Source organism: Dromaius novaehollandiae, chromosome 15, assembly GCF_036370855.1.
Source record: "Dromaius novaehollandiae isolate bDroNov1 chromosome 15, bDroNov1.hap1, whole genome shotgun sequence".
In the NCBI taxonomy this organism is placed as follows: domain Eukaryota; kingdom Metazoa; phylum Chordata; class Aves; order Casuariiformes; family Dromaiidae; genus Dromaius; species Dromaius novaehollandiae.
This window is the reverse complement of record NC_088112.1, coordinates 8,450,722-8,521,031: the sequence shown is the minus strand read 5'-3', so window position 1 is coordinate 8,521,031 and position 70,310 is coordinate 8,450,722. Positions and strand designations below refer to the sequence as shown.

The 70,310-nt window shown below is 39.1% G+C and overlaps 4 protein-coding genes across 8 annotated transcripts; 3 read left to right on the top strand and 1 right to left on the bottom strand.

Annotated features, from left to right (window-relative positions):
* The first annotated feature begins 15,265 nt into the window (after positions 1-15,265).
* On the top strand, positions 15,266-21,035 carry CCNG1 (cyclin G1). 3 transcript variants are annotated; one of them, XM_026117614.2, is made up of 7 exons: positions 15,266-15,489; positions 15,900-16,163; positions 17,205-17,458; positions 18,066-18,144; positions 18,237-18,335; positions 18,554-18,748; positions 19,411-21,035. In XM_026117614.2, the coding sequence occupies exons 2-6, from the start codon at positions 15,900-15,902 to the stop codon at positions 18,743-18,745; spliced, it is 888 nt and encodes a 295-aa protein (XP_025973399.1). In that variant the 5' UTR covers positions 15,266-15,489; the 3' UTR covers positions 18,746-18,748; positions 19,411-21,035. The 3 variants fall into 3 exon arrangements, with proteins under 3 accessions (XP_025973399.1, XP_025973406.1, XP_025973414.1); XM_026117621.2 differs by having other exon boundaries at positions 15,865-16,163; XM_026117629.2 differs by lacking the exon at positions 15,266-15,489 and adding an exon at positions 15,690-15,823.
* A 1,484-nt stretch (positions 21,036-22,519) lies between these two features.
* Positions 22,520-27,341, bottom strand: NUDCD2 (NudC domain containing 2). The gene is made up of 4 exons (XM_026117640.2): positions 27,058-27,341; positions 26,008-26,056; positions 24,661-24,812; positions 22,520-23,718 (listed from the first exon to the last, which is right to left on the bottom strand). Exons 1-4 carry the CDS (start codon positions 27,244-27,246, stop codon positions 23,635-23,637), a joined length of 474 nt encoding a protein of 157 aa, XP_025973425.1. The 5' UTR covers positions 27,247-27,341; the 3' UTR covers positions 22,520-23,634.
* An 87-nt stretch (positions 27,342-27,428) lies between these two features.
* HMMR (hyaluronan mediated motility receptor) lies at positions 27,429-42,452 on the top strand. Of its 3 annotated transcripts, XM_064520850.1 has the most exons (19): positions 27,446-27,562; positions 28,517-28,558; positions 28,667-28,747; positions 29,470-29,546; positions 30,494-30,574; positions 31,319-31,507; positions 31,687-31,773; positions 32,313-32,413; positions 33,629-33,703; positions 34,792-34,970; positions 35,777-35,925; positions 36,255-36,469; positions 37,073-37,189; positions 38,122-38,280; positions 39,189-39,338; positions 39,451-39,550; positions 39,791-39,967; positions 40,510-40,672; positions 41,488-42,452. In XM_064520850.1, exons 5-19 carry the CDS (start codon positions 30,536-30,538, stop codon positions 41,505-41,507), a joined length of 1,920 nt encoding a protein of 639 aa, XP_064376920.1. In that variant the 5' UTR covers positions 27,446-27,562; positions 28,517-28,558; positions 28,667-28,747; positions 29,470-29,546; positions 30,494-30,535; the 3' UTR covers positions 41,508-42,452. The 3 variants fall into 3 exon arrangements, with proteins under 3 accessions (XP_025973380.2, XP_025973387.2, XP_064376920.1); XM_026117595.2 differs by lacking the exon at positions 28,517-28,558 and having other exon boundaries at positions 27,429-27,562; XM_026117602.2 differs by lacking the exons at positions 28,517-28,558; positions 28,667-28,747 and having other exon boundaries at positions 27,441-27,562.
* Positions 42,453-46,924: 4,472 nt separating this feature from the next.
* On the top strand, positions 46,925-62,602 carry MAT2B (methionine adenosyltransferase 2 non-catalytic beta subunit). The gene is made up of 7 exons (XM_064520851.1): positions 46,925-47,089; positions 51,146-51,340; positions 52,239-52,353; positions 52,651-52,803; positions 55,684-55,877; positions 57,245-57,358; positions 58,372-62,602. The coding sequence occupies exons 1-7, from the start codon at positions 47,027-47,029 to the stop codon at positions 58,540-58,542; spliced, it is 1,005 nt and encodes a 334-aa protein (XP_064376921.1). The 5' UTR covers positions 46,925-47,026; the 3' UTR covers positions 58,543-62,602.
* Positions 62,603-70,310: the final 7,708 nt, after the last annotated feature.

Genomic DNA, 70,310 nt, shown 5'->3' with positions numbered 1-70,310 from the left:
TGTCTTGAAAACAAAAACAAGCAGAACTTGGTTAAACTTGGTTTAAAAATATGGAAACACCAACAAATGCAGGGCAGATCAAAATGTGGTGAATGTATGAGAAGTGTTATTTCAAGTGAGGTCTCAAGTCACAAAATTATAAATGCAACACTGACTTAGCAATAGTGCACTTTTCTACATTGTTACTATGAGTTTCTGGGTCTAAAGCAACCAGAACCATTAGAGATGTTCTGATCTTAGCTGGCTTTACTGAGAGCCGAGGGCTCTCAGTACAGATATTGGGCCACAGAACAAAAGAGCCCCTAGCCCCTGTGGGCTAGTATATGAAAAAAAGCAAACTGCACATTTCCATGATTTCAAGCTGGATTTAAATATGGTCCATAAAATTAGTGTTCAAAGGTAGTCAAGAACAATAAGCCAACTATCAGTAAACCTAGATCAACTGTGCAGCACCTACACAATCACTAGAAAAATGTAGTCTGAAGATGAAAAAAATGAATCATGAAATATCATATTGTACTTCATCTTGTAACAATTGAATTGAGGGATTTCAAACAGTTCTCTGTGAACAAGGCCAATGACACTGTCCTCAGACTGCTTCTCCCAGACAACTTTTCTTTGCTTTTGTGAGCCAACTATTAAGTAGAAGTCCCCAGCCACAGGTTCCCCAACCTATTAAGAAAATTATTTCCTGTTGTCCATACACTTCCTAGAAAAGCATTCCTGAATCTTCTCAAATTGGAAGGAAATATCTAGCTAAAAATTAAGGGCAGAGGAGATGTAGTCATGAAGAACTCAGGACTACCGCCATTTTTCAAGTTTCCACCATGATACCTAAGATTCCCTCTCTCATGCCTTTTCTGCAAAGGCAGCTAACTACACATCAGTCCTTCTTTATGATGCTTGTAGACTAGGGTCCTAAATAACCTTTAATTTAAATATCTTTGTGGCTAAAGAGATTATTTTTAACTCTGCATTACAAAAACAACTTGGAGAGATCACAACATACATAAGCAAGCATACAAATCAGATACTACGTAGATACAACAGAGTGGAAAGTATAAGCTTTAATTTGGCATTTAGATTACATGGTATTACAGTATGCTATTAAAAAAAGTTAATAGATTGCCACTAGGTTTTTGTGCATTATTACTATAATCAAGGCAGTGAAACGTGCAGTAGTCTGCTTAGCCTGGCAGCTTCACCTAAGCATGCAGTAAAAAGGGCCACTCTGCTTTTGGAATTTGTCTCGAGTCAGAATCGTTCTACTTGCCTAGAAAAACTTCTCTGAGCTTTTAAATTAAAGTTCAGTCTGTCCTAACCTCTCTTGGCAGGATAGCCTTGTTTCCCATGAACACATAATGCTAATACCTGCATTATCTGATACGGAGGCAAAAGTCCTGAATTACCTTTGGCACACAGACTCTGTCTCATCCAGTAACTGGCCCCTGCAGTGCAGCAGGTATCATTACTTACAAAAAGCCAAGGCATGCAATTTTAACACCACTTTAGAAGTGAAAAGGTGAACATAGGTGTCTAGCCCCACCAGAAATATATCTGGCAATATAAATGTCTCTAATGATATCTATTACAAAGTTCTCAGTCAATGAGAAATAAAAGGGGAAAGAAAAATCTCTAGAGAATTATTAGAGAAAGCACTACAAGGAAAATACAAAAAAAGAGATACCTCTCTTCTCTTAAAAGTAAATGGATTAAGAATTAACACCTCAAATTAGAGGAAGGTGTACTTCTTTACTGCAACTATTTAGGATTTATATTAAATAATTTATGCACTTATATTAAAAATCACATTTAAAAATCAATCTTTAAACTATTCATATTCAAATAAAACAAGCCAGCATGAAGAGGAAAAAAAGGGGGAGGGGGGAAGAACTAGCCAAATGTTCACCTGAACCAGGCAGCAGTTTACCCTAACACACAGGCCTAATATTTCCTTAGGCCTGCACGCAACCAGGGTCCTATTATCCAGGAAGCCCAAAGTTTCTTTTGCTATTCTCTAAAAGCAGAACATGAAATTGCTGAATACTTTTTGCTCTTGATGTTACAGTTTCTCCTGTATTTGCAGTTTTCAGTGTTCAGACACCCAATATGGCCAGTTAGATGCACAGCAGCACTCATCAAAGAACTGAGATGCTGCTTTTGCTCTGTTTCAGTTCTTGTTTCAGGCATTAACTACATGAAACATCCAAAGAGCAGTGAACATTGCCAGTGCAAAAAAACCTTAAAACAGTGCTCACCTCATTGTGCCTCCTCTAGAAACTCTCTCTCTGGGATGTTTTGCTTTAAATCTCATATACACACTTGCCTTGCGATTTCCCAGTGTATGAGCCTCTCCTCCTGTGCCTTCCGCCCCCCCCCCCCCCCCCCTTTTTATAAAACAGTACATGGTGGAATCAGGACTAACCTTGGCTGAAGCCACTATCCTGCATTACTTCACCACAATGTGAAATCTTTATGAAATCATGAATCCATCTGGGAATCTGTTCACAGTTATACAACTGAGGGTTGGCAGGTTAAATGGGGGGGGGGGGGGGGAAGACTTTGGTGAGAGTAGCACCAGGGCTATTTATTATATCATCTAAAATTTGGCTGGCATAAAAGCATTATAAAATTCAATAAAACAAAAGGTTAGCTGGCATGAAAAGCAATCCTTTGCCAGGTCATGCACTGTGACTTTTTATCTGTCTGTTCAGCTGAAATAATCAAGCTTAACAAAAACAAACAAAACCCTACAGGACACTGAAATGAAGGAAGCTTCCAGATGCCTTTGATGTTAGCAAAAACAAAACAAAACAGTACAAAATAGACCCCAGAGCAGAGGCCCCAAACTGTGAATAAACGCAGCTAGGAGCCCCTTTTGCATTTCTCTGCATCAGGCACTGCACCATCATGAGAGTTCCCAATGGATTTTCTGGCCTTGCAGGATACCTATGCTTGTTCTGCAGTTTGCAGCTGTCTGGAGTGCTGCAGTGCACCTTCCACAAGGTCCAGAGAGCGCAGGAAAACACCTGGAAGTAACAACTCTGCTCCTTTAAGAGAAATGGGTTCATCCAAGGAAGATGTTTGGTGCAAAAGAATCTGACAGGAAATCCAGGCCAGTATAAGCATTAAAAGCAAAGTGCTAGAGATTGTAAATTCATATGAAAGTGAAAACACCCACATAAAGTATTAGGCATATCACTGACCTATATCTCCTTCAACTTTTGACATTACTCTTCACGCCAGCACAAAAAATTGCACACTGAGTAGAAAAAGTGAAAGTTTCTTCAAACTGAAGAAAACTAAAGCAACACGAGAAAGGCTAGACAGCTCACTCATTTTTCTGGATTGCACCTTCACTGTGTTCAAGCACCAACTGACTAATCCAGACACACCAAGCAAGATAAAAACAAACAAACAAACTTCTTTATAACAAATCCTGTTTCCTCTCCATATAAACATGACTGATCCCTCTGAACACAATATGGCTTTTCCCCCTTCATACCACACACACAGAGATAAGATGCTCTCATGATTCAGCCACATGCTGTAGCCTAACACAAAGAAGCATAGTTTTCTGCTTTGAAAAAGTAATTATCCTGTTGTCATCTTTTAAATTTTCCCTTGAAAAAAAGGGATACAAGGTAGAGAGGGGAGGAGGAAGCCTGGAATGGATGTTTGACTAAGAATATCAAGCAAGAGCTAATTACAACTTCTAAATCCATTACTAGTTTTGATATTTAAGGAAAGTGTTAAAATCTCCATATTCAATAGCCTCAAAGTGACCTTCCTCCAATTGATTTATAGCAAGGAAATGCAGAGCACATTACCTTCCTTGTTGCCTTGTAGCATCCTGTCAGTTAAAAGGCTGAAGGACACAAGAGAAAGTAAAAGTCTCAGGAAACTTGAATTCATTTCACCTGTTACTAAATTTTCAGTCAAATCACTCCTTAACACATCAATAACAGGGCTAGCTGATGCCCCCTCTGATTTCATGGCCCTTCTTCTCAAACAAAGTTTGGACATCTAAATACTTTACATTAAGGGTAGTAGGAGCAAGATGCATAAACAGCTTTGAGAACCTGGATCTCTGTGAGCTTAAACGAAGCCTTTGAGATCAGAATCCCAGAACTCTCCCATTCCTATGCCAGCCTTTAAATCATGAACAGCCTTTCTCAAAAGCAGGTTGAAAAGGTTAGATACAGATCTGCTTAACCTCCCCGGCTGTATTCACAAGCTCTTGTATTTAAATCCAGTCAAAATATTTTTACTCTGATTTATTGGAACTACTGAGCTTCAGGAAAGGAGTCACACCAGACAAAGCAAGCGTCTCTTACAGGGCCTCACATCTGCTTGGAAGCTTCACCTCCTACCTCTCATTTCCCTTTCCTTCTCACGTGCACTTCCTGCAACTCATACTAATGAATTATCAATAATTACTACAGAGAGGGACCTAGCACAACCTAACTACAGACAACTGTAGTCAAAACTTTGATTCTCCCATGGGGACTCTATTTGAGCCATATATGAAACACAAAAATGGGGAAAATAAATCTTTCTGGCTCCTCCAGCAATCTTTTGTTTACTTGAATCCTAGCAAAAATTGTTTCAGAAATGTTATCAAATTAATTCTGATGCTATATTCATAAAACATTGTATGGTGAAGTCTAAAGAGACAGCATTAACTTTAGCAGGCCTCTTTAAAACATGATGATATTCATCTTTAGACACACAAGCCTATTTCTGTGGAGCTGGAGGCTGGGGGCAGGGAGAGAGAAGGTATTTCCCACTATCAAGGTTTCCTGCTCTGCATAAACACATTTCTCCAATTAAGGCAACAACACTGCAGTTACAGCCCTTTCTAATACCATTCAAGCAAGTCAATACTGGTTTGTGATACATCACTAAATAGTATTTTTACCATCACTAAATAGTATTTCTACCACAGAAACCTACAAAAAATAACCCTCAAACTGAAATAACAGCAAGTCTCCAACAGACTTAATTATAGGGTCTGTCCTCTGTTTATTATAAGCTCTTGATTTTGTCCAGGAAGACTCACATAAAAGGAAGCCCTAGGCATTTAGGTAAATATCCTTAAAAAAAAGCATCTTTTAAAGTGTATATAAACATGAAGGGTGAATTGCAAATGTTACTTACACAACTACAGCAGAACGATAAGAGAACCATATGTTAAAGGAGTGCTATTATACAAAGGCATTGCCATGAAACCTGCTTTAGGAAGGAGCACTGTTGTTTATAATGATGTTATTTACAATAAGACACAATGTTCAGTAATGGTAAAATCAGTGTACAGAGAATTTTTTCCTTGTAATACAAGGCATTTCTAGACAGCGTGAAGTGGAAAGTACACAGGATATTTTGCAGAATCAGACAGAGGTTACAGGGAGTGATTCAGGAAGATTCAAGTGCCAGGGAGCAGCAAGAGCAGGGCTGGTCCCTGAGGGAAGCCAAGCCAGAGCTGAGGGTGACCACAGCACAGGTAGGGCAGGGACCTCACCGACAAGGGTGCAGCCTCACAGCACTGCCGCATTGCAAGCGGAGCAGGTCTGGTAACAGTAACAGTGAATACCAAACCAAATCCAAGGGCAATCTGGGACATCTGGTCAAGTCAAGACAAGCAGGGCAGCAAGCTGGGCACAGACCTGCCTGTGTCATAGCACTGAGCTTAAATAAGGGTCCTGGAGGGTATTTAAAGCCTACTGGTGCCTTAAGGACCCTGACAATAGGGATTAAAGAGACATAGATTAAATAGAAAAGAGATGAAAATGTCACTCCCCCAGCTATCCACTCTGCTTCTACAGATCACCAGCCAGACCCGCAGCAGTCGCAGGACAATCATGCTCTTCCGCATGGCACGGTAGGGTACACCGGACTCAGCATACCTTCGGACACCGAACACACTCACGGGCATATTGGACATTCTTGCCTCAGACATGACATACACCAAAGAGGCAGAGTAGACATCTGGAAGGAGTAACAGCTTTAGCTCCCCCGTGTTAATTCTCTATCTTTTATCTGCCAGAGCTAATAGGGAACAGTTGCAACACATTTAAGTTACTGGCACCTCCCTGTTCATTGCCACCCTCCTGAAGTGTCTCCCACCCACACGACAGACTGCACCAAAGATGGAATATGCTCACTCGCTTCAGTGCAAAGTCCAGCAGCTTAGAGCAAGCCGCTTCTCATGGCTGCTGTCAAGTGGCTACCAGCAGCTTAGGCTCTGCGATAGGGATGAGAACTTCTTAAGCCAATGAAGAGTCTTTGGGCTTCCACATCCTAAGTGCCTAAACCCCTGGAAAGTTCTTAATCAAAACCTGTATAAGCACATTCAATTCACACAAATTGGTTTTCCTTTGAGTTGCTTCTCTCTGAAGTCCAGAACCATCATCCCAGGAACACATAAAAGCTGGGTCTTTAGCTGCCCCCAAGGTCTTCTAACCAGTCCTATGGCCCACTGCTTTTTAGAGTTCTCAGTGTATTTTTAACGGCAATTTAAAAAATAAAAGCTATTTAAAACAAGCAGCATGAAAAGAAGTATCATTTGCTTCAGATGATTATTATGTGCATAGTAATAGCAGGAAGACTACTGCAAATGTTTTCCAACTCTTAAAAAAAAGAATGCTTCCTTTGCAATATATAATTTTGAATTTTAATTTAGATAACTCAGACTATTTACTGGCAACAAAAATATGCATATTCATGAGATCTGATTTACTATAATCTCTATTTCTGATGTTCTGCATCTGTGAATACTTAAAGCACTTGAGTTTGTATTCACAGGCAATTATACAGGAATCTCAGAGAGTAGCAACAGATTGATTTGTAGTTAAGAGTTCCACAGCAGAGAAAGCCAATTCATTTTCTTCCAGAGAGCTGTGGCATAAGATCTGGGATGGATGCTTCCACCCTCATTTTTAAACAAATGCTTGTTCTTGTCTAATGAAGATACAAATCAAGGTCATTATAATGAGGGTCAAAATAGTGATTTATAAATGCATTCACTTTACTAGTTAGTAAAGGTCTGAGGAAGAAAGTTAAATATAAAGCGAGCATAAACAGAACAGTCAGATTCTATGTGAATAAATAGTGCTTTAGGGGGGAAAGGGGAACATGTTATTTTAGTCACTCTGCCTTCATACCCAAGGGCTCACACCAGTTCCCTCTTGCTGATTTCCACCAAGTTTTCTAGAACGCTAAGTGCTCACTGTGCAAAAATAAGTTTTTCTTTAAAAGCTCTACATCTGTAACCAAGCTTCTTTCTAGGTCTCACCTTTCTCATCCCCCATTCTGTTAGAATTTACCCTTTTGTAGCACAAAGATTCTTCTAATAAAACAAACTTTAATTAAATTTCTAAAGGTAAGCCATAGGGAGAGTAAATGAAACCCACAAATCAGCAACAGGTACAAAGGGAGAAAAAAGATGAATACATATGCAGGTGAGAAATCTTGCACTGTAATGTGTCTGCAGGCAGCTCTTATTATCTGCTACTGAAGCTAGAATTGAAAGACAGCTTTTGACATATACCTTGAGTAAACTCTTAATTTAAGACAGTAAAACTGGCTGATAAATGAAACAGCCCTTCTGTTTTAACACTGCCACTCCTTCAAAAGAAGGAGCACAGTTGCACCCCAGGGAAAGCTGCCTCCTCATCTGTCTTTCCTTATGTGACAATAGACAAACGAATATTGGTGAACAGACATCAACAAAAAAAAAAAAAAAAAAAAGAGAGAGAGAGAGAGAGAGAGAGAAGATATGCTAGGTGCTAGGCAAGCTAACTGTTGCTCTGGTGGGTCTTACTCTTGGCCAACTATCTACCCCAAAAGCCACTGATACTGTTGCAAGCTCCGATTTCATTCTGTGAATGTTTCCTTTGCTAGTGAAACAGCAACTTTGAATAGAGGTTGGGTTCCCCCCTGCCTGCCCCCCCTTAAAAAAAAATAAATAAGTCACACATTAGAATCATCCTCTCTGTCACACTGGACAGCAAAATTGCTGGCAAGAACACTGACTGGTAGCTTCGGATGTCATCGTCATGCTACATCTGCTAACAACTGGCAGATGTAGGTCTGTACTTGAAAAGCCTGCACGTCATTCTGTTTTATTTCTTATCACATTACAATACACATGGTAACTACTTCTTGCTCATAGATGCAAGTACACAAAACAGGACACAGGATGAGGGGAAGGAGAGGAACAACAGGCTACAGACTTTATCTGAATATCACTACCTCGCAGTGACAAGTAAACAGAATGAGCAGACTTTCAAGAGACACAGAAATTTCACACAGGGAAGCTCTGACGCAACATTTGTTAAACTGCCTCTTCTAGATAGATATTAGATATTGATAGATACTGATACTATGGAAGAGCCAAAAACATGAAATAATGAAAAGGAAAAGGAGTTTAAAGGATTTAAAGCTAGGAAGAGTACATTTTTTGAAACCGCATTCTGCAACACAGCCGGAAACCAAACACTTCAGGCTTGCTTCCCTTCCACCTACACAGTTGCTGCAGGCAATCTCAGCATCAGAAACAGAAAACACTACTCCCAGGAGTCTCCAGGTACGCGCTTTATCAGGCTCACACAGCCACACCTCCAACTAGGACTTAGAATCTCCTAAAAAAAGGAGGATGCAATTTCCAGTGAAGCTGCAACTGTACTGCAGCAATTCAGTTTGACAAAGTTGTCATAAAAGATGTGGACATGCAAATATTTTTGCTCTGCATCAAGTTTTTGACTTTAGCTCTGCTTTATGTTCTCAAACACATTTGAAACAACTTCAAGATTTTAGTTACACAAAAATTTTCAGTCTTAAGAACATCTCCACACTGAGGCATTACAAAGCACCAGTGAAGAAATGCAAGTATCTACATGCCTTAGATTTTTACAGACAACACCAGTTCAAGAGAAAAAAGACTTCTGAACTACAAAGAAATGAAACAGTTAAAAGACTTTTCCCAGATTAGGAAAAAACAAGCAAAAAAGTTAGCCAGTGTCAATCAGAGACAATAAGTTGCAGAGTTCACATAAAACATTGCCTGTGCAAGCAAAACAATGGTGAACATCACTTGAAACAAGTCTCTGGAATTTTGTCTTTGTAGACAACAGAAAGATCAATTCTGCGCCTTTGTGGATATTCCTCACCTAATTCATATTAAATCTCTGCTGAACTGTTATAGCAGCTCTTAGGGGAAACTACCAGGCTTTTGGCATAGTAACACCTTTGTCATTCTCTTCGGGAGGATATCCCTTTCCCTCACATCCAAAAAGACATTTGTGATGACAGAAGTAACAACGTAGTTACAATGTTGTCTGTAGTGCCTCATATAGGAATGTACGGACAGCATTTGTGGTCCTCATTTGTAAGTTATTTCACTGCTGTTTGCTGAATTAAAAAAAAAAAAACAAAAAACAAAGTGCCTTTTCTGTGCCAAAATACAATTATAGTCAGTCCACACTGCCAAAAGTCTAATTGCCCAACCGCAGCACAAAGTTTAGAAGAATTCTGTTCCTTAGGGAAAGATAAGAGATCTTCAGAGACGTAAATACAGCCATATGCAGGTAGATAGAACAGTTTGGAGTACAAGACATACACAAAACTTGGCATATTTTCCTTAATCCTCTCACCAATGTACCACACTGCCTGGACAAGTCATTGTATCTGACTGTTACTTCTTGACTAATAAATGGAGACAAAGTGGAGACAGGACCAATTACACTTGCAGAAAGTAAAGGGACAGAAGAGCTCATGTCTGTAAGTACTCTGGACATGCAATGTACATGGAGGAGAACTGTGTGGCACAGGAGAGAGACCTGAGTAAAACAGGAATAAAATTAGCGAGAAAGAAATGAAAGAATTAAGAAACTCAGAACCATGCCAGATTTGACCCCTCCCTTCCTTTTTTCAAAGGGTGTACACCCCAATGCCTTCAGGTATCACTGCTGAGGCTGGAAAGAAGATGGTGTCAAAAGCTTTTGGAAAACTTTTCTGGGGCCTAGGGAGGAAGGGATAGTTCTGGTCTGCAGAACAGAAACTGTACTTGGTTAACAATAGCATTATCTTAGGAAGAAGAGAGAAGAAAAGATATAACAGACAGAGCAATAGCTCCACAGAAAAGAATCACAAAGAGAAATGGGTTATGTAGACCAGACCAAACATTGAGCCAGTTTCTCAAACCGCATTTAAATCACCACAGCAGACAAGAACAAGCACTCTGTACACATGCTAATTGCAAATCCACAGCACCTGGCACACCACGTAGAGATGCCGGGAAGGCCTGCACTGTGGAGGGGAGCATAAAATACTGCCTAGTACAGGTATTGGCCATTTGCAGTTTGTCACCTCCAAAAGTGCAACCCCATCCTTCCATTTTAAAGGGGGACATTAAGCGCTTTAGAAATTAGGCCTTCCTTTTAGGAACAACTTTAGCAACAGACAAGCATCTAGTCAACGCTTTTTGCTGAAGAACTGCGGTTTCCTCAGGATGGTTATCATCTGGGCTGTACTGAAAGTCTAGGAGTCCCTGACAGAATTCCCCCCAAAATAAAAGACCATCTGGAGGTGAACTCTTTCAAGCCCTTCTGAGACTCAGAAAACTCCTTTCTCCCATCTGCAATATATATATAATTAATACTAAAAAAGGTTTATTGTTACATATCACCTAATTCATTAGTCACATATCAATAAACATATTCTTAGAAAAGTCAAAAGATCAGATATAGCCAAGAGATTTGCTTTCCTAAAAGCTCCTTGCATTACAGGAAATGCAAGTTCACTCCTCCAGAGAATTTCGTGCCTTTCACACAGTAATCATCACAAAATAGCTTGAAAGTTTTAGACTGAAGCCAGAACAACATCCCAACAGTTTTAGAAAGCAAGTACCTAAGCACCTCTGACCCATTTGAAAGACATAACATCCATTACATGTCTGTAAAATACTTCCTTTATCCTTTTCTCAGCTTTTATAAAAGATTGGTATTCACTTTCAAGAAAATAAGAAATAATGGAACATTTATCAAAAAAAATAAATAAATAAAAGAAGGACTCTTGGACCTTGAGGAATTTGAGCATGCCCTAAATAGAAGCTCTCTATATTAAGCAACCCCCTTTACTTGTCCTAAAATAAGTTCAGAAGTGAAATATTTTCTGCACCCAGAATAATTTTAAACACTGTATCAAGTGCTTTTCAGTAATACCTTACTTTTTGCAGATCTTTTAGCATTACTACATATCTTAAAAAAAAGTACAAGAGCCTGACCTGATACAGCAAACTAGAATTATAACTTCTCTAGGCTTGGTAAAGCTAACTCTGAGTAAGTCATTCCCAGCAGCTTTCTAAGCAGAGAGAATATTTTTTTATTTCATTCAACCAAAGAAAAATAAATAACCAAACTGAATGCAAGTATATTTTGAAGAGGACCACCTGAATTCAAAACAAAGCTTGCCAAGTTCTTTACAAAAAGCATCAAAGCATTCCCCTCAGAGTAGGCAGCATAGCTTTAAAAGGACTTTTCAACTACATCAGATCACACGGTCAACACAGCAGGGAATAACGTTTAACAGAAGAATACTTAAACAGGAAAGTTACCGCACAAGTTTGAAATTATTCACAGCGCTAAGCTAGAACTTATATCCAACCTTTTATTACCTTGACAAGGAATCCCCAGAAAACCCACACGCCCAACACCCCAGCACACCGCACCAGCCCTGCCGGCCCGACCCACGGGTACCTGTACCCGCACCCCGCAGCCCCCCGGCCACAGCCTGCCCCCACCCAGGGCCGCGCCAGCCCTGGAAGGACGCTGGTTTTCACAACCAGAACTTGATATTGTTTAATGATAATACTATCAACCAAACACAGGTTTTCATATAATTTTACATGAGAAGACATACCATACTAGTACACTACGAATAGGAGTTACAGATACAAATGCTGTATCTGTTGTCAGAAGGGGGGTTTGCTCACCAGAACGAGAGAACATACTCAGAGTTTCACCAAATAACTTCAGTTATACCAAGCACTCCAGGCAAATTGCAAACTATTAATATGTATATGCTGTACAGGTAAGAAATAGCTAAATTTACTATCCAGATCAGGCTATTTAAACAGTTGCATCATTTGGCTCATCGGTTTAAAGAATCTCTGTCTTTCAGTTAGAAGAAAGACTACTCCCCATACATAGAAATTATGTGTAAAAGCAGTTTAAAAGAGGCTTATACATCTATCAGGAGTAAAAAGCTTGGAGATAAAAATCCAAAACTTATAGAAACAAAAGCAGATGTCACCTGGGAGCTGTATGTAACTAAGAGACCATGATTTGCTGCCATATCTGAATTTATTTACACATTCTGTAACTTTTAAAATCCTCCTTGGAGGGAAATATTATATATTTGTCATAACTATGCAAAATTATAAAACAGACTTAGAACAATATTCAGTCTCAAGAAGCCATAAGAAAAGGAAAATGTGAAAAATAGTATCTAATAAAAGAAGACCTGGGGAGCAGAAACAGGAAGGAGAAATAGTAACTATCAGTTACTAGACATAACATAGCTGCTGTATATATTAGCCACTAATATACTTAGAATAGTTGGGCTCTATCAAATGTAGTCAGGCCTCCAAAAGACACGGGGGGCGGGGGAGAAAAGCTTCTATAAGCAAAATATTCCTATCCTAAAAATGAGAGAACCTGTTCACGCATAAAAGCGGATATCTTGGTATTAACTGTTTTCTTCATTAGAGTACTAGAAATAGTTATGTATGTTTAACTATTGTTCTAGATTTTTCTATTTGTTAACGTGTTTTTAAGTGCAGAATTACTAGGCACAACTTTTATCTTGGCTGCAATTTAGAAAACAACTCCCTGAAAAATATACCAGAGGTAATAGACCCAGATACGGCTAACAGTTAAACACACATTTCAACACTTGAGCAAACAAGTACACGTAGCATCAGAATTGATGTCTCTATTCACTATACACTGTAACAGTTTATTATCAAATTAACTAGCTAGTAAAATTCTGCAATTGTGCAAAGAGCTCTTTGTTCTTTTTTCACATTTCACTTTTTCTGGCATCTTTCAAAGCTCTTAGGGGCCTCTGGTGAAAAACAGACTTTTGCCTTGGGCCTCATCTTACAGATAACTTTTTCTAAGTAAGCATAATGTCTTTTGAAAAGTACTTTTGGGCATGGCAACCATGCCAAAACACTTCCATTCAAACCTACAACACCCTAACTTTCCATCCACTTCAAAAATAGGATTCTTACCTTTGAAGATGAGATTGCAAAACAGCTGGAACAAACAGATTGGAAGTGGATTGCTTAGCAGAATATCTTGGATTGAAATAATAGGAAAAAAACTCTTAGCTTTTCTTTGTATTTACCTTTTTTCCCCTCCAACGCTGTACACTTTCCTGTTTTTCTCTTCTCCTCCTTCCTGCCTCCCTTCTGTCTCTTCCTCCTTGCCCTTCTATTTCTTTTCCACTTTCATATCTGCCCTGTTCCCTCCTCTTTTTTTTCCCCTTGGATTATTCCCCGTCTCCCAGGATGCCCTGTTAAAAAAGATGCCAGATCAGTAGAAGGAGGGGCTGTACCCCACTCCATCCTCCCTTTGTGCTATGGCAGAAAGGGCAACCAAAGCAAGACAGCAGTTTCTGTATCTCAGGGGTTTATAGAAAGGAAGCAAAAATATTATATAGATGAAAGTATAAGTCATTTCAAAGCACTAGCTTTCACGCAGGAGAGAGGACCAGCCTCTTTGGGGAGCGAGGGGAAAGGAAAAGCAAAGGAGATTCCCCTTGGCCCTTCTTCCTCACACATCTTTCTGCCCATTTCTCTGTTTCCATTCAAAAACTCCCTTCATGTGACACGTAACCAAGGCAGCATGTACCTTGAACCAGGGGGAACAGAAGGGCAGAAGCCAAAGGTTTGCGGCGGGGCGGTCAGCGCGCACGCTGGCTCTCCAGGCAGGAGCTGCCTCTCGTCGCATGGAGGGGACTGGGACGAGCTGGGAAGAGCTGCAGCAGCAGCCAAACCGTGACCGAGCTCTGACATGAGGTGCTGTGACCAGCAGCCTGATTAAAGCACTGCCTCAGCAGCCTGACCTTCTGCCTCACACCCAGACAGGGATTAATACAAATTATCCCATTTCACTACAGGTGGCAGAAGAAAAGGTTTGACAACAACAGTTCAGGAAAATAAATACTGTAGGAAAACACTATCTTTGTTCAGAGCGAGCAAATGTAGATGTCATTTGAGTGCAGAATTTTTCTGGACAGCATGAATAAGAGACTTACAAACCCCACAAATCTTCTCTTTCTATTCAGCCCAAAGAAGGAGCACACTCCTCTCACTCCTCTTTTTCTCTTCACATTACTGTAACTTTTTCCTCTTTTACACAGGCAGCAGCACTCAGCACTGACAAGACAAAACCAGGTGCAACTCTGGGCCATCATTATCAGCCCTAATTCCCTGAGCTACCAGCCACCCAGTGCCACCTATCTTAAGCAAACAACAGGTAGGCCAAATTACCAAATTACAGTATGCTTTATTTATGTTAGCTAGGTTGATCTTGCTGTCAGTCTTCACCTGGCACAAGTGTTTCTGAGAGACTGGAAAACATTGCATAACAACAACAGCAAAAAAGCCTTACTGATTTTCTAAAACTTCTCATCTTTAGCTTTATCAGATGAGGGTTGCTGCAGGCCTAAGTCCCTCTGAAATTCCCAGTTTATGAGAAAAAGACACTTCACAGGTAACAGTCCTGAAACTATGCTGATCCAAAAACCTGACAGAAAGCTGCAGCAAACATTTAGAAGCTCCCTGCACAATGACCCAGGTGATCCACTAGCAAATGATCAGCTAACAAGTAATAACAGCAACAGACCACCCTCACACCAGCCCAAGCGGGCACTCCATAATTTAAAGATGAGGAAATACAGACGAGGACACAGATTTACACAGGAAAGCAGCCTCAGGACAGCCAAGAAGCACAGAGCCCCAGGACAAACACTGCCCCCGGCCCTCGCCTTAATGGGGAGGGGCGGGGCCGCGCACCGCCCGCCCGCGCCGAGAGGCGGGAAGCGGCGTGAGGGGAGGAGGAGCCTCGCCTCGCCCCGCCCCGCCAGCCCCCAGCGGCCGCCAGCCCCTCCCGTCTCCTAGTGACGGCGCCCGTGCTCCGCGCCCCGCCCCTTCCCGCCCGCTGCGCTCCGCCATTGGCCCGCCTGCAAGCCCGTCACAGCAGAGCCGCGCCCGGGGCCGGGCGGCCCTGCCCGCCCCACCCCCCGCGCTGCGCTGCGCTGCGCTGCGGGCCGGGAGGAGCGGTGCTGGGGGTGTGGGGCTGGCAGCAGCTGCATGGCGCTCTGCCCGTCGCCGCGGGTGTCCAGGCCGCCTGGCGGCCCTGCCGAGTGACTCCGCGGAGCCGCTGCGGGTCAGCGCGGCGCTGCCCGCCAGAGGAGGACAAGGTAAGGGCGCGGCGCTGGGGCCTGCCGGCGGCGGCGGCAGAAGGGGCGGGAGTCTCCGCCGCGGGCCGGGCCGGACCGAACCGGGCCGGGCCGGGCGGCCTCCCCCTCCCCACCGCCCGCGCTGGTAGGTCGCTGCCGTGCGCCGGCCGGTGCGGCGGGGCGCCCGAGGCGGGGCGGGGAGGGGCAGGCCCGGGCATGCCCGGCGGGGGGCGCGTGCGCGGTGCGGCCCCGCCGCCCCGGGGGGTCATGCGGCGCCGGGGGTCGGAGGGGGAGAGCGTCGTGCTGGGGGCACCTTCGGAGAAGTTTCTTTTTCCTTTTTTCTCTTTTTTTCGAGGTAGAGACAGCCGTAACTTGGCACCTCTTTTCCTCGTTTAGGTGCCTGGTACACTCGTATTTGTCTCTCGTTACAGATGATTGAAACCCTTGTGAGTACCGAAGCTCAGGAACTGCTGTACCAGCTCGCGGCGCTGCTGGAGCAGGAGCAGAGGTGCCAGCCGAAGGCCTCGGGCCTGCGACTGATCGAGTCCGCTCACGACAACGGCCTCCGAATGACTGCCCGCCTGAGGGACTTTGAAGTGAAGGATCTCCTCAGCTTGACTCAGTTCTTCGGCTTCCATACGGAGACGTTTTCTCTAGCTGTGAATTTCTTAGACAGATTTTTGTCAAAAATGAAGGTATGGCTTTTTAAAGGATGAGCTCTCAGTCATCAGCTTCTTCTCATTATGACCTTGTTGCTATTATAAGTTACAATATCTTGGTTTTAAGTAGCCAAAGGTTAAGCACCTTCCACTCACTGTGATTGCCTAAGAGCCAAAACATGGCCTTGCCTGTTGGGATTTTAGTACTGTTAAGAAAACTGTCTCCTCTGGAGGGGAGGAGGAAGAGGTTATCTATTTCAATGTAGGGATGCCTGTAGGCTTGGATGGGTTAAATCAAAACAGACTGTCTTGGCTGTTGCATGTATACATGAGAACAGCTTCAGCTGCTTCTTATTTTACTGTTAGTTAAATCTACTCATGAGGCTCATGTACGTCAAAGGGCTGGATGTAACTTAGCACTTACTAATCTGGCAAAATGTGCAGTAGAAAGGAGTGCTCAGTCTATACTCATCTGTGGCATGCTGACTGGGGGTTGTTGTTAATCTTCTAACTAGCCAGGATTATTATACTATGATCAAGAACAAGTGTTTGTCTTCCTCTTTGTTTTCAGTGTATTTTAGTATGTTCCTAAACAAAAATGAGAAAATTGGATGGAGTGGACGAGAAAATGATGATTTGAAAGACTGAATAAAAAATAAGGTGTAGAAAAAGGACTCTGATGGCTGTGGAATAAAATAAGGGACTTCTTAAAAAAAAAAAAAAAAATTGGCCTAACCCAATATATAGAACTCTTGAAGTCCTAAAGGCTTCTGATTAAAGTATTCTAGAACCTTATAAACTACTTCTACTCCCTTAAGAAACAGCCTTTTGCCAGCCTGCTCTTCAAATGAAAGAGGCAGAACTTGCAGCGTGTAAAGGCCTCTTCATGTAATGAAACAAAGGTAACGACGTCAGTGAATAAGAAAGACTCAGTTCTTCAGCGTTTAAAAAGAATGCCCATAATTTTTTTTTCTTAAAATATACGGGTACCTACATAGCTTAGTTTGCTGTATGTTGATTGGGCTGATTAAAATCCTTCCTCTTTGAAAGTAACAGGACAAACTGATTTCTTTTTAGGTACAGCCTAAACACTTGGGCTGTGTTGGACTCAGCTGTTTCTACTTGGCTGTGAAGGCAACAGAAGAAGAGAGAAACATTCCCTTAGCCACTGACTTAATTCGAATAAGCCAGTACAGATTCACTGTCTCTGATATGATGAGAATGGAAAAAATCATATTAGAGAAGCTGTCCTGGAAAGTCAAAGCTACAACAGCCTTCCATTTTCTACAGCTCTACCATTCACTCATTCATGAGAATTTAAGCTGTGAAAGGTAAAATACCTAAAACCTATTTTTCTGTGACTGCAGATGATGAGGAAGCCCACACAGAAAATGCAGCAGAGAAAATTACTCAAGTAATTGGCCTTTCTGTACATAAAAAGTCAAAATGAAGGAAAACTCCTCCCCTTGCTGGTAAACATCACAAATGTGAATATCTCTGGTTTAATATTATTTTAACTTAGTATGTTGTCTGCGTAAAGTGACCCAAGAGTATTGCTCTCTGAGCATAAAACCAGACTCGCTCAACAGTGGTGGTATAGTAAGCGTCTGTTTATGCTGTAGTACATAATGCCTCATTGCAAAGATTTCAAAATCTTCTGGCTTAGAAAGAGGTTTCTTTTGCTAGAAGCATTTGAAGTCCTTGTTAGCCAGCCTGTTCTGACAGTGCAACTTTCCCGTGTAATACAATACTTTGGTTTTGGCATTAGGACTGCCAAAACCAAACACCTGTTTGGCTGAAACCCTAGAACTTTTGGGACAAATGAGGCCCTTGTTTAAATAAAGGACATTGTAACCACTTTTCTGAGCTGCCAGGGTGGTGCTGTCTTGATCAAGCTTGCTTTCTTGTGCTACATTCACTCATCTGCTTTTACTGTAGGAGAAAGTATCTTAATTTTGAGAGACTTGAGACCCAGCTTAAGGCATGCCACTGCAGGATCATGTTTTCTAAAGCCAAGGTAAATAAATGTCTTGAAAGTGTAAAGATAGTGAGATTATTGAAACTTAACAAATTAGTGTTCAAAAATCATCACGTTTTCTCTCTCTCCAGCCTTCTGTCTTGGCACTGTCCATTATGGCACTAGAGATAGAAGAACAAAAACTACTGGAGTTGACAGAGGCATTGGAATTTCTGCAGATGCATTCCAAGGTGCGTATAGATTAAGCTTTAGTGGGGGAAGGAAGAAAAATGCATGAAAGCACCTACTCATTGGGGAATGGGTTGATACATTGACATAGAGGTTTCCTCTGTCTTTTCTTCGACTTGGCTTGGGGTCTTTGCTATTTTAGGTGAAGTACCTAAAAATGCTCATGTGAAATAAGCATTTAATGAATTAATGATGTGTGGGATTCTGTTTTGCTATTTAGATAAACAGCAGAGATTTGACCTTCTGGAAGGAACTGGTGTTGAAGTGCCTTACAGAATATTCCTCGAGCAAGTGTTCCAAACCAAACGTCCAGAAATTAAAATGGATTGTGTCTGGACGTACAGCACGGCAGCTTAAACATAGCTATTACAGAATAACACACCTTCCTACAATTCCAGAGACCAGCTCATAATAGGTAGCTATCTGTAAAATCAACTTAGGATAATGTAGAAGCAATTAGCTGTTAACTACCTCAGAATGTCCTATGCTATATAGATAGATAACCTGTTGAAGATTTGTGTGACATAAACCTCATAGGCCTGTTACAGAGACTGATCTGGTTTTCAGCCACTGCTTGTACCTACGGAAATAGCAACCTAATATGTTAAGGTCTCAAGAAGGAGCTGATCCTCTGGTGTCCTGTGAGATCACAACTGTGTTCCACAGACGTTGGGACCTCATTCAGACTAAAATGTGGGATGAAACTAGTAAAAAGGCAAAGGAAAAACTTAGCTTGTTCCCACCCTGAAGAGAATTGTTTAAGAAAAAGCAATTAGCTACTAGAATGTGTATCATTTAAACAATTCAAGCGAACTATTACAAGCAGACAGTTTTCTACAGTTTTACTTGTTTAACTGTCCATATAGTGAATTCCAGGAACTGTAATTCAATTATTTGTATTACATTTATTCAGTTTTCTTTAACTCTGTAGAAATCATGAACTATTTCCATATCTAGATTTTAATTCCAAAGGCAACATATTTTCTGTAACAGCTGTTGTCTTCCTGTATTAAAGCCTGGCGCTTTATTTGGCTCTTTTAGAAAGCCCTTCAGTTGACTGTAGTATTTTCTTTACAGGAGTACACTAAAATGAAGAGATGAGCATCCTGTGGCCTAGTTTACAAACTGCTGAAGATTTGAGAAATAAAGTCTGAAACATGATCTAAATGAAGAACTCAACTCATGAAAAGAATATGGAATATTTCAGACTAAAGATCCTTCTGGCAAATAAGTTCTCTTCATGATGATTACAACAATGGATATTCAGTGTCAGTTTTTAGTCTTATTTGTTAGAATGTTTACTATTCAAAGAGTGAGGCACCACAATACTGATACACAGAATTCTAACACCGTGTAATTTGTAGAGCAGCTTGTGTAATCTAACCTTGGTTTACTGTAACCGCAGGTGCTGAATTAGGTATTTAATTTCAAAAATTTGATCGAGTTTTGTAAGATTATATGACATTAGGAAAACATCACGTGCAGTAGCACAGTGCTGCAGTGTTTCAAGCAAACTAAAGATCATCCTGTTCAGTACTAATGAGAATAGCAAATGCATGTCAGTTCACCTGACATGCCAGTTGTGTGGTGTCATGTGGCGTTGTGTTCTTTCTGGGCGGGGCACTGGCCATTAATGTAGATACACGCTAACAACTAGGCTGTGCGGTAGTATCTGCTGTGTGTGTCAAGTAATTTGAGTAGGAGAAAAGGGATGAACCTTACATGCAAGTAGCTGACACTGCATTAATAACTTCAATATTCTCTAAGAAGTATAGCTTACTGAGATTGCGAATGATAGAGTGTATAGAAATACAGACTGCAATAAAATGAATATAGAAATTTCATGATACATAGCAAAGACTGAGAGGAAAGTACTGAGTCACCTGCCTCAAATCTGAAACCAGTTTTCCAGGGTTGAACTGTACAAGAAAAAGTAAGTGGTGATGCTGAACAGGTGCATTTTCATATGCCCAGTAAGAGTGGGGCAGTCTTTCCTATACTGGCCCATAAGTAGGTGTGATCTTGTTGAGAAACACTTAAGATTGCTTTAACTGTTCTCTTTAATGGTAAGCTTCATAAAATACAACTGCATTTTCTGAATATTAGGTCAGTACTTGAAGAGGAGTATCACACTTCTGGTGCTAATGTGAAAGGGTTGAGAATGTGTTACAGTATGTAAGATGGATAGTTGTGTTGGGGGAATGTTGCTAATCTCTTGAATTCTGTCACTGTGAAACAGCGGCTATTAGTTGTAGATTGTTAATAACCGATGGCCATATGAACTGACTTAGCAGAGAGTGAGAGATCTGAATGTTCTGAATATGGTGTGGGCCTAGATGTTAGCCTACCAAACCTCTCTTCTTTATAAGAGCTGATGGGGAAATCACGTTCCCTGCCTATCTCAAACAAACTATAGTTTAACACTTCACAAAAGATTTCATACCAAAGCTCTGTACTGAACAAATCAAAATTTCCCTTGAACTCATGGGAATGAATGCACTGCGTGGTATCTGATTGGGTTATGCATCTTGCCAATGCTATCTGCACATTGTGCTGACCTATCAAAAACATACAAGCAATTCAGACAAAGAGGCTGTCAGCTTACTGGAAGAAATCGATAAAGATGCAATGTGCAATTTAATGGTGGTGTCATGCCTCAATATTAAGAGATGTACCTTTCAATAAAACATATTGAAATGTGATTAACTGAGTAACTTTTCTAATTGGTTATGAAACATCTTACTCGGAGGCCTCTACCTGAGCAGTACCTGAAAGAAACTTGCATACAGGAGGGGAGGGATTACAGAGAAGTTCATTTTAGAGGGTGAGGCTGGAGAACCAACAGGTAAGACTCAAGGTCCTTGATAAGATTAATTCTACATAGCCCATCATTGCTCCAAATCCTTTGAAAGATGAAAGCATCTAGGCTGAAAGAATATCTGGATTATCTGATTTAAATATCTGATACCTGATTTAAATAATCTAAATGATGTAACTTTAATTGTTCCAAGTTGACTTTGGCTTTGTTAAATTTTTCTAGTAGTAACTGTTTCTATACATTAGATACATGGATGAGGCTTGCTTATTAACAGTCTGGCACCCAAATTTCTAATCCCAAAATTTGAGATTTTGCTTTGATCAGAGCATCCCAGTTTGCTAAACAGATCAACACAGTGGTAAAACTGATCTTGAACCAGCTGCAAGAAAAAAATGTGACTAGACTGTCCTCCACTCATTTACACAGCAAAGCAGCACTCAAATATGAGTGCACAGGGTTATTTGCTATAGAGGGGATTGCCTTCAGTTGCTGGTAGCCAAATACCTGCATTTATCAAATTGCTGTTACTCTCTATCTACGAAACAAGGGATGGAATCCCACCAAAACTGTTGTGATATGAAAAAATAAACCACCACATGCTGAAGTACAGACTGAGAACTGAGTAGATAATAATTAAGGAAAATGGTAGTATCACTACTATTATCCTTTTCATCTAGATTTTCCTTTCACAACTGGAGATCGGTAACTTAGAATGGACAAGAGCAGTAGTTAACTAAGTAGCTTAAACCTCCCCTCTTAAAACAATTCAGAGCAGTGCTGCCTGAATACAGAGTTGTGATCTTTCCTTGACTTTAGCATGAAAGTTAGTATATAGCTAAGTCCAGAAAATACGGGAATAAAGTTTAGCCTCAAAAGTACATATAGTAAAACTGATAATTCATACAGTGAAATGTCAGATGCCATTCTAATACTCTAAACTGATGTAAGCAGAAGATGTACAAAACCTTTCTGTGCAAGCCAACTTAACTGGTATAATGTAAAGCATTGTTTCACTGAACACTACTTAAGCATTTTAATGCAAGATTAACTTTTTTGCCCTCCCTCTGTCCTCAATTACTTTTGCAGCTGTCTTGTTCATTTAACTACAGCATCCACCTTCTGTACTAAGATCTTAGTGAGGGTATAAAACCTCACAGTCATAAATCAGCATTTGATACCAGGCTGTATTTTCCTTTTCTTTGTAATGAGGCAAGTTCTCTACAACCCAAATATATTTTCTGGACCTACCTTACAACCTGGAAAGATAGCAGGCATAGAAGGTTTATAGTTGATTATTTCAGGAATACTTAATACTTGCTTGCTGGTGCAACCAGAAAGTGCTGGACATTATTACAATAGAAGCAGTCCTCCCCAACTATTGTTTTATTTTTGTCATATGCCAACTGAAATAATGATGTAATTGTAAAATAAGGCTCAGCAATGCATTCACAGTTTGTGGCAATTTATCTTCAGTGAAGAGACTTCTGCTCAGAGCTTAACAGTAGTTAACAAGCATCAGCAATAATGCTTTCTTCCTCTGTTAGTCCATTTGACACAATATTAGCACTTGATAATGCTGTTCTTGGAGTGGTTCTCGGTTGCAACCTTAAGAATGAGTAGAAAATGTTGATGCATAATTTCCAAATACAAAATACTAGATCTTGGCAATAACCAAGTTTAAAATTTGGCTACTAACTTTAAAACTATATTTACGGAAATCTACAACTGCATATTCTTAGATACCTAATAAGCAGCTGGTGCTATATGTTGGTCATGAATAGATGTAAAATACTATTTCCTGCTTTGGGACTTTTCCTTCTTTAATAGTTTGTGTATTCTGTCATTTCAAAAGTCATCAATATTCCGCTCACTTCCAAATTTCAAATATTTATATGGAAAGGATATATTACATTAGCACAAAATTATTTACATACACACTTTCACCTGACCTGTCTGTCTTCTGGTATCACTTACCTAGTAGGTAAGATTAAACATTAGTTCTATAATCGACGACACAATGGATTATAAACCCTTATGTGCTGCAAGATGCTATATGTTTTTTTTATTCAAATCACTATTGTAGAGTGAAGTTTACAAATTCTTAGAGAACTAACTGTAGCCTTCCTAAAATGCTTCACAAGTTAATAAGGTGACATTCTCACATAAAGACAAATGTTATATTTGTAACTGACTAGTTTAATACAACATAAGAAAAGAAAGATACTCAACTTAAAGCTGTTGGCTTTTTTTTTTTTAAGAATAGATCTTTTTGTGTATTTTGTCCATAATATTAGGAAGTTATCACAGCTTAAAAAATCAGCTGCTAACACTTTGTCTTGATTCTACCGGAAAATAGCTTCTCTCATAGAAATAAGTAATCGCCAACGTTCTGCTGAATAGATCACTGAAGTCTTCACCAGTTATGTAATCCAGTCCTTAAGTGCATTGTATAATTCCTCTCAAAGAACATAGGTGAAAACAGTCTACTTTCCAAGACTAGAAAAGTCTGGTCCTCCTTTGCTGTAATTTCCAGAAATTTCTGCCCCACTGAAGTCAAATCCAGGGTTCTGATGGATGTAGAAGAGAAATTTAGTAAATACATTACACTTAATACAAGTGTATAAATCAATGTTTCTGTTAACTTTCTGAGACTAACAAGGACATGTAACTACCAGCTTGTTACACAAATCAAAACTGTCATGGCACTGAAATTCTCCTTGGAGAATGCATCAACAACTAAACCTTGAATTGCCATAGTTGGTTTGCCCACTGCAGAAATGACTTGTAATGCCATCCTCAATTCAGCAAACAGTTAGATCTCCCAATAAAGAAACACTAACAAATGTTTAAAGAAAACTTTGACTTTTGGTGTCCCTTTAAATTACTATCTGAAAGCATAAGTACCTGCTGTGCTGGATAACAATTATTATGAAAACGATGCTCTTTTTAGCTAAAAGTAATGTGCCAATTCAGCTGTTAAATAATAAGCTGTACTTCCACAAGTCTGCAAATATGAATAGAGACAGCTGAGTGCTTAAGGTGTATGAAAACAGTTAAATCAATTTTAATAAAAGGGCAGGGAAAATATTTGCCAGCTAACTACTTTCCATCATCTGATGTTATATGTAAATAGACAGCTCTATATTCAATAGAGCTTGATGTTACAAATCTGTTTTAATTACAGCTATGATATAACCTTAGATAGTAATAGAAATTGTATGTAGCGTAATTTAAATGAAAAGCTGTTAGAATTATGCATCAAACACTAAAACATCACTTTCATTTTCCCCAAAACTAACCTTAACTTCTCACAAAACCTTAATTCAGACAGAAGAACTTCTTAAAAGTATTTTGATAAAGCCTAATGAAAACTCTATACATACTGAATTAAAAAAATTGTTTCCAGGATCTTGCCACTGGACAGCAAAATAATTTTGCTCAGCTTTCACAGTCATAACCCATGTGTGCAAATGCAAAATACATGTACTAATCACAGTCCTCTGACTTGCCTCTCTTTGGAATCGCTCCAGCGTAAGTTTCCTTTGCATCTGGTCCTGTACCCAAGGATCAGCAGCATATTCATTTTCTAACAGAGACGTCCAACAATTTCCAGCATCTCGGTTTGTCTTTGTTAGAACAATTCGTATCAATTTCCTGTCCTCTGTTGAATGAAGAGAGGCATAGAAAAAAAACATTAGATTCTGTACTGTGTGCTATTTTTTTTGTTGTTTTGCTGAGTTCACCATTAACATGTTAAAGCATAGGATTAAATCACTTCAGTGAAAAAAATCTTAATGCTGATGCCAACAGGAGTACTGGTAAACAAAAAATTAACAAGAAACGGAAAAGCTCAAACAAAGACAACCTATACAGCCACCTCCCCCCCTTTCTGGCCTTTAGAATACCAAAGCTGTTCTGGGGGATTAAAATACAGTTCATAAGTACTTCTATTTCAAACATAAACTAACTTTTTAGGGCAGTTCACATCTGATGAGATTTAACCTATTAATGTATACAGCTCAGCTAAGGCAATAATTATGGATTCGAAGTCAGGCTGACAGCTTTACAAAATGTTATTATCCGTAAGAGTCAGAAATAAGTTTAAGTTACATATGGAGGTATAATCATCTTTTCTTTAAATGTAGACAGTATGCTTATATACAATGGATATACTGAAAGAACATCTCAGAGTTATCATGTAGAACACTTAGCACTAACTGAGTAAATGCAGCATGATAAAGTGCATTTTAAAGGTTATTCACATACTGGGAAAGAGTACTTCACACTTCTAATTTTCATGATTAAGTAACTTTTAGATTACTTGTTGATTCTTTAGGACTGTAGGTTTTGTCATCTATCTCAAAATATAAGGCTTAAAAGAAGGGGAAAATAAAAACAGAAAGTAACAAAAATGGAGAGACCTGAATCACACAACTGTACCTGACTATTTTTTATGAGTTTATTAAAAACTTATCGCCATTCATTTCTGAAAAAAGTTAATGTTCATTCTAAGGAAGTGTTTAAAATCCCCTGAAAACTACCTTCCCAGATCTGGCATCTCCCCATTAACCTTAATATCTAAGTTTTTTGCACTACCTGTGCTTAAATCACATATCACATAAAAAGGCTAGAAAATTATTATCCAATCCTGATCATTTCATCAACTGAACTTACATCTCCTTAGTCTGGCAATAGTGATGGCCTATTTTACATTACATATGGAGAATCAGAACCTGACCAAACTCAGAAAATAAGTAATCTTTTCTGTAACAAAACAAAAACACTCCTGCTTTTCTGTAGCATATTTTGAGAAACTCTACTCCTTTCAAAATGTCACTTCAGAAATAGGTTATTACCTAATGTCCATGTTCCTTCATCAGCTATTGTAGAGTCAAAAAGTTTACCCTGCAAAAGACATTTGCAATATTACATAAAAGGAAAACCTGTTTAGTATCTAGTTTATATGGAATCGCAAAGTGTTACCGCCAACTTGCATTCTTCATTCTACTGAAAAGAACATTCTGGCCCTACAAATCTACACCTGCCCCTGGACTAACAAAGAATTATTTTGTTACATAAAAATATTAGAAATGAAGTATTTAATATAGTAAAAATACCTGTCACTGTTTCAGTATCTCCATTCAATGAAAGGGGCTGTATTCTCAGGGGGGAATGCCATTTTTAATTGCCTTGCCATCAGAATCCCAGTGTCTGCTAAGGGCCATGCACACCTATGGCGCAATGTAAATACATTATGATACACAGAATTTATTGTTCATTTCCAATGAGAAAGCAAATTTATATTTAATCCTGACCATCTCATCAGTTGAATCTACAGCTCCTTAGTCTGGCAATAATGATGGCCCATTTTACAAAGCTACATGCAGAGAAACAGAACCTGATGAAAATCAGAAAAAAAAGTAATCTTTCCTGAAAAAAAACCCACAACTTTTCTACAGCATATTTTGAGAAATTCTACTACTTTTCAGGACATTGCTTCAGAAAGAGCCTATTACCTACTGTCTGCTTTCAGAAAGAGAATGGTATAAATACTAGAAAATTTTCATAGTACTACAAGGCCCAGAGCGCAGTTGCTTTCAGACATCCCATCCCGACTCCCATGTGTTCTCTCACTTGGAAAGCTGGTTCGTTCATTTTGGCTGGTAAACTGCAAAGCGTCACGTACCAGGACTTCTTTTTCTTAAAAACATACTTAAATGTTTAACAGAAAGCCTTTTATGACCCACTGGAGTTTATTTATACCAATTAAAGCACTGAGTTATGCTACGTTACAAACACGGAGTTAAGAGCGCTTTTAAAGTAGAAAAGAGCATCCACGCAACGGCCGCCCCGCGCCGCCCTGCCCCTCCCCCCGGCGGCCGCAGCGCGGGCGGCGCCGGCAGTACCTGCAGCACCTCCTCGCCCCCCACGGCGAGGGCGACGTGGCGGCTCCGCAGACTGCAGCGCACGTCGCGGGCGCGGGTGCCCGGCGGCACGCGCACCTCGATGAACACCTCCTCCAGGGTCTGGTACCAGCGGCCCCAGGGGGTGGCGCAGGGCACCACCCCGCTCCGCTCCTCGAACGGCGCCGACATGGGCGAGGTGCCACCACCGCCTTCGGCCAGCCGCCGCGCGGCCCGCCCGGAAGTGAGGGCGGGCTCCACCCCCGCGCACGCGCACAAACAAAACCGCCCCTTCCCACACGTCCCTCCAAGGCTACGGACGGCGCTGCGCGTGCGCTGCACAGGAGGAGGCGGCGATTGGCTGAGCGCGCCGCGGGAGGTGATTGGCTGCCGGCGGCGCGTGGCGGCGGTTGGTGCCATTTGAATGCCGAGAGGGGCCGGTGGTAGGTGCTGCCTGCGGCCATGGCGTTCTCCAGGGCTCCGCTCCGGCGCTTCAACGAGAGCTCCGGTACGTGCGCGGGGAGGGGGCTCTGTCGCGGCGGCGGCGGCTACGGGAGGGGGCTGGCCTGCGGTTCTGGGGGGCCTCTGTGCGCCGTCTGGCCTTTCTGTCCCTGCTTCTCGGGGTCTCGCCGTGTTTGGGGGTGGGGGGGCTAAAGCAGACGTGGGGTTGTTCTCCGAGGAAAGGAGCCGGCCTCAAGCTGAAGCCTGGCTGTAGGCCAACAGGCTGGCGACTGAAAGCAGGAGTGAGCAGATCCGAGGTGTGTGTATGCACACACTCAAAACTCTACAGATTTTCTCCCGACTGAAGTATGGTTCCTGAGAGATGCTTCTTCTCACAAGTTTTTGGCCACGGCCACATACTTCTTTCATACTGTTGCCTGCTCCCTGAGCATAAGTTAAACGAAGTTTCTCTCTTTTCTCTGTAGTTAGTTAGAGAGCTGAAGCAAGTGGATGGGCATTTACTGGACTTGAGGCCACTTAGCTATAATTATACAAATAATATGTAGCTGTGTTGTTTCTGCTTTTTTTCCTGTTTTCCTTCAGGATTTTTTGTAACTCTTTAACTTTTTTTTTTAATAAAGGTGCAGGTAGTTTTGTTATTAGGAAGAGAAGTCTGGAATTCATTACCATCTAAATATTCTACTTTTCCAAACTGGAAGAAATCTTTTCTAAAAGAATAGATGAGGGTTTTCTCCTTTAGTTTGCTTTACACTGGCTTTTTTACCAATTAGCTGCAAGATCTTTTAATTTCTTTCTTTCAAATTGACTTTGATGCTCTGGTGCTGCTGCTGAGCTGTCTTGAAATACTCTCTCTGTGAAGTGCAACTTCTAATGTTAGTTAGCGTACCCCAAAAAAGCTAAATTAAGCAGCTGACAATGATCTTATCAGTTCTGCATAGGCTGTCTCCCCCTTCCCCTTCCCCCCCACCATGTGTTCTGTGAGCTTTCTTCATATTTACAGAGCAAAACTGAGACTGTGGTTGTTGTGGAGGTTGTTTTCAAGGTATGTTTAACTTAGATGTGTTACTAGCTTCAGGTGACTGCTAGCATTTTCAGTATTAGTTTTTTGCTGTTCTGAATATGCCCTTTTTTGCATGTACCCTGCTGCCAGGATCTTATGATGTCAAATCTTTAGATACATTAAGAAGTTCTCTGGCCTCTGAAACACATCAACGGGTTAGGAGGCAGAAGAGTAAGTAGTCCTAAAATTTGTACAGAATAGAGCAGTATAGTACCTCTGAAAGCTATGAATGAAAGTGCTTACATGCTGTTACTGCTCTGTTTTTCTTATTTCTTGGTGGGGGCTTACTGGCTGCCTTTCAGCTCATATACCTGGCAGTTGTAGAAACATTAATTTTACACTTAACATTAATTTTAAAGCATTACCTTACACAAACACTTAAAGCACTTAAAAACATTAATGTTATGACTTAATTGAATCTCTTTAAAAAATGAGCCTTCTGTGCAATTTCTAGTGACTAGGGGGTCCTCTATTTTGAATTCAACTAAATGATTTAGCTACTTTTCTAGCCTTGCTTTTAATGGGTGGAGGTTTGAGGTTTTTGTTTGTTTGTGTTGTTTTTTTCCCTTCAGATATATACTACTTCTCAGCTAAAAATAGAGTGAATCTGGATTGGGGGTGGGGGACAACGTGGCAGAAAATGCATTCTCAGAATTGCCTGTCACTTGGTAGTCTGTTTCTGAACTGACTGCCTAACTGATTAATATTGAACTGCTTGCTTGCAGTAAGAAAATAACTAGCCTTGAGTTGCATGGTGGGTAGTCTAATAATCAAATAGCATCCTGTCTTTTGTATACAAAGTCACTTAACCTTGTCCTACTTTGGTGAAACTTCCTTCATCACACACATGCACACTCTCTTCCTTCACCTTTCTTTTCTGCATCCTTATTCAGGTGAAACAAATCTGAACATTGAAAAGAATGTGTCCACCCCTGTAACTGGAAGAAGACTTTTATCTCTTGGATCAATAGTAAGACTTTCTTCTGTGGTGTTTCTAATACTATTAATTCTAGCTAAACCTAATTTTGGGTCTGATTCTCAGCGCGACTAGTTAGAGCACATAGTCCCTTTGTGTGGTTACTGTTAACCTATCTGGATGAACTGTGAAATGTGTTATGATGCCTGGCTTCCTTAGTAACAGGGGGAAAAAAAGAAATCATTGCATCTTTGGGATCAGATGATGATTACTTGGGACTAGAATGGCTTCCCTGATGATGGATTTTTTTGCTGCTTTTGTTTATATCTAATTATGGTACAGCTGCTTCTCATTAAGATCTTGTTTCTGCTTCTGTTTTCCTGTGGTGGACATCACAGGGCAGAAACCTAGTGGTGAAAGAATGTAAGAGGAGATGTATATGCAGGTTCTCTAACATATGCGAGGATATGGGTTTGAAAATGCATGTGTTAAACTGAATAGTAACTCTGATTTACTAATTTAATTTACTAGAACTTGTGAGGTAAGGAAGTTCTGCAGACAAACTTGTGGTTAAGAGATTAAGGGGCTTTTGGGGGATTAAGGGGTGCTTATGTCTCAAACTTTCTCAATCTCCTTTCTGTCAGCATGGTCATGAGCTGTCTGTTCAGAGTCATGTTCATGAGAGAGTGCGATGGTAAAACTTCCTAATCTGATATCTCTGTCTTATGTGTGGCTTAGCTTTTGATTTTGTGTATATGTTTTTTTTTGGGGGGGGGGGGGGGGAGGGGCAGGCAGCAGCAGCTTAAATATTGCTGGGTATATGAAGGCATCTGCTGTCACACTTCACTGTGCTAAATTAGCATGCAACTGGGCAGTATTTTAAATTGTGAAGTTTAGTACTTCAGAGCCTTCAGTTTGCATGGTAAAATTCCATATTGTAACCTCTTCCTGTGAACTGTAAAGATCAATTTAAATGTTTCTAATGGATCTGTTCTCAAAAGCCAGCTAGTGGGAGTCTGAAGCCTAAAAGAGATCATATTCTTATGAAAGAGAAAAAGAAACAGAAGACACTGGAGAAGGAGGTATGAATACATTGTGTGAGTGCAATTTTATGTTTGCCACTTCCATAATCAAAACTACAAGCTGGCAGAATTTGCCTCTTTCACATAACATAACACACAAGTTGTTAGCCAACAGTTCTGTGCAGAGCAGAGGTTCTCAAATGTTACAGTAGGTAGAAAACATTGGGTTTGTTAATGGAACAGAATTACATTCATTCTTGCTGACCCTGAACAGCCCTGCAACCCATCTTTTAAAGAACAGGAGAAAGGAACAGTCCTATGTTTCAAGAGTATTTTATGCAACCTATATGATTGTGTTTTATTTAACAACTGTCCGCCAAGATTTTTCTTAATAATTGAGATAATTTTAAAGTTTAGGGCAGTTAGCTGTCCCTTCTTGGTGTGGGTACCACAGCTTTGCTTCATGTAACTCAGATGTTAAGTTTAAATTTTTCTAATTCCATAGCTAGAGAGGAGAGTTGAGTTCTGTTGCAGTGTATTCAAAAACGTCAACCTGCACCAGCACAGTAGCACAGAGTAAGCCAGCTAAAAATGCTGAGACTACAAGTCTATGGTGTTTATTAAAGAACTGCAGAAATTGTTTTGTGTCCTTTCCTATGAATGACAGAATTGAAGATATGTTCTGAATGACAAAGGTTAATACTGCTTTAATACTCAGCTTTTACAGGAATATAGAACAGGCATAACTTTGTTATTTAAAAGGAATAATGGCAAGAAATAAAGAAAATACCAATTTCATTTTAGATTCGTGCATTAGTGAGAGAGCGTGGAGAACAGGATAAAAAACTTCAGGCTTTGGATGAGGATTTTGCAAAGACTGAAGCAAAGCTGACTGCTGCAGTGCAAGAGAAAACATCTCTCTTGGCAAATGTTGCATGCCTGAAAAAACAGCTTCTTGAACTAACAAGAGCCAATGAACTATTAAAATCAAAGGTACTGTCAGACAGATGAACTCCTATTTCCTTTGACTTTGCTGTTATTGAGTTTTTTCTGCAGTAATCTTTAGTTGTTGGCAGTATGAATCAGCATCTGTTTTCACATTGGCCCCTTCATTGCCACAAAGACAGAGCATGAAGGGGTTATGCTTAGTGGTCTTTTATTTATCTCTAAAGCTTTCTGAAGATGGCATGCAGAAGAAAATGAGCAGCCTGTGCATGGAACTAATGAAGCTCAGAAACAAGAGGGATGCTAAGGAAAAGGTAATACCCTTCTCACTGTGCAGGGTAGTGGCTGTGAGCTCTCTGGGAACTGGCAGTGATGGACTACAACTGTTTCGTAGGTAACACTTTGTTTCCCCCCCCCCAAACTCATTTTCAAAGTAGTTTCTTCTACTTTGTTCAGTGGAAATGGACACAAAAATCTGTTCTTGATTCTGTTGTTGAATTGTAGGGTAAGTCTGAGCTTGAGTAAGGAAGACTAGAAATGCCTCTGTTACAATATAAATCTGCTGGTCAGACTAGACTTATTTCTTTGAAAACTTGACAGTCATATGTATGGTTTAAAGCCATGTGTGTTTGTATTTTTTTTGATTCTTCTAATGAACAGACAATATCTTCATGGATACCTGAATACGGGAGTCAAATCTATCACAGTAGCAAACACTAATTAAATTGTAGTTATCAACTAGCTCTAGTTTACCACTGTCTTTAGACAATTTCTTTGCAAAGTCTCATCTTGGTGGTAATACTTGACTACTAGTTTTTTCTTCTTGATGGTTTTCTTATTTATTTTGTTCTAGACTGCACTTGCAAAGCAGGAAGATATGGAAATGAAGTTGCAGGAAGTACAAAGGAATCTAGAGTATTCAAAAGGAAAAGTAGCACAGTTAGAAGAAAAACTGTAAGTAATAAGGAAGAGTATAACAAAAGGGTATAATAGACTTAGGTGGCATTATATCTGCCAGCTGTGCTTATATGTTCAAACCTTACAGTACATATGTAGCTCTGGGAAAATACAGGCTGTTTTTCTACTCAGGGGGAACAAAGTTATTAGTGTGTGACCTGGAATACATCTTCTGGAAAGGTGTTTTAGGAACTGCTGCATTCTTAAAACTGTAATATACAAGTGCCTGTTCCTCTAACACATCTAACCTTTTTCCAAAAAAAGAACTATGTCTGAACCTTTTTGTCTTTCACTGTGGTATGGTTGGGGGTTTTTTGGTGTGGGGTGAGGAGGGGAGACAGTCTTCTTGAGAGGAGACTTATCCTCCATCTTGGAGCAAGACACTCCTGTAGATTGAACATTTGAGTGTCTGGCCCTATTAGACTAGGTATGTTTGGAATAAGTAAGAATGATAAAGCATTAGACCAGGAGTTGAGATGCTAATTCAGTACCCAGGCATTTGACAAAGATCCCGAAAGAATTCATTGTTCTCTAGGTAAGCGTATTGAAGGGCAGTTATGATGCCCTCAGGGTTGCTTCGTAGTAGCTGTGCTCCCTTGTAGAAAGTTAACTGCCAAGTGCCTTGGCTGAAGCAGCCCTCTGCAGGGAGGGAAGGAGTTCCAAATCAGCACTTGCTGTTCTGCCTGGACAGTGGTGTTTGCAGAGGAACAGTGCACTGATATCTGGCCATTTGTGAGGATGGCGACCTACAAAGGATGTACCTCTAAAGTAGATGTGATGGGCACTGCAGAATCTTACTTCTAATAAAGTGTCTTCCGCTCTTACTTAACATCCAAGTGTTCAAATATGACCAGACATTTTATACCCATATTAAACTGAAAATATATGAAGCTAGTAATGCAGGCAGTGTAATTAACAAAGGGAAGCAATAATAGTTGTCTAGCTAATGCAGCCCCTCTAGCATACTTGATGGTAAAATATGGCTCAGCATCCTTGGTATAAATGAGATGTGCAACAGAAACAAGCAGCAAAAGAGGGCAGAATGACTTTGAATCACTATCAGTTTGTCCGACAAGCTGGATTATGGAGAGCATGTCTTAATATTAACTGTCTATAACTTGTGATGCAAGCATGTATTTCTCTTTATCTGTAATCAAATAGCTTATAGCTCTTGTGTTTAAATAAACTATCATGAAAATTTTCTCGTTTTAGATCTGCTACTGAGAGAGAGAAAGTTGAAGAAAAATCCGACACTGAAAAACTCCTCGAATATATCACAGAGCTCAGGTTAAAAAAAGTCTTTCTTGGATGGGATTGGGCAAGCTAAAGGCAATAAAACTAAGCCTTGGTTAGGGCTGTTGATATAGAATCTTGGCAACATTTCTGTAGCTGCATTATACTGGAGGGGGGAAAAAAAGCTGTGTGTGGGTTTTTTCCTTCATATAATGGAAAGGAGTCATAAGACGCTTAATTAACTTTCCAAATGTCTCTGTACTTCTGTGAGCTAAGCAATAGGGTGGAAGAGTTTCATAGAGTCCTGGAATCTAGTTTCTAGCCTGGCTTATTTATGCATAAATCTAGCTGAATTTTCCTTCTAATATACTGGCGTGGCCTAGTGTCTTTGAGCCCTCACCTGTAAAACTATATGCAGCAGGGCAAAAACAATGCTTTTGGTTTCCAGTGAACTTTGCAGCACTTTGATTTACATTTAAGATTTGTGATGAATTATATATGTTGTTGGCATTTTAGAATCAGATTGAGGCTCTGAAAATCCCTAATGCGGGGCTTTGTAGCTGATTACTGTGAAGACTAGTTAATATTTCAATGTGTCCCCAGCAGGGCATGATGCAAATGTGAAAATATTCTAATTCAACTAGTTCACTGATGGTTTTAGTTGTCTTTTCCCCCTTCCACTGTCTTACTCTTGCCAATTCACTCAGTAAGAGACTTCTTATTAACTCACAATGTATTGTGAGATCTTTACCAAGGCCATGAGGAGCAAGTTCTGCTTAAGCTTCTAAAATGTGTTTTGTTAACATGTACTTCTGTCAAAATTCACCTTTGTGTAAAACTGGATATAATAGTCACCTGTAAAACAATTATAGTGACTGAGTTTTTAATCAAACTTTTATCCATGTTTTTGTGATTACACAAATTTCTCTGAAAAACAAAATGTCCATGTTGAAATAAATTAATTTGTCTTTGTGCAATAACTAGTGTTTGGGAAAGTAAGTGAAGGTTGTTTCCCTGTTTAATTTTGTCATGATCAAACTTAATTTGGACGCTTTCTAAACAAAGCATTTCTCTCTTTGTACTGATATGTAAGCTTACGAGCAAAATGTAGCAGTAACACATACCTGAATTTTCTCCTACAGTACTGTTGCAGAAACAGTAGAGAAATACAAATTAGATGTTGCCCAGATGGAGGAGACACTGATAAAGAAAGACCAAGACATTGGGATCCTGAGGGATTCCCTTAAAACGAAAGAAGAAGAATCATTTAAACTGATAAAAGAACTTAATGAAAGGTGTCAACTGCTTGAACAAGAAAAAGGTAATTGCTAGTACTTGTATGCTGTTGGCATAGGTAAGAATTATTTGCACATCTTAGTTATATTTCAAACAGGTTTGTTTTAAAATGTTAACATAGACTGGTTGGTTGAATGTAATGTCTCTGAGCTCCAGCTGAAAACACCCCAGCATATTTCCATCAGTATGGAAACTACTTGGAATGTGACCTCTCTTTTGTTAAGTCTAAAACTATCCTTTTACAGAGCGATACTAAGGTGGCTGTTATGGAAATAAAAGTTGCTTACCTGGTAGGACAGGCGTTAATCTGAAAACTGCCTGCAAATGACTTGTTTGTCACTCTTCATTGACAAGCAGTGCTATATTGCTTCAGTTCACTAGGGGCATATGCGCATTTATTGAGGTATTGGGAATGTGCTTAGGAACTCCTTCACCTCTGTCCCTTCCACATGACCCCTCAAAGAACAAAAACAAAAAGAGCCCTGCAACCTAACACTAGTACTCGGTTCTCTGTATGCCAGTTGGCTGCCTGGTGCTTGTGTTATGTGAAAGAAAGTTTTTTTTTTTTTTTTTTTTTTGGAAGATGTTAGTTATTTTTTCCCAACTATACTGCTGTTCTAATAAAGGCTAACTGTGTGTCCCTAAGACTGCTATCATTATTAATCTCAAGTGCCATTTTTCCAGCTAGTTTTGAGGAGCTTCCAGGTGGGTAGAAGGTTTTTTCCCCTTGCCTAATTAAAGCTAGAATGAAAGTACTATGAGGAACAGATGTTGTAGTTCTCTGAAGATAGAAAAGTGAAGCTCTGTTACATTGACAACTTCTCTATACAGAGAAAGAGTCTTCTGAGAGCAGAGGGAAATACCTGAGCATGACTGCTGAAATAGAAGACCTGAAAAAAAAAATTAACTTAGAAGAAGAAGAGCACCAAAGCCTGCTTCAGAAACAAGAGGATATTCTCTCTCAGCTGCAAGAAGAGAGGGTAAATACAAATTCTAAATTAGTCAAAAATAGACTCTAGTCCTAATGACTAGCACTAAATATTCTAGTTCTGATTACATGTAAATTTGCTGTATTAATAACAGTCTAATCTATGGGATGTAGAAGTGGCTTCCTGCCAGCAGAAATGGCATGTTCAAATGTCTCTGTAAGAATCACAGCTCTAGTGTGACAGATGTTATTGTACTTCCCATAGATTTGCCCTTATTCTTGAGCTTAAAAGCTTAAATACTGTAAACTGGCCTTTAATATATGTAAACATAGACTAGAAAAGTAGGGTACTTATAAAATCTCTGCTATTCTGGCCTCCAGGAGTCTTCTGCATCTATGCGCCAGAAGTTACTGGTGTTTCAAGAAGAGGTAACAAATGAAAGACTTCTCCTGGAAGAAGAGCTGAAGGGTGCAATGAATGAGCTGGATAAGTTGCATGCTAAGGAGAAGAAAGCTGAGAAGTTGGTGAAGCGGTTAGAACAAGAAACCAAATCGCAAGCTTTTGAGATTGCTCAAATGGAAGAAAAGCTGAAAGGGTTTGTAAAACAAACTGCCTGATTCTAGTGCTTTTACAGGAAAAAGTTAAATCAAAGATATAGAAAAGTTTATTAGCCTAATTTAGGTTCTAGAGACATGAACAGATCTGCATTTATTTCTTGCTGGTTGTTGACTAATGATGTCAATTAGATCAAATCCACCTGAGTGATTTGAATCAGTTTTAAATTGTTTTAATATGAAACTGCTTAATTAGCATGCTTGAGACATGCTTGATCTGCTGGTATTGTAGTTGTATGCTATTACTCCTAAGGGTAAGCTACATGTGCATTGTATTGAATGTTTCCATCCTGGAGATAGCAATCTAGGAAAAACTTTCTTGAAAGTTGCTTCTTCCTTTGTTACCTCTTGAAAGATTTTTAGTAGGTATTAAAAGGAATCTGTTCTACAGGTATTGGGGGAAATACTTGGTTAAATCTGTGAAGAAGATTGTGCTTAAATCCTTGAAAAGTTGTCGTAGAGAAGTTATTGATTTGTGTCAGAATTAATGCATTGCTGCCACAGCAAACCTTCAATAACTGATAACAGCACTTGAAATTTGTTCAGACATGTCTCCAGTACAGAATGCTGATTTCTTATTTCAGGAAGAATGCTGATTTGGAGCAAATCACTGAAATGCACAGTAATGCTGTTCTGCAAATCCAAGAAGAGCATAGCAATACACTGCGTAAACTTGGAAAGACTATTGCTGAATTTGAAAGGTATTTAAGTTCTATTAAGATCTAGGACAAGTATCTCTCTATTATGATAAAAACTACTGTTTGTGTGTACCTTATTACTTGACACTGTATATGAGCATTGCCACAGTGTTAGAGCAGTGTTTTATGTGCTGGATTACTTGATGGTATTAGCAAATTGACTTATTCCTCCTGAGTACTAGGCCAGGATAATGACCTATTTAGTGCCTAGCTGTAGGCTGAGGAAGCTGTGGATGCTTCCTCTTCCAAAGTGTAACCAAGTACAATATTCAAGTGCTCCTGAACCTTAGTGGGAGTTATAACTGGTGGTGATGTTCTGTTTGCTAAACTTTTCTTTTCCAAAATGACCTCCTGCTCAGACTCAAAACTTGCAGTGAATACAGATTGTTTCCCTAAAGCTCTTGAAAATAGCCTCATTGTTGGGTAACTCTACTTCTACATGACACACTGCTGGAAACAACTGAGCACATTGTGTACAGTCACTCAGAAGGAATTAAACTCTACTGTGACTAGACATGTTCTTCATGATCTGCCAGTAAATGCATATGAGGGAAGAAATTACTGCAGATCTCTCTTCAAAAGATACAGCCTGTAATAGCATTTCAAAATTGATATTGTTATTGCTAAGTGCGCAAAGGCACCCCAAAGGATGAAGCAGGATATTTTCTGAGAAAGACTTCAGATATAGATCATCTTCAGTGTTTAAAAAGTCTACTGAAGTGAAAATAACTATAGTATAGTATTTTTCAGTGTAATTTCTTACAGTTTTATGGAAATGGCTTTTTTCTTCTCATAGACTTCCTAGTACCAGAATGCTGCTGTATCTCAAGGCTAGAGATTTTGCTACTTGGTAGCATGAGCTTGCACTGCTCCCCTAAGGCCTGAACCTGTTGGTCTGTATTCTGCTGCAAGTAAAAAGGTTTTTTTAATTCCAGCTACAAGAAGACAACTGCTGAAGAAATATCCAGTCTTAAATTGGAAAATACCTTACTGCAAGAAGAGGTTGCCAACCTGAAAAAAGTAGGTGAAGATAACCTACAGCTACTTCAGGAAGCAGAATACACTAAAAACAAAGCAAAAGAAGAATGTGCAAGGTACTGGGCCAACAAACTTTTTCTGAAGCTAAAGAATGCTAACTGAGGCTTGCCTTCTTACCTAGACCTTGACATGGTGCTCTATCAAATAAAATCAGCACTTGAAAGTTCATATTTCTTCCCCTTACTGATACAGAGTGAAGGTGTTGATGGACAAAAACTAAAAATCCTTTTTTGGCCAGTCTGAATTGGGTATTTCTGATTTTGCCAGATGTACCTCTGATTTATAAAATGCTTCTTTAGGAAAATGTCTTTTTTACCTATAGTTAATATCTTAGTTATGCACAATTAGTGCTTGCTTCAGCTTACTTAAAACACCTGCTCTTAAAATGTTGCTCCTTTATTTCTCCCCACCTGTTTATTGTTGTTTCCAGTTCCCCTTAGAGCTAATGAAAGAAAAACAGTTCAACTTATCTCCTGTTTGATTCGCTGACTCTTGGATGTGGCAGGGGAGGGATTCTTTCCACCAAGCTGATAAATAACTGAGAAGGAAGGCAACCCTTGGATGTAGAATTTGCCTAAACCCTTGAACTCATCCACATCAAACAATCTTGACTAGATCTAGGTTATGCTTGAGTAAACCTCTCAAGCAATGCTGTACCTGCATTAAAAAGTCTAACTACTGAAGTATCTTGCATTAAAAGCTGTTAGCATTAAACGGGGTTAATTAACACATGATCTTTCCTTCCTTCAAAATCACTGCTTTCTCACAGTTCCTTGCAGTTAATATTGTACATCTTCAGCTTGATTGCTTTCTGTACTACATTGTCCTCTTCTTACAGTGCTGTTAGCGCAAGCTTTCATTCCAGTTTTTATTAACAGCATTTCAAATGTGGATACTTGTTTTCAGATTTAGAATAAGAAAAATAATTTAAGGGTTCATTAAAGATGAATGATGTTTTCCTCAGGATGCTTTTAGAAGCCCAGACAAAGTTGGCCCTAAAGGAAGCAGAAATAGAGAGAACCAAAGAGTCTTACCTTGCACAAATGACTAAACTTCAGGAAAAACTGGAAGTGGAAACTGAAGACCTGAGAAGTCCTGAAGGGGAAAGATCAAGGTGACTTTTTCTCAAACTAATCTTGTGTACCATGGTACACAAAGGTTTGTGTGAAGAAATGCTGTAAGCTTTTTACCATGTGAAGATAATGAAACTATATCTTGCTTTTTAGGAAAAACATAAATGAAGATGTGAACTCTAGCTTAAAAGAAGAGATAAAGACCTGGCGTACTCTATATGAAGATTTGCATAACAAAACTAAGCCTTTCCAGGTGTGTCATGAAATAGATGTTTATTAGTGTCTGATGTAATACTCTTGTGCAATTGACTGAGCTTTCAAGAAGTACTCTCAAAAAGTAAAAGTGCTATCTGCTATTCTAAGGCATTTACCCTGCAATGGTTTCCAAAGCTACTGTTCATTGAGCAGCTATTCTTCCCAAACCAATCTTTGTAGGTCTCAGTTCAGTATTTAAAAAAAAGTATTTCAATTACAGATTTTATGTATGTTCTAGCAACAACTAGATGCATTTGAAGCAGAGAAGAATGCTCTCTTAAACGAGCATGGTGCAGCCCAAGAAGAACTGAATAAATTAAGTGATGCATATGCTAAACTACTTGGCCATCAGAACCAGAAGCAAAAAATCAAGCATGTTATGAAGCTTAAGGAGGAGAATACACACCTGAAGCAGGTTTGTCAAATAAAATGTTAGAAATCTGGAACTTAGTGACTCTCTTGATTCCTCTGTTTATTGCTGTAAATATTTATAGACTGATCCTGCACTTGTGTGGGGAACATGTCCTTAATTTGTTTATTAAATTATATGATGTCTATGGCTTTTAAATTTCCTTTGAGAGTGCTGGATTAGAATGAACCACAACTTCTAGAAGCAAATAATCTCTCTTAACTTGGACCTGATACATCATGTACAAGACCATCAGTGCAAATTAGCCTGGTTAGTTTTCCTTACCTTTTTGGAGGTTCTAGACTTACCAAACTATCTGTTGAAAGCACTAATGAAGGTATTGGCCATTAAAGATTTCAAGCTACTCTACTACTTAGCGGTGTTATACAATGGTGCTAGTTTCTCTGTAACTGTTTTTTTTCCTTTTTTAAAAAACAAACAGTTTTGTATGTGTTAATTAGTACTTCAGAGTAATGCTAGAGCAAATAACGAAGCATGCTTTCCTCCTGTTATTAATCTGACTTCTGAAGTACTGTTTTGTCCACTAGGATGTCTCAAAATTGCGTGCACTGCTAGCAAAAGAGAAGCAAACAAGCAGAGATCTTCAGGAGCAGTTATACGCAATTCAGGGCATTAGGCGATTTGATCCCTCTAAAGCTTTCCAGCATGAGAGCAAGGAAAATATTCCTCCAAAAACCCCCTTTAAAGAAGGTAAGCTTGGATACTTCAGTAACCATGGCCTTGTGTGTTCTTCAACATAACCAAAGAAGACATGACAGTCTCATACAGTGTCTACTTTATCTGGGGGGAAAAAAGGAGATACTATCTCTTGTCTCTTCTATAGCAGATGAAGGCTACCTCTATCTCTGATACTGTTGGCCATTGTGCTTCCTAGCCCTGTCTGTTTTACTAACCTGAACTGAGCAGGGCCTATGTCAGGTGAGATAGTAGAAAGCATGTTTGGTAAGGAGGGGAGCAGGTTACAGAAAATGAACTTGATTGCATCATCTTGCAAGATGTGAACATGGTCTTACTGCTGTGCATCACTCAGTATTTTTCTTTGCTGTGGGAAGCCACCTGCCACATGCAGCTAATAAGCTGTGACTGATCAACTGATATGCAATACCTCTTGCAAGGGCTATAGGCATGGAAGGGACTCTGAGAGGCTTGAGCCCTGGTTTTTCAGTTGTTGTCTTTCTGGTCCTTGTGCTGCTGTATGTGTAAAGGTAGGAAGCAAAAGGCCTACAGGCGATTGTTCAGTGGAGGGAAAGAAGACAAGAGCATATGGGGGGGAGGGGGAAAATGGGACAATAAGGCAAGTAGTGTAGAAAAGACAGGGAAAGGATGTCAGTTGCAGGCAGACTTGTATTTTAGAATGTGTCCTGGGGTCTGAAATCCTGGTCCTGCCTGTCATGTGCAAAGTTAAGCCTCTCTTCCCCCCCTTCTTCCTCTGGCAGACAAATGATTGCTAGATGTGGTAGGGCAAGAGTGGAAAATGCAAACTTAGTAACATTTTTCCATTGCAGGCAATAGAAACAAAAGTTAATCTCTTGGTTTTAAGAAAAATATCTTAAATCAACAATGAACTCAAATGCTGCAGCGAAGACTTCAAAGGACTACTTGTTAAAGGTGAATTTGAATGCTGTACATAATACAAATTAGAGTAGCAGAGAGGTGATAAAATGATCTGTTTTTAGAAAAACTGCTTGATCACACTTATTCAAAGGCTATGGATGACTATGTTCCAGGGTCCTGGTAGCTGCACTCTTAAGACAAAAATGTTGACTGTTTCACTTTCCAATATGCTGAAGTTGCTTAATTTGTTCTTAAATTAACAGAACAGCTTAAGGCCCAAAAGGAGGTGAAAAAGCATTGGGGGAAAAAGGATGACAAATGAAACTTGCTTTGATGTAAGGTCGTTTTGTTTGTCTCATCTTTACAATTCTAATTTAATTTTGCTGATTGTTTGCTTTAATACCAATGGAAAGAACACTTTCCAGAGACCATGTTTCCTTCGTGGCTTGTGTGATATAGAACAGACATAAAAAGTTGGACTGTATGGTTGGTCTTGATAGCTCCTGGTGGGATCCATATTCAAGACATGCTAACTTCAGTCCTGGGGCTAGGTATTACAGCTGTTGATTTTCAGAAGAGGATTTTCAAGTCAAACTCAAACCAATTGCTTTGTTTTTGTAAGTATTTGCATCCTGTGGTAGAGATTAGTGTCTTAAGGGAATTCTATTGTATTTTATGAATGCTGTGCTTGCTGGACTCTTAAACTGTCATAACTTCCACATAGCCAGCTCTATTACTTGGTCAATAGTAAGTGAAGGAGAATAACAACAGACATTATATTCATGGTGTGGGAGGATGCCCACTATATGTGCATTTGTTGTGTAGACTTGGATTTTGGCAAGCTGAAAGGCTCTGTTTAACTGCATTTCAAAGAAAGAACATTTTAGCAGAATAAACACTTTTTAAATGAAACTAATTATTACTTGTCTACTTCCTTCACAAACCAGGGATAAAAAACAAATTAAGCTGTGCAAGTGACCTAGTGTTCTGTGTTCTAGTTTTAACTCTTCACAACAAAACTCAATACATCTTGTCTCAAAGATAATGTATTACCTAATATTACAGAAGAAATTACTCAGATGCGTTGTACAAGTAGATACAGCTTGAAATTCCCTTATCTTCTTTCCTGTGAATGTCTCCTAATGCAAAAACAAATAATGGAACTTAACATGGGGAACTCCTGGGGGTTTTCTATTGCATCTATTAATGTCCTATATATGGGTGCTGCAAGAGGGAATACACAAAACTTAGCATTTTGAATGTACTGCTATTTAAACTTCCATTAGATGCTTATGGAGAATGGTAATACCTCAGGAACTGAGGTACTGAAAATGCATATTAAGTCCAAGTAAATAAACTGGTACAGTATTGTATAATGTCACTTTTGTGTTTGCTGGATTACTTGAACTTCTGCAGGCAGAGGATAAGGATTAACTTCAGGTATTTGAAATGAGAAGTATTTGAAGTGTGTGTTTTAACAGTTTGCCTAATGTGTAGAGAGGTATTTTTAATAGCGAATTTGTCAAAATAATTTAATATTGAAGTTATCTCTTCTTGAGGAGAAAAATGATAAAGCTAGCCCATATTCTTGTCTGAAAGATGCAGATGAGGCAAAAGAAGGAAATGGTGTGATCCTCAAGGACATTCATCTCATTTGAGAACGTGGTCTTACTAGAAAACCTAAAGTTACATGACCTCTTATATCTACCAATCTGTGCATGCAAAATGGACAGCTGGTTCTACCAAACTACAGTAAGCAAGGGAATGAAGAGAGGAAAGAAAGTAATGGGAGAGGCAAGGATCTGTAAGCAGCTGAAAAGGGAAGAACACAAGTAATACTTCTAGTTTTCTTTTATTTGCTGCAGAAATTCTGTTTCTTTTAGGATGTTCTGTCCTATCTTGAAACTATGAAAAGGCTTGCTTTGATTCTGCAGCAGTATTGGCTTTATTCTAGCATCCTTGACTCAAGATGGCATTCTTTTATGTATGCTTGCTGAAAGTTACTCTGTTCTACTCTTAGTGCATTTTAAGGCAAAATCACTACCTCTGAAAAGCCTTCTTGATGAAAACCAATTGCATACTTCGGTGTGTTTTTAAAATGTAAGCTAGTCCTAGTCTTAGTTCATAAACAATTTAGGCAAGTGAATACTAACAGAAGTAGAAAAGCAGAAGCACAAAAATCGGACATCTAGAAACAATGGCACTGAATTAAGGTATGTTTTCAACTGATCCTTATTTCTGGTGTCTGACATCTACTTGGCTGGCAGTTGCTAAAGGGTGAAAGTATACCCAGTGAAGCAAAAAAATGCAAATGTTGCAGAGCAATGCTTCAATGTCTGACTATATAGTGCTTTGATACAGCTCTAATGCTTAAGCTTTATAGCCTAATTCACATTTTTAGTTAAGTATCATCTTAAAACATCCTCCTGATGGTCTGAAAAGGTTTTCTTCCCTACAAAGAAGAAATTTGCAGAAGCTTGTCATGTGGCATTTGCAAACTTCAGGAAATTCCCACTGCTATAGAACTGTCAATACCAGCCAGCTTATTAATCTGCTTCTCAGAACTGGTAGCTTCAGACTAAAGCAGAGGAGTCTGCAGAGAGGACAGAATTCCTGCAGAATTCCTGTTCAGCTCTGTCAGAGGGTTTCTGAGAAATTCAGTAAGCTGTGTCTTCAGGACTGTAAATACCTCTCACCAAAACCAGAAATCTGGCCCAATAACAAAGTTATTTGAAAATAGCTGTTATTAGCCAATTGTTCAGCCTCACCAAGGTTCCATGAACGCGGTCGCCTTTATCCTTGCTTACTGCAATGCAATCTGTAAACAAAATCTTCCTGCCCTCTCAGAGCGAAGCAGCTTTAGATTCTACTAACAAATGCTGTGCTCTGATGGTAAACTGGATTCTTCCTCTGCTTAGTTCCTAAATTTTCATGAAAGCAAAACAATTTACTTGGAAAATGTGGATAAATAACGTGGAACAGAGAGGAGAGAGAATTAAAGAATGGAAGTAAAGGGGAAGTTTGAGTGCTGTGTCAGCTTCAGTGTAGGGGTTCTTACTAGTTTCATGCACATGTGAAATACTGTTTAAAAAATCAATATTGGTGGTTCAACTGACTATGGTAACCACAAGAATCAGTTCATGTTGTGGCATATATATTTCATTGCAAAAATAGTGTAAGGAGAAATTATTTCTCTGATCATCTGTCTCACTATATCATTGCATGATCTGGGTTTTAATTTAAATGTAAAATGAAGAGTTGCTAGAATCATCAACCTGGCTCAGCTAGGGCCCACATCCTGTTTTTTATAAAAGGAAAATTGCATAAAACTCAATGCTTTGAATAAATTTTATATGCATGATAATTATACTTGATTATGCAGGCTGTTATAAAGTCAAATTTTAAGTTCATGCTGGGCATCTTAAATGCTACTGCAGGGAATAAACCAAAGGCTTAACAAAGGATCAGAACCACATGTGATCAGGGCTTGCAGCAGTGTTTTGATTTCAAAGGTCAACTGAGCTATCACTTTCAGTCCATGTGCTCTCTGCAGATAAAGGGACACATGAGCGGTTGAATAGGCAATCATTTCCTAGGCTGATAACTCATTCTGTAGTTTGAGGCAATGCCTGAAATGCTGGTGAAAATGGAGCAGGTAAGGCTTTGGATATTTACAATAATAAAAATTACTGCTGCAATTCAATTACTGAATTTAGGGAGAAGGAAGAGGAGGAGGAGGGAGAGACTTGATCACAGTTTAGTTTGTGATAACAGTACAATAGGAAATGCTATAGTAGTGCATTTAGTCATCCAGTGATGAAGTACACTTAAGTGACTTATTTAGTATAATCGAGTTTTTGTTTAGATTACACTATTTCAAGAAATCAGTTTCACAAATTAAACCTAATTTCTAATAAGAAATCATAACTATAAATGAGAGAACTACTGAAATTCAATGTGAGTTTAAGAAATTAAAATTTCAAACTTTTCTATAATATAGATGAATATGAATAAAGCTTTTGTTAACTAGTGATGGTGACAAAAACATGAAGCCATTTTACAGGCCAATTTACAGTATTAGCTTGAGACTCCAATGTTGATGCTTTTTTCTATTTCGTTGCTCTGACTCAGAAGGCAAAGCTATTTCTACTTGTTTTTAAGTACAAAGTGAGTTACTTTGTGGGGAGGAAGGAAGTGACAGTAGATGTGCATGGAGTTGTTAACTTTGGTGTTTGTATGATTCAGAAGAAATGCAGAAAAAATGTACTAAATTACAAGTTATTACTGATACTTGTAATTGAATTTTAAACTTAGTGAAAGGAAACTACATGTTGGTAGCTTATTGCAAGGGAAGGAGTAGGGCATCTGTCTTCCAAGAAGGCAGAAAGTGGCTGAAGTGGTTTTTGTATGTACACTTTGTTCTGTAAATATCAGTTGTCTGTCATAAATAAAGGTTATTTACAATATAAATCTGTTCAAGTAGACTTGCTGATTTCTACCTTCACTGTACTTTAATTCCTATAGTATCAGATGTTTTTTCTCTTGAATACCACTTAAACAGTTTTAAACAAGCCAAGCTGTAGTTGAGAGGAGGGAAAGTCACAAGTGTGAGTGCAGTCCCAGAAGGGCTTGGCCACTGGTTCTTAGGCATCTACCTCACTCTAGTACTAATACTAAAAGCATGTTAAGTGTATATGTTTTTTGCCTTTGTGTGGATAAAAATATCATAATAAAAGCTTTTTTTGCACACTTATCTTGCTACCTTACAATAACTCTAATTCTTAAGTACAACTATTTAGTCTAAATGTATGTCTACAGCATGAGTACTGCAAGCACAGCCATTACCTTCTCCAGGAAAGATTGTATTTTTAAAAAAAAATCAGGCTGTACTCCTTCCTCTTTTTTCTAAAATTATGGATAAAGGTTAATTGGAAATGTACTTATTTTCAAGGCACAAGCAATTTATTTCTGTTAAACACTTGCAGTGCTGCAGGGGTAGCGTCCCTTAACTTACGAGGCAGCTACTTGCGCCGAAGGCTGAAGTCTGTCTTCGGGGGGGATCCTGGTCCTTCATTTCATGCACCTGGACTCTGTGCCTTCAGTCTCCACGCGGGGTCACAGGGAAGCAGAGGCGGCTGCTAGAGTAAGGCTGATCGCGGTCGAAGCCACCTCAGCCCCGGGAAAGGCGGCGGGGCAGCAGCGCCCAGCGCGCCGCAGCACCAGGGCGGAAGGCCGCCTTTCCCCCCCCCCCCCCTCCGCTAGCACCACTGCCCCCCCCGGCCGCTCCGCGCAGGTGCAGCCGCCGCGCTGCCCCTTTAAAGCCGCGCGCGGCCGTGGCCCCGCAGCCAATGGGCGCGCGGCAGCGCCAGCCCCGCCTCCGGTCGCGGCCCAATGAGCTGGGGGCGGGGGCGGGCGGCGCTGGGCTAGGCCCGCAGCGCGAGCGGAGCGCAGCGGCCGCGGCAGGAGGCGGCGGGGCCCCGCGGCGCGGCCATGGTCGGCCGCGAGAAAGAGCTGAAGATCCGCTTCGTGCCGGGCCGCTGCGAGCTCGTGGAGGTGAGCGGCGGCTGCGGCGGGGCCGGCGGCGGCGGCTGCCGCGGGCGGGGCGCGGCCTCGCGCAGCTTGGGCAGTCTCGGCCCCCGGCGGGCCGCGGGGAGGGGCCCGAGCCGGGCCGGGCTGAGCGCCGGGGCCTTCCCGCCGGCCGCGGCCCCCTGCGCGGGGCGGGCTGGGCCGGGGGGCGTCGCCGTGCGGTGCTGACGCGCAGCGCGGCCCTGCTCCCCGCTGCCGGCTGGGCCTGCGCTCTGCCTGCCGGTTTCTCTGGCCGTCTGTACCGGGGACTAAAAGTTATCGTGATAGACGCTTTTTATTTTATATACATGCATATACATATATATATATAAAACTGTAGCTGTAATTATCATGAAGAATAGTCTTTTGCTTTGTAGCAAAAAAATAATTCTGTGAAGCACACTTGTTTACGCTTGCTTAATTTCAGCATCCCCTACACCTAGGTAAGATGATTTTGTTTGTAATACAGCATGTTTTACAGTAACTCCCCGTATAGTTATTTTTATTTAAATGGCATTTGATTTTGTTGCATTTTATTACTAATAACGTTCAACAGGTGTAGCTTTTAACTGCTGCAGTTCTGAGCGTCTGAGGTCTGTATTAAATGTGCAGCAACTTCCTGTCGCTGTTAGTATGTATAGTCACTTTTTAGCGCAAGACTTTAAGGAAAATGTGCTGGTTCTTTGGTTGCCTCTCGTTCCAGTGGATGACGAAGTCAAAGCTGAACGGAGAACTTGGCTTTGTGCGTGACTTCCCTGCTCTGTTCTGTGGTGTTGGGGGATATTTTTTTTTTTTTGGTCATCGTATATCATGTTGTAAATCTGTTATCCCAGTAGCTCCTGTTTCTAGTGAACATTGCTTAAAATTGAAACTTTTTGCATTCACTATGATTTTTTACTGTTGAGTTCCTGATTCCTTGTTCAGTCTTTATACAAAACTTAAATACCTATATCTTAGTTTTCATCTTGAAGCATGTTATGCTTTATTATTTTTGTTAATCATACTCTTATTTGATATTTGAGTAGTGTCTACAAAGTAATCTTAGATCTTAAGTATTGCTTTTTCATCTTTCTTTCAGTGTTATTGCTTGCATTTTTTTTACATGAATGAGACTGCTGACTGCAGTTCCTCTGGTTTTGACTTCAGCCTCCTGTTAAATCAGGTTATCAGCTTAGCTAGGGCTTCAAATTTTATTTTCACTGCTCTAATCCTTAGAGAATATTGAATGCATAATAAAGCACAACAAAATCATGTGTATTTTATAATAGAGCTCAAAAATTGTGTATTCGGGTGGGAGTATTATTCAAAATTAGGGGCTAATGGAACTGTTTGTGTATCACAAAGTGATGACCTTGGATGAGATTGACTGCTGCTGAGCTGAGAAATATGCCTAAAAGATATGTTAGCTAGGCTCATCTGAAGAAGACCTTGTATTTCTTCAGGCTATAAAACTCACAGGTAAAAGAGGAACATTCGAATTCTAGAATGTTCTGTATTCTTCTTTACATATAGTCTATTATCTACACAAAGCTGGAAATGGGTCTTTAGGTATACCTTCTAGCACATTAGGTTAACAGTTAAAACCAGTCTGATGTTTTAACTGCATTTTTGTTAATATTCAGTCATATTTAAGGAAAAACATTATAAATTAACAAAACCTAGAAGGTGCTGCACTATATGTAGTTCCAGTGAAGTACAGAGGCTATAAGGCAGTAGCTATAGATTTTTTGCCTCTTCTTCTTGAGGCCTTGCTGGGTTAATTTTTTGCAAGATGGAACAAGTTATAGGAATTAAATTTTTGTTTCATAGGAATTAAATTGTTAACGGTTAATGACAACCTTGTCGATGCTCTGAGGTATGGCACTCGGTGCCTGTGCCCGCGGGCAGCCGCCGGGCTGCTGCTGCCGCCGCCTCGGGAGGCTGAGTCTGGGGGCTCTTGGGACTCGGAAGCTCTGTCGCCGGCGGTTCCCAGGTCTGGGACGGGAACGCTGCCGTAGCCAGGGGCCTTCTGTGAAGAAGCAAGGCAACGCTTGAAGAAAGAGTTAATCTGCACAGGTTTTGTATTTCATGAACTTTTAACTTCCAGCAAGGTGAAATAATTTCAGCTGGTCGTCGCTTTGTTTTGAATTTATGGGAAGCATCTAATGGGAAGCATCTGTCACTTATCTTGGCTCCCCAGAGACAATTGACTAAAATCAGTCTTGCAGAAAAAGGCAGCAGGACGCAAACTGCATGTATGCATTGGTAAAAGTCGTGGTTATGTTCAGTTCAAGCTGTGCTGTTAACGTATTACCCTATTTTTGATGTATAGAATAAATGAAATTAGACGAATGACATTTAGGAATAATGGACTTTGCAAGTGATGCATTTTTGCTGTTTGCCGCTATTTCTCAAAAAAATATCTGTGACACTTTTTGTGAACCTTTCAGCTCTTTTCTGCAACAGGTCTTCGATGTTTATTAGTGGACACCTCTGGCTATAGAGAACCTATCCAGACTATGGAGAACCTATCCTATGAGAAGCTATCCAGACTTTGCCCAGATAAAAAAAAATACACAAAAAATGAATCAGTATTTGCATGTTCTTGCTTATGCTTTTCAGAGAAACTTGGGCAGCCTTAAAAATAGTGAATAAACTTGTGTTCTGAGGAAAAATTGACTGGAAAGATAATGTAAGTTTTTAAACCTTGCTTGCTGTAGCTGTCATTGTCCTGAAGCAGTCCAGATAAAATTACTGATTTTCATCTGGTACTGATGGGAATAAGTTGCCCTTTGCCTAAAGCATTATGTCGGCAGAAAATACATGCAGTGTGCTGAGCACTTTAAGCTATCATTTTGGGATAGGCTGTTTCCATAATGCGCCCCACCACGTACCCTTGTGGAAGAAAGCTCTCTGACTGTAAGGGTGAAGGACAGGCAGCAGCTTAGAAGCAACTTCTGTTGCTTCCTGTCCCGCAGTCGAAAGGCAGTGATGCGCGGCAGTGCTCCGAGTGTGAGAGCGTGCAGAGGTGCGCGTGTCGCTAGAACTGCATAGCAGAGAACTTGTACAAAAATATAACCCCTTGTCACAAATTGTTCTTGTATGTGATGTGGTCAGGAAATCCCAGCCTGGTAGGTTCTGTACACGTAAATTTTGTTCTGTGTTTGCATATGAGCATATGCAGTTATTTTTGTTTTTAGCAGACTCTCCTGCCATGATACGTGCAGAAGGAAGGCATAAAAGGAAAACTAAGATTGCGCAGCCAGGCCCAAGTCTTATGTTTGCTGTCTTGAGAACTTGATGATCTAGTGGGGGTGGGGGAGAGCAATGAACTTTGTGTAAACTGATATGTACACAGTTGTCTCAAGCACTGAATGTGCTGTAATTAAAGTTTTCGTATGTTGTACAGATGGAGAGCTTATATAATCAGATCACTTTGGATGCTTTTTGTAAAACAAAGAAGAGAGAGTTGTGTCTTCATTTGGACCTACACATCGGTCTAAAAATAAACAATGATGAATTCTTGTTCTATTTAATAATAAAATTCAGATCTTTAAATCTCATGGTTATTGTAGATAGGCTCAGAGAGAGTCATACTGTAGATGCTGCAGCCTCTAATGGACACAATCTATACAAAATTGATTGCAGGATATAGACCCTAAATCTTCAAAATATTTTGGGTCTGTTTTCAGAAGACATTAGTTCCCTTGTTTCAACTTGCAGAGTTATCAAATTCTGAGTGAACTTTAAATTATGTCCTTTGAGTTTGTCCTCATTAAGATCTGTTGTTTTGTGTTTTGGTTCCCTGCTCCCATGGAAGTAAATGAGCTTCTTGTTTGAGTTCTGTGTTCAGTATCTTTAGGAATATGCATAAATACTCAATACAGTATCACTGCTCTCATATGTTAGTGTTCAATGAGACACTTGATCCAAAATACTTATGTAGTAAGGAAAGCTGTTTAATACAGTAGCACTGACTGCAGCCTTGCTTGCTTTAAAAAAAAAACAAAAAAACTGAGCAATAAGTAACAGTAGAAAGAAAATGTTCTGTTCTTGTTTCCCTAGGAAGATGTTGATATTCCCAGTAGGCGAGTTTTGATTACTGGTGCTACAGGACTTCTTGGCAGAGCTGTGTTTAAAGAATTCAATGGAAACAATTGGAATGCAGTTGGCTGTGGATACAGGAGAGCGCAGCCCAGATTTGAACAGATTAATCTTCTGGACTTCACTGCCGTTCATGACATTATCAATGATTTTCAGGTAAGTTTGTGGAGTATGACATAGATGGAGAGGATAGTTAATACGTTTCCTAATAATCAGCTTACAACGCTGTCTGATACTCAGCTGTAGCTTTAGTGGGGCTAGTGCTGCGACAGAGCTCTGAAGAATCAGAGGCGGCTGCCTTTTCTGCCATATCTGGGGTACTGATTTCCTCTGTAGGTGCAAATCGTTCTGAGCTTTCCTTGTCATCATCACACATACAGCAGGTACCACGATAGGTGTGTCGGCGCATTTGCGTTGGTAGTTGAAAGAAAAAGATAGACGTGTTAGTATGAAGTAGTTCTTCTGATGTTACAGAATACCTGAACACAACATCAGTAACTGCATGTTTTGCTTGCAGTACAGTGAGAAATACACTGTGTTTTCAACCAGACTTTTAAGGGAAATATTTTAAACCTGAAGTGGATTATGCAGGGAACCACTCTAGAAAATTGCTTTAAATACCTTGTTAATAGTCTGCATGTGTCAGATAAGCCACGTGTAAATGGTTTGTCTAAAAATAGTTTAGCTAACTTTTTTTTTTTTTTTTAGTATGAGTATGTGTGGCAGGATGTTGTGTTTTCCCATGTTTTCTATTATATTGAGTTAAAAAAAAAATCTGTAAATTTGAAGTCATTGAAGATCATGATTGTAAAACTAATAATCCAGGCTTTTTTGGTATTTTAATATGAAATCTGGAAGCAGCTTGATTCTGTTTCATTTCCTAAAGAAAATGCACTCCTCAGAATGCCATGATTAAAAATAATGCTACTTCTTTTATTACTTATCACAACTTAGTGAAATGCTTTTTCATCTGAGAGAGCATATCTCTAGAGTTAGGGTGCAACCGTAATCTCCTGGTAATGTTCCTTGTTTAAAATTAGTCTTTAATTTCCAGCCTCATGTTATAGTGCATTGTGCTGCTGAGAGAAGGCCAGACGTTGTAGAAAGTCAACTGGATGCTGCTTCTCAGCTCAATGTGGCTGCTTCAGGGAACTTAGCAAAAGAAGCAGGTAAAGAGACCACCTCATGGATTTGTTTTCTTGTCAGGATATTGCACTTATTTATACAGGAACATAAATATGAATAGTTACTTAAAATGCTAAGTGTCATTTCTGCTAGAAGTGTGCAGTCAGTCCTTTTTCTGTAAGGATAGTGGCATGTACATGTGAAGGGTTAGTGAACAGGCAAACAGAGGGAATGAATGGGGCCAGAAGATGAGGTCTTTTGGAGCTTTGTTTTAAAGGTTTATTGAGATTTCAAACAAGACATGAATTAAGATGGACTCCATGTGAACATTTTCTTCCTAGCTGGAATTGGAGCGTTTCTGATCTACATTAGTACAGACTATGTATTTGATGGAACAAGTCCTCCTTATAAAGAGACTGATGCACCAAATCCCCTGAATTTATATGGTAAAACGAAACTGGAGGGTGAAAAGGCAGTCCTGGAAAATAATCAAGGTAAGAATATGCTTGAAAAATTTTAATATAGGCTTTGCATACTTTCGATACTTAGTTGTATATTAGCTTAATAGATTCATAAGACAGTAGTAACATAGTAGTAACATGGTAAAACTGTGGAAACAAGATTTAGAAAAGAAGGTGATTAGAAGTTATTCTCCTTGCCTGTATGAGATTGCTATTGCTTGTAGGTTGCTGTAGCTTTTTTTCTTACTGTTTGTGCTGCTTGTGATTTGCCTTGTTAGTGTCTGCGGATGGATGTTCACAAGCCTTTGCCTAGTTTAAATCAACTATTTTTAAAGAAAAATAAAATGTATCATCAGCGTATTTTAACAGCACAGTCTTTACTGCATTTAATATATAGCTGCTGTTATGAAGGGGGATGCATTGTAATCATTCAGAATGGATGTTTACTTAAAGGAAAAACAGACTCGTAATTAAATAATAATGCAGATTAAAATCAGCATACATTCCTGCTGCTATTCTTTTGCTTTTCTTCCTGATCTCTAGGCTAGCCATTTCATTTTCATCCACCTAGCTTACTACACTCCTAGTTCTAACGTTTCTTAAAAGAATAGTAATGTATTTTCATTTTTAAGCAACTCATTTTTCTTATTTGATTTAAATCTTTTTTTTTAATGAAAATTGGTGTTCAAAATATACAAATATAATTTTAAAAAGCGTACTTAATAAAGAAAAAAGCGTAGGACTGAATGTGTTAATTTGCATTTAAAACTCATTTCTTCTATAAAAAAAGAGGATTGATGGTTTCTAGTTAGCATGTTGTCAGAGATCTAATCTTCAAATCTAGTTTCCATTCACAGATTATAAGGAAAAAAGCATTTCTGTTTTTTCAAGGAATTTGAAGAAAATAATCTCTGTAGCAAAAGAGGCTACTAATGTGAAATCAATACAATACACTATAATTCTCCTCTTCCTAACTAGAGAATTGAACAATTCATCAGCTACAATATGCTCTTTCACTAAGTAAATACATAGTATCTTTGAAAATGATGGGCCTTAGTATAGGTTTATCATTACTGTTAAGAAACTTTTTAAACTTTTAAAAACTTTTTGAAATTACTTCAGTGGAAAAATTCTTATTTAAGGAAAAATCAATTTAAATAAAAAGTATTCACTCCACCTCTTACTTAAGTATCATCTCTGAATTTGACTATGATGCTGTTTGCTCCCTCTTCTAGATTGGTAATGAAGATAAGACTGCAAAAATTCAAGTATGCGTGGGTATCTTGCTAGATCCTTCCTGCAGCTCAACACTTCAGTTTTGTTTCACAACATTTTTGAGCATGGTCTGTCAGGCAGTAATGGTTTGCCGCAGTGGTATTACTAGCAGAAAGAGTTTTGAGATGGTGCTGAGTAAGATGCTTGAAATTGTCAATTCTGTTCTTTCACTAAAATTTAAATATGTTGCATGTATTAGTCTTCCAGCCATTAATTTGCTAATACTGTACAGACAGACTTCAGTCCATCGAATGTCCATAGTTGTGTGAAGATCTTTCCTAGTAATTTCTATTATGTAATGCAAGAAGCTCCACTAATCATTTAGTACATTTTATTTTGCTTATGAGGAGATATCACTTACATTTAGTACTCACGCTTATAAAACTAAAAAGCTTCAGCAGGTCTTCAGAACTGTTGCTCATGAAGCTTATGTCCTTTTCAAGTCTCAGATCGCTCTCTGAGAGCCAAAGGAAGACTGCCTTTTTTCCAACTGGTGAATACTTCTACAAATATTCTAAAAAAGAAAATTTAGGCAATATATAAAGTGAGGAGGAACATATTTGTTGTGTGACCAAATAACAGTTTTTGGAGCAGCAGAAAATGAGTGTCATGGCTTTTTTTATTGTATTTGTTTTTCTTGTGTCTTTTTTTTTATTTTTCTGTGAGAGTAATTTGTGTGTTAGCTTTTCTTACTGTCTTTCTAATACCCGTAGCATTTTCCTACAGATTCTTAAGAATTGCAATGATTAGATAAATTTCACTTCTCATTAAAGGATGGAATGTGGGGGTTTTTTTGTTTTTTTGTTTTTTGATTAAATGAAAGTACCTGCATTGCTCCTCATGAATGTTTATTAAACCCTTCTTGGATTCCCCCTCAAACAGGCTTCTGTGTCTTCCTGACTGAGATATAGTAATATAACCTAGTCCTTCATAAAATGTCCTTCTCTTTGAACTGCTTACTGTCAGTTTAATATCTCAATTCACTCTCTTGAAATCTGATGTTATTTACTGCTGTGCTCTGTGAACCTATTCCTTAATTGTTAAATTTATCGATTCTAAAATTCTCTTCTTTGTTCTGGTAAATAATACCCTGAATGTCATCCTTTATGCAGAGGATTTCTTCATGCTTGGTGAAAAATCTTGGTCTGTAGCTGATGCCTGAATATGGTCATTTGCAATTGGTGAAATCTGGGATTCTACCCAAATTGGCTGGAATTAGATTGTGGGAATTTTTTTCCTGCTCTTACCAAGGGGAGCGGGGAATGCTGGAGTAACTGTGTAGTACCACTTTCTTCTTTACCTGTTGTTCTAATCCAAAAAGTACTGGTGCTTTTTTTTTTTTTTTTTTCCCCCCCTCTCTTCTTTTGTGTTAATGAAAGCTCATTCAAACTGTGAAAATAAAAGGTATAAATGAAAATGAATTAATATAAACTTACTGTTTATAAATTGTTTTAATTGAGCTAAACTCAAAATGATAATCTGAGAACAAACATAGTACTTGCATTTTCTTTTTGGTTTGTATATGCATAACATCACCAAGATACTTCTTAACACTTTCGAAACATCCTTCACGTTATGTTACAGCATTCATGCCTATTCATAACACTGCTAATACTCTTAAAATATTCTTCCTTGTAGATGCTGTAGTGCTTAGGATTCCTATCTTGTATGGAGAAGTAGAAAGACTGGAGGAAAGTGCTGTGACTGTTATGTTTGATAAAGTCCAGTTCAGTAATAAATCGGCCAACATGGACCACTGGCAACAAAGATATCCTACTAATGTCAAGGATGTAGCAGCTGTTTGCAGACAGCTAGCAGAGAAGAGAATGCTGGTATGAAATTGAAGAAGCAAGCCTCTTCAGGCTAAAAACACTTAAGATTTCATGGCTTTGTTTCTGGAAAACTGAGCACCCCATATAACCTGTTCTGAAACACTTTGGAAGGGGCAGGGAGGGGCAAAGTGTCTGCGGTACAGTACCTTCCCTTTACATGACTCTAGTGTTACTCTGATATTTAAAACAAAAATGGGTAGAGTGACAGGACAGAGCTGTCTGAAAATTGTTATGTTTCTTCTAATATGCAGGAGAGAAATGCAAATATGTAACCAACTCTAATATACTTTCTCCAAAATTGCTATTTTGGACTAAAAAAGCATGTTATTTTGGTGATTGTGTGCAACTCTCGAAGATGTCCTTCAATGTTCTATTAAGAAATTTGAAGGAGCAAAGATGAGCCATTAAACTTGAATATTTTATTGCATTTATTCACCACAGTATTTTAAGATCACTGCCTCTGTGCAAAAAAAAAAAAAAAAAAAAAAAAAAAGTCCCACATTGTCATTGGTATTCTCTGAGTACTTGTTATTCTTGAGTGGTTTGCCAGGTTTAATTGGCTCTTCATGAAGATAGTCTTTCTGCTGTTGAAATGTTTTTTAAAAGAAACCAGTTATTTTATACACTTTCCCTACTTCATACTGGAGAAAACGGGGGAGAAGACTGTAACAAGTGTAACTTTTCAGCATTTTCGAGAAGTGACTATCTAAAACTGGCTTTTAACTTTCAGCCTTTGTACTAGCAAGATTATGCTACAGTTAAGTGGCAGGCTAATAAAGGTAATATAAAGTAAAACAAGTTGTCATTTTGATGACAAAGACAGCATTGCGATCTACTCCTTCCCCCTCTGTTTTTTTTTGTGTGTGTATATATATACCTATATGAGGGTGTGTGTCTGTATATGTGTGTGCATGTGCATATGTGTGTATATATATTTTTCCCCCTATAAATATGTTAAAAACAGACCCCATACACACGTTGTGGGCATGGTGCTATGAATCTGTGTGGTTTTCAGGTTATCATTGAGAGCTTCTGTGGTGTCTTTTGCATTTGCCTTAGAGTAAAGGAATAGTATAGAATAGCTGAATACTTCCTCCCCAGCTGTTTAACCTTAGTTGGTTCCTCCCCATTCATTCTATAGAAACTAAACTGTTTCTGAAAAGTGAAGTCAGATATATGTAATACCAGTTTCCAGTCTGAAAATACGTGAATCATCCCCAGAACATCTCAGTGAGGTGTTGTAACATGCCTGTCAAGACAGAGTCTTGTCAGAAGACAAGTAACTTCTATTATGCCCACATTCTTGCACAGGAATCAGTCTGAGGGCTAGCTGCATTTCTTCACCTGTGATTCTTGTTTCTTCCTAGGACCCATCAGTAAAAGGAACATTTCACTGGTCTGGCAATGAACAGATGACTAAGTATGAAATGGCATGTGCGATTGCTGATGCTTTCAACCTTCCCAGCAGCCACTTGAGACCAGTAAGTGGTGTGTACAAGCTGTAGAAAGATGGATGTACTTTATCATTTCAAGCAGAGGTGGCTGTACCAGAAAGCTTCCTCTTCAGGATAATCTGAATGATTATGTCTAGCACAGCAGATGTATTGCTGAGGATGCTGTTTGGTATCTAACTCAGGGAAACAACAGCTACTTTGACCTGCTGGGTTGTGAAAATTACTTAGTAATTGAATTATCAGTCACTTGTGTGATGGCATTTCTGCAGAACAGTTCCCCTCAGTACTGAATAAGTCTGTATTGCTTGTCGTATTTTTGTCCTTAAAAGACTTACTGATTTACAGAACGTTAATTTGAAGGTGGGAATCTTTGAGAACTTTACAGTGTCCAGATTTATTTCCGAATTCATGTGCTTAAAACCTTCAAATCATTTTGCATTGCTTAAAATAGACAGTTGTCCTGCAGTAGTATTGACTCTTAAAAATAAGATTAATTTAAAAGACACAGTGATAATATTGTTAGAATTTAACATTATACTAAAAGAAAGATTTTATTTGGATACAAAATAAATTTATAGGACTCTGAATTAGCAAAGATTGGAACTAGAATGTGGCTTGGAAGATGGAGAGAAAAAGAATGGAGGACACTAAATTAGTCTGATTTCTCCCTGCATGCACCCTTCCTCTCTCCCCCCCAAGTCAAATTCTCCAAGTATATTGATCAAGGCATGGTTCTGTCAATGTTTTCAGAGTATATTTTGCCTCTTGAGTATGGTCATAGGGCAGTAATAGGAATAAAAGGCAGAGGAGCACAGGTAGCGAGCTGTAATTGAATGAGGAAAAATTTAACAACTTAAGACTTTGCATCTTTGTGCCTGATACCTCTCTCTTTCAAAATGAAGTTAACCATAAAACATGCAATATAGTTGGGAGCGGGGGAAGGGGAGGGAGGCACAACACACCCATATGGAAAACTATGAATCGGAACTTCTAAACGAGATTTTTTTTTCTTATTTCTTATTTTTTTATTTTTTTCTAAGATTACTGATTGCCCAGTTGTGGGTGCTCTTCGTCCAAGGAACGCTCAGCTAGACTGCTCCAAGCTGGAGATGCTGGGGATAGGTCAGAGAACCCCATTTCGAGCTGGGATCAAAGAATCACTTTGGCCTTTCCTCATTGACAAGAGATGGAGGCAGACGGTCTTCCATTAGTTTGTAACTTTTTTAGTAAAAGTATGGTATGTGGCACTTTTTTAAAAGAAAAAAAAAAGAATAGTTTTGTATGAGTGTTCTTAAATTGTGACATTTATGAGTTTTCATTTAATCAGGTAAACATATGGTCTTGCACTAGTGAAATTGTTAGCCAAAAAAAAAGTTCAATGACCAAAACTGAGCCTGTTTGAAGTCATGAATCTTTCCTTCCATTCGTACCAGTCTAACTTAATATCTATTCCTAGTGAATTATGGTTCTTGGTAATCGGTACCATTTGATACTAAGAAAGACCTGGATCACCTGTAGACTTCCTTTTGGCTAAAATATACTGTTGATGCTTAAGGTCCGTGCTATTGTTATATATACAGTTTCTCTTCATTAAAGGATATGGTCAGTTACTTTATCACCAACAATCTGTGAGTTTTTTGTTTTTAACTGTTGAAGGTGTTCTGTTGAAGTTAAACTGAAGGAGGAATCACTGAAGTTAAATGTTTGTTTTGCTTGAGCTCTGATCAAAATGTTTTTAGAAAAGTGAAACTTTATTTTTGCAATTATCAAGTGTACTTTTTATGCTTGAAATATTTTCAGAATGTTCTGTATTTTGAATGCCTGCAGCTTCATATTTGTATAATGCATTATATGCATCTGTTTTAATGGTGACTTAAATTTAGGAGAGGTTGGGGAGCAAATAGTTTTGACTATTTTGGGGGGGTTTTTTTCTGAGGGTTTTGGGAGATTTTGTTTTGTTCTTTGGGGTTGTTTTTGTATAAAAGCATGAAGTATCTTCTTTTGGGGGGTAATATTTGGGACTAGTAGAATTAGTGGGAGGAAGACATTGCTAGTCAGTCAATGTTAAACAAGTGAGGAAAGGTATTTCAAGAATTTATAGCACTGTAGCTTCTTTTGCACAGACTCTTAGATCTTGCACTAATGCAGCTTATTCTGTAACAGCAAAGTGTGTCCGTTGAAGGTTTGCACCATAATAATGTAACCATAACAGTCTATAAGCAAGCCTTTAATCTGCTGAAGTCCAGTCCTTAATGTTGGATTCAGTTCCCAGTTAAAGTGGAGGAAGAACATGCTTTTTAAAGGTTAGCCTCCATCTGAAGTTGTTGGAATCAACACTGTAAATGCTCTGAGGTTGCCTGCAGATCATTAGTAAAACTAGGAAGAGCTGCATTTTGATGATCATTTATTTTTCTGAGATTTAAATGCGGTGGGAGGGGAGGCGGGCCGGAGGCAAATCCATCATTTAATAAAAAAGGGCAGAAAGAGACAAACTAAAAGTCTTTTAAAGGTCAGCTTTCAGTTCGGTTCTTTTAAATTCCAGCTAGCATATGGTAAGAGTTCATAATCCTGATTTGTTTTTCAGTCTGAAATCCAGATGCACACATGGTAACCTATCTCCAAAATTACAATAAATATATATTGCCAGCAGCAGAAACAGTTGTTGATTCTTTTTTTCCCGTAAGGATTTGTTTACTCTGTCATAAATATTTGTAGTTGTTCTTGAAATCTGTGTGCCCTTTCAGTGATTTTTTTTTTTAATTCAATTAACTTATTTCCAGGGTTAGTTTAGGGTTTTTCTATCAGTGTGCCACTGCCTCGAGAGTGAAATAAGCGAACGTACAGAGGTTTTGAAACCATGAGCCTGAAATCTCCTGTGCCTGAACATGAAGGTTCAGAGCATATCTTCTCCATCTGCAGGCAAATAACTTTTTATTAAACTTGATACCATTTTTTTTAACTCACAGTAAATATAAACAGATATGAAAAATGAACAGTGGGGTTAATCAAAGACACACAAAATATGAAAGAAACACTGAAGTGGACAGTAGGCTTGCTCCTCTAGTGTGTTTTTTTTCTTGTCATACATATCAGAAGTGTCAATATTTTAGTAAAATCAAATAAATCATCCTCTGAGTGGTTCTCTCTTTATTTCATTTCCACAAAGGGGACATGTAAACATGTTCCTATTTTGAAGACAGCGTATGCCATTCTGGATTTGTTGCTTATGGCTAGATCCACAAACAAAATGGGAATGTTACAATACTGACCATGGTAGCATCTGATTTTATGCAGCTAGTTACCCATTGGACTCCATTAGCCCTGAATTAGATGCTAAAGAAAGGGATATATGCTCAGTATGCTTAGCAAGGAATTGTTGAAATGGATAATAAATGCTGTGTGTGTTTTTAGGCATATCTGAAATGAGACACCCTATACTGGTTTGTGAGGAAGTATCTTCTTTAACTCAGGATTCAGTTTAGAAACCTTCCTTGGTATCGTTATCCTTCTCTGAAAACATATTGAAACTAAGTGTTTGAGGAGGAGGTTGTTAGAGCACTTAGCCATTTTTTATGAAAAGGGCGTTTTTTCCAGGATTATGCAAAACTGTATCTTCCACCTACAGTGAAGTACTCTAACCATTCATTCCCTTCAACTGAAGTAGGTTTACTAGCACTGCAAGCATTATTTTAAATTGAGCAGTTTTACCAGAAAGGAAAAAGAGGACCTCTTACTGCTTCCGTCTGAAATGTGAAACACCTCATAGGGATGATTAGGGCATTTTATTGGGAAGGTGAAAATTGCAATTTTGAAATTTTCCTCACACTGAGGAAATAATTGAGTCCAAATCTGAATTCTCTAAGCACTGAGCTGTGAAATAAAATTGTATCATTTACCTTTCCACTTGTCCTTGTTTGTTCAGCTTCCAGCACTCTGTTAAGAGAGCACGGGCAGAGAAATAGCTGCTTCATTTATCTTGGAGGATCGATTGACACTCTTGAGACTGAAATACAAATGTGCTACAGGAACAGAATTTTGGAATTTGTGTCTTAAAAATGTGTGCGTAGCTTTCAGGTAACTGAAATGGTAGCTGACCACAGATTTTTGAGGACCCAAATATGGGAGTTAACTATCAAAGTTTCTTGGTGGTTTTGATTCTTAAATATGGGGAGATGTAACCTCATCGCCTTTTAAACTGGGACTAAACTTTACATTTCATCCTACAGCACGTTCTAGAGAACTCCCCAGGTTTAAAAAAAGTACGGACTTTTTTTCTTAAAATCTTGTACATTTACAGAATCACTTTTGTGTTATTTAGTAAAATATACAGTTGTTCAAATAGAAAGTAAGGGGTGGGTTGGAGAACTTCTGCATCCTAAACAGTATTCCAGAAAGCATTTTTGCATAAGGTGTTGGACAATATAACTTGACTGTATGTATTGCAGCTCGCTTGTGTTGTTCCCCAGGCTGGGACTTAATTCGTCACATAGAGGAAAATATATTAACTTGTTTGAAAAAGAAGCTTCTAGAGCTGGCTGTACCAAAGTCTTATTAATTTCAGATGTTCATAATAAGTTTCAAAGGACTGCAATATGACTGGAAGATGCAAAGAAGACAAGGGATATATTAAAAAACTGTGATTTTGTTAGTTGCACACTTGAATAGTTGGATGACCAAAGATGCACAAAAATCAGATGTTTGAACAATATGAGTTTCTCCACCTCCTACTTCTTCCCTTCCCCCAAAAGCTAAGTAGTTTAGATGCATTAAAGGCTATGTTCAATAAAAACTATATTCCCAGCTAGACTGCAGTCCAAGAGATTGTTGGCTAGTGGTTTTTAAAAAGATGTTTTAGGTGCAGTCTTTATAATTCAAAATATATTTGAAATTATTATAGGAAAATCAACCTAAAAACTTTTGAATTAAGCAATGGGTAAAAATGGGTTAAATTGGAAGCTCCTTTCATCCATTATTTTTTGCAGTGACGCTCAAAAGTATAATCTAGATTGAAGCTTCACTGTGTTGTTCCTTTTGACTCTGAGTTGTAGTGAAATTCTGCCTAAACTTTGTTACAATTAAATGTCTTGGAAGTCCTAAGCTGAAGTAGTTATTCCTTTTGTACAAATGTGTGATAACACCCGGATTCTGTTCAGATGACAATGCACTTTCTTTCGGTGTATTCATGATGTAATTTAGCTATATATATATTTAGCAATGTATTTTTCTGTTTTTGTTCATAATTATATTATAAAAAATAAATATGAAACTTTATGTGGATGTCATTATTTTGCTAATATAGTCTGAAAGTTTGGACAGATTATGAGGGTGAAAGGTAAAAATGTTCTTAAATGTTCTTAAATGTTCTTAAAATCTGTTCACCACAAAGCATTTCCTGCAAAGAAACATTATATTCTTAATGTTTAAAAGGTGAAATTCATAGCTTTTTTATACAACATAACAGTTACAACCTGACCTGACAGGGTCCTGTGCAACCTGCTCTAGATGACACTGCTTTAGCAGGGGACTTGGACCAGAGGTTCCCTTTCAACCTCAACTATTCTCTGATTCTGTTATGAAATCAGTAAAAAATCTGTCTTCGTTGACGTAAATACATCTATGTAAACCAAATACACAAACAACAATACCTTTCACCGTTTTTGTATCAAGTCGAGAAATAAGGAATCATTATGTCAAGAGTTGCAGTAGTAGAAAAATGTCCACCAAAAGAAAATAATTAACTCTTATCATTTCTGTGAAGGAAAGACACAGTTATATCTTGTCAGAAAGAATTTGCATCCTAAGCATTAAACCCATCCCTGCCCTTTAAAGATCAATAGGACTTGCTCTGGAGATTGTAATCTCCATTACATTTTCTTACTAGATAAACACCTTTCATGACATTTCTCTTCTTTAGCTGTAAATATTCAAGAGAAGATCTGCAACTGGTGCTGTAATGTTACAATCACTTTTAGGCTGGCATTGCTGTTGAAAGAACTGTTTCAATCTTCCCTTCGCTGGCTTTGTGTTTCTGGCTCCATGACTCTGTAGGTGTTTGTGCAGCTGGATAGGTCAAGAGCCAGGGAACTGTTCAGGGTCAGAATCACTGAGATTGCATAAGAAAGGATGTTTATGTGGAGAAGAGAGAATGGCGGCTTCGTGTAGAAGCAGTCCAATTTCTGACAAGTTAAAACGACTGTGAAAATACACCATTATAATGTTAGTCCTGCTTGAATCCTCGTTCTAGGGTCATTTTTGTATTTATATTCATCTAGTCACTGCTCTCTGTCAGCTAAGGGGATAAAGAACAGAAAAGTTGCTATTTTTAAAGCCTCATTTTTTGCAGGCTCTAAAGATGCACTTTACTTGATCTTTGTATCTTCCAGGCCTTCTAAACCCAAATGACAGATTTTTCATGAATGAAATTAAGTTTCTTATATCACCTGTCCCTTTCTGACTTATTTCTACATAAAGATGAGAATAAGACCATAAAGATTTGTCCCTAAATAAAATAAAATGTAAAATAAAGAAAATGGAACTTAGCTTTTTAAAAGAAATAATTTCAGTTCTTTTCACTGTCTCCACTGTTCTTCTACTGAACTGCAGAATTAGAATTAATAATAATAATAATAATACAACCTGCTTATTCCATTTCAATAAAGAAGTAACTTGTTGACTGCTGTTGTGGCCTTTTTCCTCACTTTTAAAACTATTTTTATTACCAAGGCTTCATATCAGTGATGTTTATTAATAGTTGTGCACAGAGAGGAGTGTTATGTTACATTGTTCAAACAATGGCACAGTTCTGTTTTTAAATTCAGCCCAAAGCCCCTTCTGGTAGATTGCTGGCCTGAAATACAGCAAAAAGATTGTCAGCTTCACAGAGTTGTCATTCTCTCACCTGACTCCATTTCGCTGTTAAAGTTTGCTCTAAGTAACTTAAATGTGGATCAGTTCCAAAAATGAAATGCTTCACTGCACATAACTGATAAACTGAAAAGCCATAAAGTAAAGGTACAGACTTCTTGTTAGACTAGTGGACTGAAAGCCATGAAGCAATATCTACTACCAGTTTCCCAGAAAGCTGGACTACTGTGAGTTCAATAAAAATCTGACATTTTTCGGGAGTGAGTCATATGAGGAACTTTCTTGGCTGTTTAGGGAAGCACTGAAGTATAGAAGTGTTTGCCTGTCAGTAGCAGTTCTGTAGCAGAAGTGTCAGTGATGTCATCTCCAAGGGGTTTTGTGCACAGCTGGACTTTTGTGACCAGCAGATTTATAAAACAGATCATCATCAATGCTTTTCAAAGAGGTTTAAACAGCGTCAAATTCCAAAAGCAAAAAGTAATTATATGCATCAAACTTCTTAGGCAGCAGATTCTAGAGTTCTAGGTTCTATTAAATTCCAAAATTGAATAAATTCTCTGAAAGATGCTGAAAGGAAAATAAAATTGATGATGTCATAGCTCTAAGTCTGCTTTAGTACTCTGGGATTCATAGTGTATGGGGTGAAAATAAAATGGGAAAATCAGACTTGATGTATGAAAACCTGTTAGTTATTAAGAGCCACATTTTCGAGAACATGTGAAAGTCTCTAGGGAAAAATCCAATTTCTGCTCAGAATTATCTTTTAGCTTCTCTTATTTCTTACTGTATGTTATACAGTAGATTCTAAATAAAACTAAGTTGTCAAAAGTTGATGACATTTCTCATCGCACAAAAAAGAAATGTAACATAAAATGGCAGATTGGCACTTTTGCCATCTTCTTGTTTCTGCTGCTTGGAAGAGGATCTGTCCAAGTGATCAGCGCATCTGTCAGTTCCGTATTTAATTACTATAGCTGAAGGAAGGCAGAAGCAATTTGCTCCTAGCTCTGCATCCATGTACAGAGATGACAGGAATACAACATTGTGATATCCAGATCCCTCCACTAGGCTACAATTGTTCTGTAGTCCACTCAAAACTAATATACTGATTTTTAAAGCTACAGCTAGGTTAGGATGCTACCTTGTCAGTGGTTAGCCCATCCTTAACCCATTATCTTCCTTTGAAGAACATAATTCTTCATTTACAGTCCCCGTGTTTCACCACAATGTTTTAAATGCATTTCCTCACTCACTCAACCTTGCATGACAGCACTCACTTGCACTAGCTGCAGACATACATAGTTATGTATCTGAATTCATCGTCCTCTACACTGTAGAGGTGAAAAAGTATACTTGAATTAGGACAATTGGTTTATGCCAGTTTTTCAGTGCGTGATCTCACAGGCAATAACTAAGCCTGCTACAGCATATTTTTTTCCCCTACTGTGTTTGGCAGGGTGCACATCTATTTAGGAGGCTCAAAAAGTATCCTCTATGTAGACAGCAGGCATTGCAGCAAGCTGACTGCTCTTCCAGACCACCTTAATGTACCTTCAGGTCCCAGCCTCCTTCTAGGAGCTTTGTGGGTGACCCACTGCCAGTAGGGCATCTCTGAGAGTAGCAGAGAAGCAGGTCGGGCACTCAGTGGGGTGCGAGGGGAGGAGTGGATGCTCACATCTGTGCTGGTGTACCTGGGGGGACTTGGATGACAGGTGATAGGGGTAGGAGCCACAGCTGCAGTACCATGAGGATGGATGTGTTTGTAGTATATATCTTGCTGGGTGGGAGGGAGAAAAGAGGAACAAAAATCAAAGCTTCATATCAGTATTTCATTTTACTTTGGAATTTTTTTCTCTTTGACTATTGGCTGCAATTACAAGCCAAAAGGGACAATAGAAATTTAAATCTAATTTACTTCCTAAATGAAATGAGAAAATGCATTGGTTGAGTGAACTGTGACAGACCTGTGCATACTTGTCAGATATATTTAATTTCAAATGGTACCAGTCAGTTCTGACCTAGATTTACATAGGGTTGATTTACACTAACTCATTAGTGATGTAAATTATCTAAGTTTTTAACCATTCTGTGTCCACATTCTCTATAAGTAAATGAAATCTGGACTTTCATATTTTTTTTTTTAAGTGGCACACCTTTATTTAAGCTGTGTGTTATGGTTTAATGTGTTAACTTTACAACCAGCCACTCTCACATATAAAAATGCTTAAACATCTAGGGATTAGGGTATAACAGCAGCTGAAATGAACGGCATAATAAGATGGAAATATATAGCCTCCTACTATATACACTGCCTGTGACGAGATTTTGGAGTTCAGAGATAAATTGAATGGTAAACTTAACACTATCTTGAGGGACCTTGAGTTGTAGCCTTGGGCTGGAGGAACTTGTGGCTTTGCAGTGTCATTTGTTTACTTTATAACTTGTATTTGCCTGAATTTGTATTTAATTAAAACCTTAGAGAAATGAGGCTTCTGTCTGAGATGGTTTCTTTATAACCTGAGAAAGGGTTCTCAAGGATGATTGGCTGTTTTGTGACACCAGCTTCCAAGATAGGACTGCTGTGTAATGTTATAGGACACTTGTCAGCATGAAAAATTGCACTTAATAGTTATGGGGGAAAAAAAGAGTGCGTAGACTGCGGGGATTAGAATTACATTAAAAACACTATCACAGCAAATATTTCTGCCTGTGCTAAATGTTCCATTGACTTCAGTAGTTTCCTTACTACACTTACTTTTAAGCATAGGCATAAAACTTCGAAACATCAGTGCTTGGGAATATCTTGATGAGGGGTAAAAAAGGATACAGATTGTCATCTCACATATTTTAACAGTGTAGTTTGATAGCACTCTGTTGGAGTTACTGTAATTCATATCAAAGAGTGAAGTTAAGTTTCAAGTATTTTTCTTGTGGTCTAGGAATTGGTGCACATAATCACAGGGGGATCAGACCCCAACAGCACTGCTCCTACCCCAGCACCAGTGACAATTCGGCACTAATGAGAGTATAAGCAGAGAGGACTTGCACTGAATTGTATGTGATTTTCGTGTTGTTGATAAAAGCCAAAGGAGGGACTAAACACATGATAGCATACAGCGTGCAGATTTTGCTTTAAAGAAATCTAGGAAAAATAACCATTCGCACAGCTCTTACCATGAAATACAGCACAGCAGAGAAACTGGAGAAACAGTTTATATAGAAAGATCTGTGTCTGGATGCCTTGTACCAAAGCACACTCTTCTACCATTTGAGCTAAGTGAACAGCTCATTTCCATAGTTAGCAATTGTGATTACAGGCTCTTAGTCAAGTTGGCCCATTACCAAAGGAGAGAAAAGGCACAGTTGGCCCATGTGTCCAGAAGGAGCTCTTCTGAACCTCCAGGGCCCATGCGCTTCAAAGTGCTGGCTGTATATGAAAACTTCTTCTGACCTCCTGGTATCCTCCTCCTCTCTCTATCTGTTCTCCAGCACATATACCTTTTTTGTCATCAGTAGGAATTTTAATTGCTCATATTTTCCTATTCTCATTATATATTTTTTTTCTTTTCCTGCTGTGTTTGATAACGGTAAAAGGCTAAGTACTTGTTGCTGCTGTATTTGTGGAAAGCTTCCAAAACAGTCCTATACTTTATAATTTGAAATATCCAATTCTGCTCTTGCCTTTGATTCAACTAGTGCTTTGTATTTTTATTTTTGACTCAAGAAATGTATGGCCTTATTGTCAGAATTACTGATTATCATCTAACAGTGAGTGCACTCACAATTCTGAGCCATCAGAATCTTGGAAAATCAGGACAGTAGTTTTGCAAAGCCCTGAATGATGGACGGGCAAATAAGGTATGGAGAAATGCTTACTAGGAATCAAGGGAAAAGAATCAGTAAAAAAGCTTGGATTTGTACACCGCTCCTAGCCACTTAGTTCTGTTGGGTCAGGAGATCTAAATGGTAGCAGAAATATCCTCTGTAGGTTCAATTAGTTCAACAATAGCCCTGAAATCAGCTCTGAGGCAAACTCCATCCATTACACAAATATTGGAAGGACAACACTAACTACACCATTTCTGCCATAAAGAAAGTGGGATCGTTGAAACAGCTGAAAATAGTAACTTGGGTCAGTCAGTGATCTGGGGGAGTGCCAGAGTGCACTATTGGCTTTGGGGGGTCCAAATAGCAGCCTGCCAGTACCTATGTGGAGGTCATCAAGAAGATGTCATTTTTGCAGTAGTGCATGGCGGAAGGATGATAGACAACAGGCATAACTTGAAACACCAGGTTCAGACTGGAAAAAAGGAAAGACTTTGACCTCCTGAGGACAGTCAGGGAGTGGAGCAGGTTTCCCAGAGAAAGTGCAGTCTCTGTCCTTGCAGGTTTTCAAGACCAGACTGAATAAAACCCTGAGCAACTTGGTCTGACCTCAGAGCTGACCCCAGACTGAGCAGGAGGCTGGACTAGAGACCTCCTGGGGTCCTTTCCAACCTGAATTATCCTATGATCCCATGTCAGAAAAAGGTTTACAGAATTAAGAAAACATGGAAATAAGCCAAACATTATTCTGCATTTATAAGCAACAAAGAGACAGGGGCAGGGGGGAGGGGAAGGGGTGAGTCAGTAAGGAAAGAGGAAGATGAATGATGCTGATTCTGCCAGGAGTCTAAATGAATTTCTTTGTGCCATTATTCATGAGACAGCCTGAAGAAGGTCAAATTCTGGAAACTGGAGTAAGTGAGATGTTAAAAGGTTTTATGATTATGCTGGAGCAGACAGGCAATTAGAACTATTAAAAGCTGACAAGGCACAAGGTCAAGATGAATTACATATTTCGGTATTCTAGCAGGAGTAGGAAGAGAAATATTTTGTGTAGCACATGCTTTGCAGCAGTGGAGCTTCAAAAGATAAGTGTAGGTCTGAAAAACTGAAAATGAACAACTGCATCCTCGTATACAAGGGGGCTTTATTTTGTCCATATTCCCTTTCCACAGGAAAAGAGTAGGAAGGGAAGATTTTGTGAAAAGGAGAAGGAAGGCCCAAATATTTTCCTGAAATAATTCATCTAAATTGTAAATTAATAGTCTTGCAAACTATTATTTACAAGAACAGGCAATACAGTCGCACAAAGCCAAGTGGGAGACAGAAGCAGGTATTTTATCTCCTCTCAAGTGTCTAAACATCAAGGCATTATGAAGAGCTGCTTATTTCACTTAGGTGAGGCAGTGGCTCCAGACATTCTTCTGTGAAGACTAGCGCACCATTCTTCCTGGACTTTGGGGGACTGTACTTTCTCTGGTGAGCTAAAGGGGAAATAATTCGGAACCAAGCCTGTGCACTACTGTTTCAAGTCTTTATTAGATACTTAGTTCCAAAGCAAATGCAACTGTGTACGCTGAAGACAGTGATACACAAATGCAACAATACTAAGAAGAAAAAAAGCATGAAGAGACACAGAGTACAGGATAGCCAGTATCAGTAAACAAAGTCCTATATCCCCAAAGAAGTAAAATAACATTAGCATAGATATGAAGGTATGCTTAACTCAGCATCCAAAATATCAGTATGCATAATATTCATACTATCTCGTAATGAAAACAAGATGTAAACAACACTACTGTAAGAGAGGACCTCTGCCTTAGAAAGATACTTCATTTCATTGAGATGTAACAGTGTTCAACACATTATACAGTTTTCTTTTACAAAGGCATTTCAAGGCTGTTGGGAGCCAGGCGCTGAGCAGAATATGTAAATACCTATCACATATACTAAGTCTCCAACCAATCTGCGGTGCTTGTCTCATTTACGCAAGGCCCGTGTGCTTCATGAGGGTACTGTTCACCTCAACCTGTGTTCAAAGGCACAAAAAGAATATTATGTATCCAGTCAATGTGAACTGGATGAGTAATCCACGTCTGAACCTTTATTTGTACTCCTGACAGCTTCTCTGTTCTTTATCTATTCATTGCAATTAAGTGGGGAGCTTTGCACAATGTCTTCCTCCCTCCTGCAGAGAACTGCTCTAGTTTATTTCATCAGGAGAAAGTACAGCTTCTTCAGCTTGTAGAAGCCTCATCCAACTGTGACCACAGGGGCTTCCTGGTAAGTG

Coding starts and splice junctions, on each gene's coding strand:
- CCNG1 (XM_026117614.2), top strand. CDS start 15,900: ATGATTGAAACCCTTGTGAGTACCGAAGCTCAGGAACTGCTGTACCAG. Junction 16,164..17,204: donor GATTTTTGTCAAAAATGAAG/GTATGGCTTTTT, acceptor ATTTCTTTTTAG/GTACAGCCTAAACACTTGGG. Junction 18,336..18,553: donor TTCTGCAGATGCATTCCAAG/GTGCGTATAGAT, acceptor TTTGCTATTTAG/ATAAACAGCAGAGATTTGAC.
- NUDCD2 (XM_026117640.2), bottom strand. CDS start 27,246: ATGTCGGCGCCGTTCGAGGAGCGGAGCGGGGTGGTGCCCTGCGCCACC. Junction 24,813..26,007: donor TGAAGGAACATGGACATTAG/GTAATAACCTAT, acceptor TTCATTCAACAG/AGGACAGGAAATTGATACGA. Junction 23,719..24,660: donor TGGAGCGATTCCAAAGAGAG/GCAAGTCAGAGG, acceptor TACATCCATCAG/AACCCTGGATTTGACTTCAG.
- HMMR (XM_026117595.2), top strand. CDS start 27,517: ATGGCGTTCTCCAGGGCTCCGCTCCGGCGCTTCAACGAGAGCTCCG. Junction 34,971..35,776: donor ACTGCTTGAACAAGAAAAAG/GTAATTGCTAGT, acceptor TTCTCTATACAG/AGAAAGAGTCTTCTGAGAGC. Junction 39,339..39,450: donor CCTGAAGGGGAAAGATCAAG/GTGACTTTTTCT, acceptor CTTGCTTTTTAG/GAAAAACATAAATGAAGATG.
- MAT2B (XM_064520851.1), top strand. CDS start 47,027: ATGGTCGGCCGCGAGAAAGAGCTGAAGATCCGCTTCGTGCCGGGCCGC. Junction 47,090..51,145: donor GCCGCTGCGAGCTCGTGGAG/GTGAGCGGCGGC, acceptor TTGTTTCCCTAG/GAAGATGTTGATATTCCCAG. Junction 52,804..55,683: donor AGTCCTGGAAAATAATCAAG/GTAAGAATATGC, acceptor TCTTCCTTGTAG/ATGCTGTAGTGCTTAGGATT.